The sequence below is a fragment of the Pristiophorus japonicus genome, chromosome 9 (genome assembly GCF_044704955.1).
Source record: "Pristiophorus japonicus isolate sPriJap1 chromosome 9, sPriJap1.hap1, whole genome shotgun sequence".
NCBI classification, from domain to species: domain Eukaryota; kingdom Metazoa; phylum Chordata; class Chondrichthyes; family Pristiophoridae; genus Pristiophorus; species Pristiophorus japonicus.
In genome coordinates this window covers 118,184,247-118,256,335 of record NC_091985.1, presented here as the reverse complement: position 1 = coordinate 118,256,335, position 72,089 = coordinate 118,184,247, and the positions used below count along the sequence as shown (strand labels likewise).

Below are 72,089 nucleotides of genomic sequence, written 5' to 3'. Positions count from 1 at the left end.
GAGTTGTATACAGACCACCAAACTGTAGTAGTGAGTTTGGGGATGGCATCAAACAGGGAATTAGGGATGTGTGCAATAAAGGTACAGCAGTTATCATGGGTGTCTTTAATCTACATATAGATTGGGCTAACCAAACTGGTAGCAATACTGTGGAAGAGGATTTCCTGGAGTGTATAAGGGATGGTTTTCTAGACCAATATGTTGAGGAACCAACTAGAGAGCATCCTAGGCTGGGTCTTGTGTAATGAGAGAGGATTCATTAGCAATCTTGTCGTGCGAGGCCCCTTGGGGAAGAGTGACCATAATATGGTGGAATTCTTCATTAAGATGGAGAGTGACACAGTTAATTCAGAGACTAGGGTCCTGAACTTAAAGAAAGGTAACTTCGATGGTATGAGACATGAGTTGGCTAGTATAGACTGGCGAATGATACTTAAAGGGTTGACGGTAGAGAGGCAATGGCAGACATTTAAAGATCACATGGATGAACTGCAACAATTGTACATCCCTGTCTGGAGTAAAAATAAAATGGGGAAGGTGGCTCAACTGTAGCTAACAAGGGAAATTAGCGATAGTGTTAAATCCAAGGAAGAGGCGTATATATTGGCTAGAAAAAGCTGCAAACCTGAGGACTGGGAGAAATTTAGAATTCAGCAGTGGAGGACTAAGGGTTTAATTAGGAGGGGGAAAATAGAAAATGAGAGTAAGCTGGCAGGGAACATAAAAACTGACTGCAGTAGCTTCTATAGATATGTGGAGAGAAAAAGATTAGTTTAGACTAATGTAGGTCCCTTGCAGTCAGAATCAGGTGAATTCATAATGGGGAACAAGGAAATGGCGGACCAATTTAACAAATACTTTGGTTCTGTCTTCACTAAGGAAGACACTAATAACCTCCCGAAAATTCTAGGGGACCAAGAGTCTAGCGAGAAGGAGGAGCTGAGGGAAATCCTTATCAGTCAGGAAATGATGTTAGGGAAATTGATGGGATTGAAGGCCAATAAATCCCGAGGGCCTGATAAGTCTGCATCCCAGAACTGGTTGGCAGACAGGAAGCAAAGAGAGGGAATAAACGGGTCCTTTTCAGAATGGCAGGCAGTGACTAGTGGGGTACCGCAAGGTTCAGTGCTGGGACCCCAGCTATTTACAATATATATTAATGACTTAGACGAAGGAATTGAATGTAATACTCCAAGTTTGCAGATGACACTAAGCTGGGTGGCAGTGTGAGCTGTGAGGAGGATGCTGAGGCTGCAGGGTGATTTGGACAAATGTATGGCAGATGCAGTATAATGTGGATAAGTGTGAGGCAAAAACAGGAAGGCAGAATATTATCTGAATGGTGACCGATTAGTAAAAGGGGAGGTGCAATGAGACCTGGGTATCATAGTACATCAGTCATTGAAAGTAGGCGTGCAGATACAGAAGGCAGTTAAGAAAGCAAATGGCATGTTGGCCTTCATAGCGAAAGGATTTGAGTATAGGAGCAGGGAGGTCTTACTGCAGTTGTACAGGGCCTTGGTGAGACCACACCTTGAATATTATGTGCAGTTTTGGTCTTCTAATCTGAGTAAGGACATTCTTGCTATTGAGGGAGTGCAGCGAAGGTTCACCAGACTGATTCCCGGGATGGCAGGACTGACATATGAAGAAAGACTGGATCGACTAGGCTTATATTCACTGGAATTTAGAAGAATGAGAGGGGATTTCATAGAAGCATATAAAATTCTGACGGGATTGGACAGGTTAGATGCAGGAAGAATGTTCCCGATGTTGGCGAAGTCCAGAACCAGGGGTCACAGTCTAAGGATAAGGAGTAAGCCATATAGGACCGAGATGAGGAGAAACTTTTTCACCCAGAGAATTGTGAACCTGTGGAATTCTCTACCACAGAAAGTTGTTGAGTCCAGTTCGTTGGATATATTCGAAAGGGAGTTAGATGTGGCTAAAGGGATCAGGGGGTATGGAGAGAAGGCAGGAGTGGGGTACTGAAGTTGCATGATCAGCCATGATCGTATGGAATCGTGGTGCTGGCTCGAATGGCCTACTCCTGCACCTATTTTCTATGTTTCTATCAGCAGTTTATGCAGAGAATTCTAACCACCCTTTGTGTAAAGGGATTATATTCTAACCTCCCCTTTTATTAAAAAAAATTGTGAACATGTGTTCAACTTGTGCCCTCTGCTTATAGTCTCACCAATCAGTAGAAATAATTATTCAATATTTATCTTATCACTCTTCATAATCTTGAAGACATCTATCAGGTCACTCATTCCCTTAAACTTCTCACCTCTCGTCCAAAAAGCTCCAACCTCTCCAGTCTATTCATAATTTATCTCTGGTAATATCCTAGTGAATCCACGCTGCATCATATATCCTTCCAGTAATAGACGTTTCCAAACTTTGGGGCAGGGCTTGTCGTGTGGAAGACATGCTTTTAGAACCCAATATAGACCCAACTAACTTCAGTCTTAGTTGCAATAGACTATCTAAAAGGAGAGCGTGATGGGATGCTTTTTTGGAGAGAGCAGGGCAAAGATTTCAAAATTGTTGGCTCTGCTGATTGCAAGTGCACAATCAAGGGATAACTCGCCTGCTCTTTGAAATAGTGTCTTAGAATCTTTTATATCCACCTGAGAGCAGACAGGGCCACGGTTTAACGTCTCATCCGAAAGACTACTTCCGACAATACAACACTTCCTCCATACTGTACTGGAATGTCAGCCTAGATTTTTTGTACTCGTCTCTGGAGTGGGACTTGAACCCACAACCTTCTGACTTTGAGGCGAGACTCAAATGCTACCCACTGAGCCACAGCTGACCAGCATAAAGACACATGACAACTAAGGTGTTCCACAGCAATAGAGGTGGAAAGAAACGTAGACAGTTTCAAGGGGACAGAGATCACTTTTATTCTTGGTTGCAAGCAATGCCATAAATCATCAAGTTTCAGCTTCAATTCCTTTTGAATCTCCCTATTATCAGTATCTGGACTAAACCCAAAGAGAAGTAATTGGCTATGGGTTGGTGATCACAGCATATGCTGGTGAAGTTCTGCCTGACCATTTTGTCCTTGATCTCACTTGTTATAAATGACAGACTGGGATGGCATTAAGGCTTTTCTGCTATTTCATAAAATGTTTCCATACTATTCTTCCCAAAGCAAGGCTTTCTGGCACAAATCAGCACCCAACAGCTTTCACCTTACATTATTCAGACAGACTTCCTGCGTAGAATCTGGCCAGCACACAACTACTGCAAAGTACTCCTAAGTATGAAAAATATATTCCTTCGCTGGAAATCAATATCCTTCAGTAAGTTTTGTCAGATCTGGCAAAGAATCAGCCACTAGATGGATACATTTTATATCTGCATGAACTATTTTATCATCCTTGTTGCATATCAAGCATTCAATTTCTTCTCTTGATGGGGAGGAGAATCGCTAAGGTTGTTCCATAGTTAATCTTAGAATTGTTTTGAATCCCCTAGCTCATGAGGACCAAGACTTCAGAGTTTAGTTTAGTGGCTGCTGGGCATATAGAAAGGACTTTTTCCACTTGAAGCATGCATCCTCATCCAAGGACTTTTCAATATTGCTGATTCCAAAGTAGTCTTGGGGCTTCAGCTGAGACACTCCAGAAGGTTCAAGCCAATGTTTGGAATTTCATTGTCCAACTTGAATCCCTTCCCTACTGTCCAGATGTCAATGTTTGGGGTACAGTTGAATAGGTTGGGCTCTGCTTGTGAGAGCCTTGACAGTGAAGGTTGGTGGTTGATCGCTGTGGGAAGGATATTGCAGCCAAACTCAATTCTCTCCTTGCCCACCATCCAGACACATACACTTCCTTCAGGTGTTACTGGATAGAAATCAGACATAGGAACCATGGCTGATTTTGACCTCCACTCCACAGAGGCAGAAGCCACTTGTAACTAGCTCTGTGGTCCTAATCAAGTTCACAGTACAGAGCTTACAACATCCACCCAATCTGGGCTTCAATTTAACATCTCATCTGAAAGACTGCATCTACGACTGCAGCATTCTCTTCCCACTGCACTGAAGTGTCAGCCTGCTCAAGTCACTGGAGTGGGACTTGAATCCACAATCTTCTGACTCAGTGTACTCCCACTGAGTCAAGGCTGACAAAGATGAGAAGGTAGGTTGGATGGCTATTAGTATAGTACTTTCTGCAAATTGAATTAAAAGTTAGCACAGGAGTTATAGTATGGAATTGAAGACTGGGTTGTATGTAAAAGCCCTGGAGATTCATTGCTTGCACTTGCACATTTATTTTTTAACTGCAGGATGTGAGAGAATCATGAGATCTTCAGTGAGAGATTGTTCTAGTGGGTCAATCCAGAAATATGTGCACAACAAAGAATCAGCTGTTTGAACTTAAAAATGGGATGAGGTCCTACAAGCTGAATTTAGGGAGCTAGGAGTTAAATTAAAAAGCAGGACCTCAAAGGTGGTAATCTCAGGATTGCTACCAGTGCCACGTGCTAGTCAGAGCAGGAATTGCAAAATAGCTCAGATAAATACGTGGCTTGAGTAATGGTGCAAAGGGGAGAGATTCAAATTCCTGGGACATTGGAACCGGTTCTGGGGGAGGTGGGACCAGTACAAACCGGACGGTGTGCACCTGGGCAGGACCGGAACCAATGTCCTTGGCGGAGTGTTTGCTAGTGCTGTTGGGGAGGGTTTAAACTAAAATGGCAGGGGGATGGTAATTTATGCAGGGAGACAGAGGGAAGTAAAAAGGGGGCAGAAGCAAAAGATAGAAAGGAGAAAAACAAGAGTGGAGAGCAGAGAAATCAAGGGCAAAAATCAAAAAGGGCCACATTACAACATAATTCCAAAAGGTTAAAGAGTGTTTAAAAAAAACAAGCTTGAAGGCTCAGAGTCTCAATGCGAGGAGCATTCATAAGGTGGATGAATTAACTGCGCAGATAGCTGTTAACGGATATGATGTAATTGGGATTACGGAGACATGGCTCCAGGGTAACCAAGGCTGGGAACTCAACATCCAGGGGTATTCAATATTCAGAAAGGATAGACAGGAAGGAAAAGGAGATGGGGTAGCGTTGCTGGTTAAAGAGATTAACGCAATAGTAAGGAAGGACATTAGCGTGGATGATGTGGAATCTATATGGGTAGAGCTACGAAACACCAAAGGGCAGAAAACATTAGTGGGAGTTGTGTACAGACCACCAAACAGTAGTAGGGAGGTTGGGGGACGGCATTAAGCAGGAAATTAGGGACACGTGCAATAAGGGTACAGCAGTCATCATGGGTGACTTTAGTCTACATATTGATTAGGTTAACCAAACTGGTACCAATACTGTGGAGGAGTTGTGCCTGGAGTGTATAAGAGATGGTTTTCTAGACCATTATGTCAAGGAACCAACAAGAGCAGGCCAGCCTAGACTGGGTCTTGTGTAACGAGAGAGGGTTAATTAGCAATCTGGTCATGTGAGGCCCTTTGGGGAAGAGTGACCATAATATGATAAGAGTTCTTCATTAAGATGGAGAGTGACACAGTGAATTCAGAGACTAGGGTCCTGAATTTAAAGGAAACTTAGACTGTATGGAACGTGAATTGGTTAGGATAGACTGGCAAATGATACTTAAAGGGCTGATGGTGGATAGGCAATGGCAGACCACAAAGATCATAGAAACAAAAAATAGATGCAGGAGCAGGCCATTCAGCCCTTCTAGCCTGCACCGCCATTCAATGAGTTCATGGCTGAATATGAAACTTCAGTACCCCATTCCTGCTTTCTCGCCATATCCCTTGATCCCCCGAGTAGTAAGGACTTCATCTAACTCCCTTTTGAATATATTTAGTGAATTGGCCTCAACTACTTTCTGTGGTAGAGAATTCCACAGGTTCACCACTCTCTGGGTGAAGAAGTTTCTCCTCATCTCGGTCCTAAATGGCTTACCCCTTATCCTCAGACTGTGACCCCTGGTTCTGGACTTCCCTAACATTGGGAACATTCTTCCTGCATCTAACCTGTCTAAACCCGTCAGAATTTTAAATGTTTCTATGAGGTCCCCTCTCATTCTTCTGAACTCCAGTGAATACAAGCCCAGTTGATCCAGTCTTTCTTAGGTCAGTCCCACCATCCCAGGAATCAGTCTGGTGAATCTTCGCTGCACTCCCTCAATAGGAAGAATGTCCTTCCTCAAGTTAGGAGACCAAAACTGTACACAATACTCCAGGTGTGGCCTCACCGTGGCCCTGTACAACTGTAGCAACACCTCCCTGCCCCTGTACTCAAATCCCCTCGCTATGAAGGCCAACATGCCATTTGCTTTCCTAACCGCCTGCTGTACCTGCATGCCAACCTTCAATGACTGATGTACCATGACACCCAGGTCTCATTGCACCTTCCCTTTTCCTAATCTGTCACCATTCAGATAATACTGTCTCTCTGTTTTTACCACCAAAGTGGATAACCTCACATTTATCCACATTATACTTCATCTGCCATGCATTTGCCCACTCACCTAACCTATCCAAGTCACTCTGCAGCCTAATAGCATCCTCCTCGCAGCTCACACTGCCACCCAACTTAGTGTCATCCGCAAATTTGGAGATACTGCATTTAATCCCCTCGTCTAAATCATTAATGTACAATGTAAACAGCTGGGGCCCCAGCACAGAACCTTGCGGTACCCCACGAGTCACTGCCTGCCACTCTGAAAAGTACCCATTTACTCCTACTCTTTGCTTCCTGTCTGACAACCAGTTCTCAATCCACATCAGCACACTACCCCCAATCCCATGTGCTTTAACTTTGCACATTAATCTCCTGTGTGGGACCTTGTCGAATGCCTTCTGAAAGTCCAAATATACCACATCAACTGGTTCTCCCTTGTCCACTCTATTGGAAACATCCTCAAAAAATTTCAGAAGATTTGTCAAGCATGATTTCCCTTTCACAAATCCATGCTGACTTGGACCTATCAGGTCACCATTTTCCAAATGCGCTGCTGTGACATCCTTAATAATTGATTCCATCATTTTACCCACTACTGAGGTCAGGCTGACCGGTCTATAATTCCGTTTTCTCTCTCCCTCCTTTTTTAAAAAGTGGGGTTACATTGGCTACTCTCCACTCGATAGGAACTGATCCAGTCAATGGAATGTTGGAAAATGACTGTCAATGCATCCGCTATTTCCAAGGCCGCCTCCTTAACTACTCTGGGATGCAGTCCATCAGGCCTTGGGGATTTATCGGCCTTCAATCCCATCAATTTCCCCAACACAATTTCCCGACTAATAAAGATTTCCCTCAGTTCCTCCTCCTTACTAGACCCTCTGACCCCTTTTATATCCGGAAGGTTGTTTGTGTCCTCCTTAGTGAATACCGAACCAAAGTACTTGTTCAATTGGTCTGCCATTTCTTTGTTCCCCGTTATGACTTCCCCTGATTCTGACTGCAGGGGACCTACGTTTGTCTTTACTAACCGTTTTCTCTTTACATACCTATAGAAACTTTTGCAATCCGCCTTAATGTTCCCTGCAAGCTTCTTCTCGTACTCCATTTTCCCTGCCCTAATCAAACCCTTTGTCCTCCTCTGCTGAGTTCTAAATTTCTCCCAGTCCCCGGGTTCGCTGCTATTTCTGGCCAATTTGTATGCAACTTCCTTGTTATTAATACTATCCCTGATTTCCCTAGATAGCCACGGTTGAGCCACCTTCCTTTTTTTATTTTTACGCCAGACAGGAATGTACAATTGTTGTAATTCATCCATGCGGTCTCTAAATGTCTGCCATTGCCCATCCACAGTCAACCCCCCAAGTATCATTCGCCAATCTATCCTAGCCAATTCACGCCTCATACCTTCAATTTACCCTCCTTTAAGTTCTGGACCATGGTCTCTGAATTAACTGTTTCATTCTCCATCCTAATGCACAATTCCACCATATTATGGTCACTCTTCCCCAAGGGGCCTCGCACAATGAAATTGCTAATTAATCTTCTCTCATTACACAACACCCAGTCTAAGATGGCCTCCCCCCTAGTTGGTTCCTCGACATATTGGTCTAGAAAACCATCCCTTATGCACTCCAGGAAATCCTCCTCCACCGTATTGCTTCCAGTTTGGCTAGCCCAATCTATGTGCATATTAAAGTCACCCATTATAACTGCTACACGTTTATTGCATGCACCCCTAATTTCCTGTTTGATGCCCTCCCCAACATCACTACTACTGTTTGGAGGTCTGTACACAACTCCCACTAACGTTTTTTGCCCTTTGGTGTTCTGCAGCTCTACCCATATAGATTCCACATCATCCAAGCTAATGTCTTTCCAAACTATTGCATTAATCTCCTCTTTAACCAGCAATGCTACCCCACCTCCTTTTCCTTTTATTCTATCCTTCCTGAATGTTGAATACCCCTGGATGTTGAGTTCCCAGCCCTGATCATCCTGGAGCCACGTCTCCGTAATACCAATCACATCATATTTGTTAACGTCTATTTGCACAGTTAATTCATCCACCTTATTGCGGATACTCCTTGCATTAAGACACAAAGCCTTCAGGCTTGTTTTAACACACTTTGTCCTTTTAGAATTTTGCTGTACAGTGGCCCTTTTTGTTCTTTGCCTTAGGTTTCTCTGCCCTCCACTTTTCCTCATCTCCTTTCGGTCTTTTGATTTTGCCTCCTTTTTGTCTCCCTCTGTCTCCCTGCATTGGTTCCCATCCCCCTGCCATATTAGTTTAACTCCTCCCCAACAGCACTAGCAAACACTCCCCCTAGGACATTGGTTCCGGTCCTGCCCAGGTGCAGACCGTCCGGTTTGTACTGGTCCCACCTCCCCCAGAACTGGTTCCAATGCCCCAGGAATTTGAATCCCTCCCTGCTGCACCACTGCTCAAGCCACGTATTCATCTGCGCTATCATATGGATGAACTGCAACAATTGCACATCCCTGTGTGGTGCTAAATAAAAGCAAGGTGGCTCAACCGTGCCTAACAAGGGAAATTAGGGAAAGTGTTAAAACCAAGGAAGAGGCATATAAATTGGTCAGAAAAAGCAGCAAACCTGAGGACTGGGAGAAATTTAGAATTCAGCAGAGGAGGACTAAGGGTTTAATTAGGAGGGGAAGAATAGAGTATGAGAGCAAGCTTGCAAGGAACATAACTGACTGCAAAAGCTTCTAGAGATATGTGAAGAGAAAAAGATTAGTGAATACTAATGTAGGTCCCTTGCAGTCAAAATCAGGTGAATTCATAATGGGGAACAAGGAAATGGCAGGTCAATTGAATAAATACTTTGGTTCCGACTTCACTAAGGAAGACACAAATAACCTCCTGAAAATACTAGGGGCCCAAGTGTCAAGTGAGAAGGGGGAACTGAGGGAAATTCTTATCAGTCAGGAAATGGTGTTAGGGAAATTGAAGGGACTGAAGGCCGATAAATCCCCAGGGCCTGATTGTCTGCATCCCAGAGTATTTAAGGAAGTGGCCCTAGTAATAGATGATGCATTGCTGGTCATTTTCCAAAATTCCATGGACTCTGGATCAGTTCATATGGATTGGAGGGTAGCTAATGTAACCCCACTTTTTAAAGAGAGAGAAAACAGGGAATTATAGACCAGTTAGCCTGACATCAGTGGTGGGGAAAATGCTGGAGTCAATTATTAAAGATGTAATAACAGCTCATTTGGAAAGCAGTGACAGGATCAGTCCAAGTCAGCATGGATTTATGAAATTATGCTTGACAAATCTGAGTTTTTTTGAGGATGTTACTAGTAGAGTGGACAAGGGAGAACCAGTATATCTGGTGTATTTGAACTTTCAAAAGGCTTTTGACAAGGTCCCACACAAGAGATTAGTGTGCAAAATTAAGGCACATGGTATTGCGGGTAATGTATTGATGTGGGTAGAGAACTGGTTGACAGACAGGAAGCAAAGAGTAGGAATAAATGGGTCCTTTTCAGAATGGCAGGCAGTGACTAGTGGGGTACCGCAGGGTTCAGTGCTGGGACCCCAGCTGTTTACAATATGCATTAATGATTTCGACAAAGAAATTGAATGTAATATCTCCAAGTTTTCAGATGACACTAAGCTGGGTGGCAGTGCGAGCTGCGAGGAGGATGCTAAGAGGCTGCAGGGTGACTTGGACAGGTTAGGTGAGTGGGTAAACACATGGCAGATGCAGTATAATGTGGATAAATGTGAGGTTATCCACTTTGGTGGCAAAAACAGGAAGGCAGATTATCTGAATGGTGACAGATTAGGAAAAGGGGAGGTGCAACGAGACCTGGGTGTCATGGTACATCAGTCATTGAAGGTAGATATGCAGGTACAGCAGGCAGTAAAGAAAGCAAATGGCATGCTGGCCTTCAGGGGGATTTAAGTATAGGAACAGGGAGGTCTTGCTGCAGTTGTACAGGGCCTTGGGGAGACCACACCTTGAGCATTGTGTGCAGTTTTGGTCTCCTAATCTGAGGAAGGACATGCTTGCTATTGAGGGAGTGCAGCGAAGGTTTTGCTGCAGTTGTACAGGGCCTTGGGGAGACCACACCTTGAGCATTGTGTGCAGTTTTGGTCTCCTAATCTGAGGAAGGACATGCTTGCTATTGAGGGAGTGCAGCGAAGGTTCACCAGACTGATTCCCAGGATGGCAGGATTAACATACGAGGAAAGACTGGATTGGCTAGGCTTATACTCACTGGAATTTAGATGAATGAGAGGTGGTCTCATAGAAATGTATAAAATTCTGACGGGTCTGTACAAGTTAGATGCAGGAAGAATGTTCCCGATGTTGGGGAAGTCCAGAACCAGGGGACACAGTCTAAGGATAAGGTTTAAGCCATATAGGACTGAGATGAGGAGAAACTTTTTCACCCAGAGAGTTGTGAACCTATGGAATTCTCTGCCACAGAAAATTATTGAGTCCAGTTCGTTGGACATATTCAAAAGGGAGTTAGATGTGGCCCTTACAGCTAAAGGGATCGGGGGTATGGAGAGAAGGCTGGGGTGAGATACTGAAATTGAATGATCAGCCATGATCATATTGAATGGCAGTGCAGGCTCGAAAGGCGTGCTCCTGCACCTATTTTCTATGTTTCTTAATCCTATCACCAAATTCTAAAATGGCAGATGGGAATATATTGTAGCACTATGGGTCTGCCCTTCAACTCTTGCTTTCACCAACTGTCATGAGGGATAATGGTCCTTTTTGACGAATGCTTGACCAAAAAAAAATAAACTATTACAGCAAGCCATTCACACGTAGCAGCACTGCGATGATGGAAAAAAAGAGTTCATTTTATTGGCTGGTATGTCTCAAGTTAGACAACTGACGGGATAAAATATAAATACCTTGGTTACCTGGCGTTCCTTAAAAATAAACAACATTAACAAGGCTCACTAAACAGAACATAAAACACAGACAATTTTAACACTGCACTTTATTACAGTTCAAAGACAATGTAAAGTAAGCACTAGCTTGGAACAGAAAATTTTACTCGAGTACTGGAAACAATTTATTACAAAGTTGATTTTCTTTTTAAATGGACACAACTAAAAGTTGAATTCATAATACCTGTATTGTGAAAGAAAGAAATTGGGGCCACATTTTAACGTTGGTATATAAATGCTACTGCAGTACTTGGAGCTTTCTGCAGGACATGGTTTTAAAATCTCCACAAAAGGTGGCAACAAGTACAATTTTAAAATGGTAAGCAATTTTGAAACAGCTACCTGGAAGAAATAAGTCTTCACACTCGAAGCTAGCACATACTTTAAGCATTTCAATGCACATAAAACTATGTATGAATCACATTACTGTGTGATGCATCACATGATAAAATAAAGCAATTTCAACAGGTTAGGATCATAAATCTTTCTCCTAATGGTCCAGGATCCGCAGATTGCCTGAAACAATCTTATTTTCCAATATGGCACCTGGAGGTATGTCAATCCTGTCTCCATGATTTGCAATAATTATAACCGTTCCCTAAATACAAAAAAAACATAATTGATGCACATCAAGGTGCAGATCACGTGATGCCAAGTATCATAAAAACTGTAATCTAAATTAATAGAAATAAAGATGCTACTGATAATGTCCTTAAAACATTTTAGAATCTGTTGAATATCACTTTTCTTGCATTTCTGGTTTTATCTAGAGGGCAACTCATTGGCATGGAAGGTTGGTGTACCAATATGGTAGGATGTGGGCTTATGTCCATGATGCCCAGAAAATTCTCAATCCAAGATGTGTTACTGTACATCTGATAATCTGAGCTAAGCAGTCTTTCTCTTTCGGATGAGACATTAAACTGAGGTCCCGTCTGCCCTCTCAGATGGATGTAAAAGATCCTATTGCACTATACAAAGAGCAGTGGCATTCTCCCTTAGTGTCCTGACCAATATTTATCTATCATCGATCATCACTAAAACAGATTATCTGGTCAATATCACATTGTTGTTTGTGGAAGCTTGCTGTGCGTAAATTGACTGCTGCGTTTCCTACATTACAACAGTGGCTACACTTCAAAAGTACTTCATTAGCTGTAAAGCACTTTGGGGTGACGTGAAAGGGGCTATAGAAATGCAAGTTCTTTCTGTATAATTAATGACTAAATATTAAGGTGCAAATTAGATAGAGAAAACCAAATCAAAAGGCACAAAAGAACATAGTAAAAAAACCATTACTAAATGAAATATTTAGTATCGTCAGGAGTGGATGCCAACAAAACCAGTTTGTCTAAACATACCTACACCTACTTTGTTCATTGATATGCCTGTACACAGTGTGCAAGTACTGTACTTGCATCTTTTTCATGTAACAACTTATCTGAAAGAAAATCTCATACCACAAAAAAGCCCGTAGCCGGTCTTTACTTTGAACACCTACAGAAACTTGGGTAGCAGTGAACTCTTCAAAAATAATCTGCCCAACATTCCCACGATGTCAATTTAACAGTGGGCAAATGGGCACGGAGTTTCTTTCTAAATCAGAAAAAGCTCGTCTTTACTGCAGTCGCTGCTTTGGGTTGTGATGTAGGATTTCACAGATTTGACAATTTTGAACAGTAATTTAGAGGAATTAAGCACACTCTTTACAATACCAAGTACCGACCAAACACAGCTCTTTACTAACTTTCAATACAACATTCTTCTCAAAAGTAACATCTCCTGAAACAGTAAGGTGATACTAACCTTCAATACAACATTCTTCCCGAAAGTAACATCTCCTGAAACAGTAAGGTGATCCAATTCAAGTATATCTGGTATACTGTCCAACCTAGTCAGGTAATCTTGCACCTGGTTGGAAAAAAGAGCATCTGTTTGCACTGCCTTCAAGTATCATATTCTATCAGTTGCTATAGATTAATTTGCTTACTTGACAAAGTGCAAGGGCCAGCCAGCATTTGGAAAGCTAATTGAGTACAGTACTAAAACCAAACACTGGCCTTTACCCTTGGACATGACTATTCTACTCCTGATTAGATAATTCAATCTTTATTTAAAAAAAATGTAATAATCATTTAAATGAAAGAAAATGTATTTATTTGAAATCAGTTCCTGTCATTTTAGATTAGATTATTTAAAATAAAAACTTTTTTCTCAGGACTCAAAACTACTGAATGCAGTTCTCCAGATTAAGTCAAATTGGGCCCAAGTTTGCCCACTCTGCTAGAACGGTACACCTCCGTGAGGTGCACGGACTTTATAGTATAGAAGCAGCGCCGATTTCTTACCTCCGTATTCTCTCCGTTGGTTGCAGGCCTGTAACCTGTGGCGCGGCGCAGCGCAGCACATCGGAACGCGTGGTGGGTGGAACTACAGCCCTGCGCCAAAAAGAGTGCCGGCAGCTGCGCGCATGCGCAGTGGAGTCTGTGCGCGTGCGCAGTAGCTCCTGGCCCTCACAGCACATCCTGTCTCCGGGCGACCCTATCCCTGGCCGAAGGGACAACGCGATGTTCGCAGCCCCTATCTCGGGCCGAGTGGCCTGCCGCATAGGTCTTCCCGTGCTCCCTGAACAGTTCCCATGGCAACACGGCAATATGGAGTGTGTACACAGGGAGATTTAGGCCACTTTGTTTGCAGTGCTAAGGAAATAATGTTGGCAGTCTATATAATATACTCCAGTACATAAACTTAATTACTTTGAGCATGCATATGACATATTTACCCAGCACTCTTTTCAGAAGGCAGAACCCTTTGTTCTTGGATTAGCAGTCCTGCCAGAACTTACCCCTTTGATGTCTATGCATCTCAAATAGTATCAGCATTTTACACAATGACTAAGTATGCTGCAGTAGGTGAGGTAGGAACTTTTAATTTTTTTATTTACTGATAGATCGATCAATCAATCATTTATTATTGATGATGGTTCTTTATTTTAAAAAGAGAAGTGTTTAATGCTTTGGAAAATCCTCTAACTTCCCTTCCCCCCACCCCCTTATCTCTGGCTACCTGCGCCTGCTTTCTAAAGTGTCCGCAAGGTTTTTCAGAACGTACAAAAGTGGACATTTACTCTGACCTAAGTTAGTTTGGAGCAATTATTTGCTGGCCAAACTCGCTTAAATGGCCAAAACAGGCTGGGAACACCCCCTTTTGAAAAAAAAAACCTAAGTCATTTACACTGACACAAATTAAATGGACAGAATTGCAACTAAAAAGATACTCCAGAAAAATCAAGTTGCTCCAAATAAAAACAGCAATTCCTGGGGAAATATGGGCCCAAAGAAAGTACATTTAGATTTAATATTTCCTTTCCCATTTATATTTTTGCTTCCTCAATGTTTCAAATCAATTCAGGCTAAGAGGACAGGCAACCTACAACCTGGGGCTACATCACAGCAAACATACCACAGAGTTATATACCCTCCCTAAGAAGTCAGCCTAAGGTGAGGAACACAGCATTACAACAGCAAGCTGGACTAGCACCAGACCATAACCCAGCTTTATGGGACTTTGCTTTCTATGTACATTTTCTCTCAATGAAAGGTAGGATGCCAATTTACAGAGGATTGAGAGGCCATCTGTCAATTTCCAAGGTGATACTTCTGCGAATGTTTAACAGCTGTCATACATTTGTTAACATACTTCAATCTGTTGGTGGACGTGTGGTGCGATATGTTTCGTCTCGAGAGATTATGAGCTACTATATTAAGTCTATTGACAGAAATTTGTTAGCTGTTTACCAGCTCAATTTGCCTGTGTCAATCATTAGTGGTTACACTGACATTAGCTTTTACATTGATCTCCAGTTTGATGGTCATTGTTGTGCCAAGCAGTACAAACTAGATCAAATGACTAGAATCTAGGTCAGAGAAGATTATGCACTCTCAGTCCTTGTGAAACAAAATGTTTGAAGGTATGGTTTCCTTTTGTACACTACTGCATCCAGGGCATGGCAGGATCTTAACCAGGCTTCTCCAGTGTAGAGCACTGCAGTTTGGCAGTGGATGTGAATGCGTTGGTAGAGTGGACAATTCTCCATAAAGGAGGCACAGTCAGCTTTATACTGGCATCCAATGCTTCCTACCCACTTTCTCTTTCTCAACAGCCCAGTGGTTAAATGCATTGTGTGGTGTGGTACTAAGCCACACATAAGGAAGATCCCAAGTGCAATCTTTGGCTTGTACTGACCCAGCCTGTCTCAGCCCAGGCTGTAGAGGGGATTCATCCCAATTCATCCTAGTATCCCAGTGCTTGGGAAGGAGGAGAAGAGAGATACAATTAAGTGAGGTTTTCCACTCATCAGACTGGTCTTTTGTGATTCCACCAACTACGGAGCTGAGACCAGTCAATTTATGAAGCTTTTTAAAAAGAAGACTTTGCCACAATACATTGTTATATTGGGAGCATTAGGTTAAAGTCCTTAGTCAGGGTTCTCAATTTGATGACGTGCTGAAAAGCATTTTGTTTATAAACTATTACCCCAAATCGTGACACAGCAAGGGTCAAGTTATTTAAAATAATAAAAAGTAATATTTTAAAAAATAGTAACTGTTTGTTTAAGATTCTCCAGATTCTCTTCAGCTTCCATTTTTAGTAATACAGTAATAGCTAACACTTCATTCACATAATTAAAAAGGAGAGATTAGATCTGCAGGCCCACCAGGTTATACCCATGTAAAACCTGTAACACGAGTTAAAAGATGAATAGGATACAGGATCTAAAATGGCACAAAACCAACAGGATTCATTATCTCTTTTTTTTTTTTAAATTAATACTGTGGAACTCATTACTTTAGTAAAGGAACTGCCCAGTTTAACCAAAGGCACAGTTCGGAATTCTCTTTTGTCACTCATCGTCAGAGATCCAGCATTAAGGCTGTACAGGTTGGACATCACCAGCATCAGATCAGAGGTGGTCTTGACAGGCAAGAAGCGACTACGTGGCACATTAACACCGAGTGCATTTTCAAAGCACTTAATGGCAGCACCAACAGCTGTCTCAAGCTGAATCACATTTAAGCCATCATCCAATGTCTATTAGAAAGAAAAACAATTAGCATATATATACCTTGAACATAAAAATAGACTTCTTTAAACATAAAAGGCACTTCACGAGCATAAATCAGACAAAAAATAACACCGAGCCAGAAGAGATATTCGGACAGCTGATTAAAACTTGATCAAAGAGGTAAGTTTTAAAGGAGGAGAGGGAGGCAAAGAATTCTGGGGTTTAGGGCAAAGAGGTCTGAAGGTACACCCGCTAATGGTGGAGGAAGCGCAAGAGGACAATTGGAGGAATGCAGAGATCTCACAGGGTTGTAGGGCTGGAGGAGGTTACAGAGATAGGGAGGGACGAGACCATGGAGGAATTTGAACATGAGGATGAGAATTTTAAATTCAAGACATTGGTGAATTTAGACAATGTCGGCCGGCGAGCACAGGGGTGACTGGTGAGCAGGAATTGGTAAGGGACAGTTTACCGGCAGCAAAGCTTATGGAGGGTGGAAAAAGGCAGGCCAGGAGAGCATTGGAATAGTTGGGTCTGGAGGTAACAAAAGCATAGACAACAGTTTCAGCACAGATGAACTGAGGCAGGGGGAGGAACGGGGATGTTATGGAGCTGAAAGTATAGCGTTGGAAGTTCAGCTCATGGTCCAATAGGACAGCGAGATTATGAACAATCTGGTTCAACCAGAGAGTGGCAAGGACACTGGAAGAACTCCCCTGCTCTTCTTTCAATCTTTTACATTCACCTTAAATTAACATCTCATCTGAAAGACAGTACCTCCAACAATGCCGCACCCCCTCAACACTGCACCAAGAGTCGGCCTAGATTAAATGCTGAATTCCTGGAGTTGGGCTGCAATGCACAGCTTGCCAATTCAGAGGAGAGTGTGCTACCACTGGGCCAAAATGCAACACATATACACAACTCAGTCCTAACCAACCTCATAATTGGGATTCACTCATTTAGTGAAAGAAAATGCTATTTTTTTTTTTTAAATACTAGATATTCAAAATAGAAAACTGGGGTAAAGTAGCAGGTAATTATATAAAACTAAAAGAAAGAACACTGCAATGCTAAACCTAATTCAAGAGTAGAACAGAGGGAGCATTGTGAAAGGTACCATCCTTTGGACGATAAGTTAACCCAAGGCCCTATCCACCCTTTAAATGAATGTTTAAGATCCCATGGCATTACTTAAAGAGGGACGGCAGTTTCACAGAAACATAGAAAATAGGTACAGGAGTAGGCTATTCGGCCCTTCGAGCCTGCACAACCATTCAATATAATCATGGCTGATCATGCAACTTCAGTACCCCACTCCAGCCTTCTCTCCATACCCCCTGATCCCTTTAGCCGTAAAGGCCACATCTAACTCCCTCATGAATATATCCAACGAACTGGACTCAACAACTTTCTGTGGTAGAGAATTCCACAGATTCACCACTCGCTGGGTGAAAACGTTTCTCCTCACCTCGATCCTATATGGCTTACACCTTATCCTTAGACTGTGTCCCCTGGTTATGGACTTCCCCAACATCAGGAACATTCTTCCTGCATCTAGCCTGTCCAGTCCCGTCATAATTTTATATGTTTCTATGAGATCCCCTCTCATTCTTCTAAATTCCAGTGAATGTAAGCCTAGTTGATCCAATTTTTCTTCATATGTCAGTCCTGCCATCCCGGGAATTAGTCTGGTGAACTCCCTCAATAGCAAGCATGCCCTTCCTCAGATTAGGAGACCAAAACTGCACACAATGCTCAAGGTGTGGTCTCACCAAGGCCCTGTACAACTGCAGTAAGACCTCCCTGATCCTATACTCAAATCCCCTCGCTATGAAGGCCAGCATGCCATTTGCTTTCTTTACTGCCTGTTGTACCTGCATGCCTACCTTCAGTGACTGATGCACCATGACGCCCAGGTCTCGTTGCACCTCCCTTTTTACTAATCTGTCACCATTCAGATAATAATCTGCCTTCCGTTCTTACCACCAAAGTGGATAACGTCACATTTATCCACATTATATTGCATCTGCCATGCATTTGCCCACTCACCTAACCTGTCCAAGTCATCCTGCAGCCTCTTAGCATCTTCCTCGGAGCTCACACTGCCACCCAGCTTAGTGTCATCTGCAAACTTGGAGATATTACATTCAATTCCTTCATCTAAATCATTAATGTATATTGTAAATAGCTGGGGTCCCAGCACTGAACCTTGCGGCACCCAACTAGTCACTGCCTGCCATTCTGAAAAGGACCCGTTTATTCGCACTCTTTGCTTCCTGTCTGCCAACCAGTTCTCTATCCATGTCAATACATTACCCCCAATACCATTTTGTGATTGTTTCCCCAGCCACCACCAAAACAGTTCAACTGGTCCTTCATTTAATTACTGTCTGTGCCCTATTCCTATTGCAGAACATAAATGGGCTACCACACTTACTGTAGCTGCACTTCAAAAGTAATTTATATGAAACACTTTAAAACAGATGTGATAAGATGTTACATCAATGCAAGACTTAAGTTTTTCTGTTATGGCTTACAAACCTGCAGGTATTTTGTATAAATTACATTACCTTTGGGTTTAAAATGATTTCCATATCAATAGCATTTTGCTTTTGTAGCCTTTCGATTGCAGTCAAAGAAATCCACAAGTTATTGGTGTTGAAGATCTTGAACTTGGTGACCGATTTAAATTCATCAACATGTGCTTTAGGCACCTGAGCTATTTCCAGCAGTCTTAGCTTACCATCATATTGAATAAGGGTACCTCCCTGCAAAGCAAAGACTTCATGAGAATCAAAGTGTAAAAACATGCAGACATTTATTCACAAACCAGACATTTCAAAACCCATCCACAAAGAATACAAAATACCACTACCTACAGATAGTAATTGTGTGAGACAAACTCAATACAATAAAAACAAATACGAATCAGGATGATCAGAGCAGACACAAGAGCAGAGAGGTTAGAACTGTATAAAACTCTGGAAATACTCAGCGGGTCAGGCAGCATTTGTGGACAGAGAAACAGAGTTAACGTTTCAGGTCGATGACCCTTCGTTAGAACTAAAAAAAGTTAGAGATGCAACAGATTTTTAAGCAAGTGCAGGGGAAGGGAAGGGGGGGGACAAGGAAAGAACAAAAGGGAAGGTTTGTGATAGGGTGGAAGGCAGAAGAGATTAACAAAAGGGATGATGATGCAAGGCAAATGTGATGGTAATGGGACAAGTGAAGAAACATAAGATGACATGTAAATAGAAATGGTAGAATCATCAACAGCTGCCATGTGAAAAAAAATATAGTGCAGAGGTGATGGTCTGAAATTGTTAAACTCGATGTTGAGTCCAGAAGGCTGTAAAGTGCCTAATCGAAAGATGCGACACTGTTCCTCGAGCTTACGTTGAGCTACATTGGAACAGTGTAAGAGTCAGAGGACAGAGATCAGAGTGGGAGTGGAGCGGATAATTAAAGCTCAGGGTCATACTTACGGACTGAATGGAGGTGTTCCCCAAAGCGGTCACCCAATCTGCATTTGGTCTCCCCAATGTAAAGACCACTGCATCGTGAGCAGCAAATACAGTATACTAAATTGCAACAAGTACAAGTAAATCCTCCCCTCCCTCCTTGCCCTGCCCCTACACTTGCTTAAAAATTTGTTACGTCTTTAACTTTTTCCAGTTCTGATGAAGGGTCATCGACCTGAAATGTTAACTCTGTTTCTTTCGCCACAGATGCTGCCTGGTCTGCTGAGTACAGCATTTTCTATTTTTATTTCAGATTTTTAGCATCTGCAGTATTTTGCTTTTGTATAAAACACCAGTTAGACCACAGCTAGAGTACTGCATACAGTTCTGGTTACCACATTACAGGAAAGATGTGATTGCACTGGAGAGGGTGCAGAGGCAATTTACAAGGATGTTGCCACAACTGGAGAATTTTAACTATGAGAAAAGATTGGAGCTGGGGTTTTCTTTAGAACAGAGGAGGCGGAGGGGAGACTTAATTTAGGCATATAAAATTATGAGGCGCCTAGATAGGTGCTTCCTATCCACTCTATTTCCCTTGGCAGAGAGGTCAATAACCAGGGAGGGCATAGATTTAAAGTAACCAGTAGAAGGATTAAAAGGAGAAACTTTTTCACCCAGAGCATGGTGGAGTTCTGAAATGCACTAACTGAATGGGTGGTAGAGGCAGAAACCCTAATCACATTTAAAAAGTAGCGTAACCTACAGAACAAGAGCTGAAAAATGGGATAACTCTTTTTCGACTGGTGCAGACATGATAGGCCGAATGACCTCCTTCTGTGTTGTAAATTTCTATGATCAATGAGACTGCATGCAATGTGCCCTGCAGGATTGAGGAACAGCAACACTGCCCTATTCATTTCAGTACAGTTAAGGTGATATTTTACTGCTCAAAAGACTTTAATCTGTGTTGGTCACCTGGCAGAATAATGAAGACGTATTTAGAAATTATAGCACATTATTAGTCCTTGAAAATATTGAATGAGGAAAATCCTTTTAAAATTAAAAACTTCACTAATTTTATTCCACACTTTTGCCAATAATTACATGTTGTATTTGAAGCATCTTGCTTCAATTCTCAGCAGTTTGAAATCATATATTGTATCATTGCTAATCAGCTAGTTATACTAGCAACAATTCACTGCTGGAATCACTTGCATTTGTCCAAAATTTCTCCACATCACTTCATTATATATAATGGATAATTACTGGAAAGTAGCAATTAAATCAGAATTCTGGTGAAATAGTGCAGCACTAAAACAACTGTTACAGCCACTCAATTCAATGACTAATTTGGACCTCTGTCAAAATGTTTTTATTCCAACAATACATGTAGTACTTGTACTTGAATAAAGTAAAAGTGGTTCAGAGTATCAGGATCGTGTTAAGGCAAGACATTTCATTATTAAAATTGTTAAAAATAAAGGTTTGAAATTTCCCTCCAATATTGCGAGCCATTCATGAAATTACCTTGCTTTGTCTTATATCAAGTACAAGTCAGTGCTCTTAAAATTAACACACAGTATTTCTCATTCCTATTGTCATTGAAATGTTCTTAGTACTTAAGCCAAGTTACTTTTGGGAAACTAGACTAGTAAATGTGTCTCTTCTAATGGAATGGTAAATGACTGTCTGTCTATTAGGCTCATCAGAGGGGTGAGGTGTTACTTTACTGCCTTTTCTAAAAAAAATGGTTAATGCAGATTTCTTTTATGCTTGTCTTTTATGGGCTTTCCTACATGGGCTGTGATGGAACAACATTACTCTCATCTGCTTAACTTTTTACCATGTTTTTCTCTTGTCTGATCCCTTTAATGTCTGCCCAAGTACTATTTCATCTGGTCAAGGGGATGGTTCGGCAAGGACACTAAATTTCCATTTTCCATTAGGCCCTTCTGCTGATTGTTTTTTTTTAAATTCGTTCCTGGGATGTGGGTGTCTGGCGAGACCAGCATTTATTGCCCATCCCTAATTGCCCTCAAGAAGGTGGTGGTGAGCCGACTTCTTAAACTGCTGCAGTCTGTGTGGTGAAGGTGCTCCCACAGTGTTGGTAGGGAGGAAGTTCCAGGATTTTGACCCAGCGACTATGAAGGAACATTGATATATTTCGAAGTCAGGATAGTGTGAGACTTGGAGATGATGGTGTTCCCATGCGCCTACTGCCCTTGTCCTTCTAGGTGGTAGAGGTCATGGGGTTGGGAGGTGCTGTCGAAGAAGCCTTGGCGAGTTGCTGCAGCTGGTCTTGTAGATGGTACACACTGCAGCTGATGGTGGAGGGAGTGAATGTTTAAGGTGGTGGATGGGCCAATCAAAAAGGCTGCTTTGTCCTGGATGGTGTAGATATTCTTGAGTGGTGTTGTAGCTGCACTCATCCAGGCAAGTGGAGATATTCCATCACACTCCTAACTTGTGCCTTATAGATGGTGGAAAGGAGGCGAGTCAGGAGGTGAGACACGCGCCGCACAATACCCAGCCTCTAACCTGCTCTTGTAGCCACAGTATTTATTAAATAATAAAGTAGTTTAATTAAAGAACACAGAAATGTTGCATCTGTAAAGGGGCAGGGGAGAGAATATTGATGCAAGAATACTTGATGTTACTTCGGATTTTGTTGGCTGGACTGTAAGGGAATAGATCGATCAGGCAGCGTGTATCTTTGTACTGGGAGTTCTCTTAAAGATGGTACTTTTTAGATACTTCCAGGTTTGCCACTTCTTAAATGGTGCTGGGGCCTTTGAAAATCTGAAAACCTTTCTGGCTTCTTGTTTTGAATTAATATTGGGCTCCCGTTTGACCTCAATATTTCTATGGCACAGGGGATATCGCATATGTCAGGAAGGCACGAGGTGCATGCACAGATGTTCAGATTTCCAAAGAGGAATGGGAAGCTAGACATCCAGTAATTGACAAGATATCTATAGGAACTGTGTGTAAGAAGGACAATTAAATACTTTTATTGCACTTTTATACCTTCACTATTAGAAACTTGAAGCATCAGTTATGTGTTGAAGATTCCAGGAAGTCAGTAACCACTTCAACATTGTTTGCACTTGTTGTTGGGACCAATGATTTCTGAAGCAATTACTGGGACAAATGTGAACCCAACCTTCTACAGTTTATGCTGGAAAACACTCTGGATTCCATCATGACTGATCTTACTAACCATGCATTATTTGCAGCACATTGCATTACCTATGTACAGTGCTACATTCGCACAATATTTAGATTCATATGCAACTGTTGGAAGATTGCTCAAATATGATTATTTATTCTCTCGGATCTGCTCAGTCTAAATACTTCTGTTTAGCTTCCAGTTCTATAGCATTGTCAACGGGAGGTGACTGGATGTCTGAATATAGGAAGAAGAGTTTGTTATGGGGTATTGTTTGGCGTTACTAACAAGGGAGGCGGGCAGGAGGGGAGAAAACACGTTCAAGGTCTTTCCTCATTCTTAGTATGAGGCAATCCCTTGTTCATTAGTTGTGGTCTTTCTGATCTATTATTCGGGAATTTTAAGTATCAATGTTTAAAAATACTTATTATGTAATGTTTATGAAATAGAATATCTGGTTAATTTGATATAGAACCGTTACATTATATTGCCAACTAATTACCTTAACATCTGCTCTTGTCTTGTCAGTTACTTCCATAACAAACTCGCATTGTCTTCCATTTGGTGGATTCAAAAGATGATGGAGAATGTTCAGATCAACTGTTGCTCCAAGATTATCAATGTTGGATACAAAAATATATTCTTTCCTCTGTTGCAGAAAGATTTCCAACAGACCAGAGTTGTGGAAGCTAGCATAGATGTCTCCATGACCTGGTGGATACCAGGCATCTGCATTGTCCCCAGAGCTAGATAAATCCTTAGCTACAGGAAGCAAGGACTCTTTATTAATCCGTGGGTACCTGAGGAGCAATTTAGAAAATCAGGGCATTTTACAAAAAGCAATGTTAATCTCTTGGAATCTGGAATACTTTGGGCTGGATTTGAGGGGTTTGTGACCGGGTTTTTGCTGCGGCGAAAACCCAGTCGCAAAGCCTGGGCGGGATCCTTGGCTCCTTGTTTGCGGCGGTGATGGGAAGTATGGCGGGGAGAGGTGCACCCGACGTGTAACGACGCGGATTGCATTACCGTCTGAGTTTCGGCACTCTCCTGGCCCGTATGCTGCGCCCAGAACTGCAACAGGTAAAACCTGTTGATGCAGTCCTGCCAGCAACGGTAAATTAGAAAACCTGCAAAAAAGATAAAGTTAAATTTTAAATTTTTAAATTTTATTGCAGCGATTTATTAGGCAAGGGTCTTGGTAATGTTTTTTGAATGTTTTTTTGAATTTTCTCCCCCTCAAGGCCTCTCTTGCAGAGCTCCCGACCCTGCACTAAAGTTGGCAAGGATCGCGTTTGCGCTGAGAATAATTGTGTAACACCTCTCTTTGCAAGACTCAAGGCCGAAAAGTTCAGCCAAAAATCGGTAACGCAGTGAAAACGGTAATTTTCACGTATCGCTTAAGTTTTCGCCCAAAATCCTGAAAATCCAGTCCAATGGGTATGGAAAGTTCAAGTCATTGTACCCCAAACTATGACTACCAGCCACGATTGGACAAAAGTTAAGGTATTCTGGCTTACAATACTGTTAAACCATTACATTAATAGCACAAACTCAAGAAACACCAATATTCTGATACTTTGCATTTGTAAGTCATAGATATTTACTTTTTATTAAAACATAGCTTATTTTATGATTATCTGTGACTGTTCCACAGGAGGTAGTGCATCAGGACATCTACCTTTTTAAAAACAGCCAGCTTTATTTCAATTATACTTTGATTTCAGATAAAGCTGTCCTTCCTTTCAAAAGTATATCACTGGCCACCTTAGAAATTAATACGGGTCAGGTACAATAAAAAGGTGATACTTTTCCATTAAGTTTTCCTTTCTCTCTGTCTACAAGGAGCAACAGATGCCATTAGGCAGAACTAAGAAATAAGAAAATCCCAAGTTTATATAGCTGTTAAAAAGCCCATTCAGAAAACACAGATCTCGGTTATTTGGTGCCGTACAATGGAAATGGTACGGGCATTCACAGAGATTACAGCTATATTGCACAACTGATGAGACCAGTAGGTACAGAGTGTAAAACTCATTATACTGTCAGGCTGCAAATTGCACTTTGGCTCCCAGGGCAGAAGTCTACATGTGCGCAGTAGTAGCCAGTGTGCAAGAGTGTGACGAGAGCATGCACTTCAAAATATTACAAAAATTGTGCTAACATTTGCAAAGTGTTCAGGAGGTCCAGTAACTAGCCAAGTATTTTTTTTTTAAACTGGCTTAACATTGCACTCCAGTTGTACTTTATATCATTGTGTTAAGAGTTTAGAGATAGGCATGTTCCTACTTGTAATTTACTCCTGTGGAAATGTATTTTTATCTAAGCTGATACCACACGGTATTTTTGTGCCCTTTGCAATATATACAAAATGGAGTCCTGGTTCTTCCAGAAATTTCTGCATAAAGCAGTCGGCTTGCATAAACAGCTAAACCTGGCTTGAAATGGCTAATAGCCACCAGACAGCTAGGAGACAAGTCCCGCTGAAGACAAGTACCACCCATGGTGCTCTCCTATTGTCTATACGACACCAGTTCCACTCCACCCCACCCTTTTCAAAGTACTCAAACCACCAGTCATTATCTCCTGTAGAGACCTCATCCATTTGATGCAAAAAGATAACTGACCTGAAACTGGACAATCCTGACACAATGCAAGGCAGGTAATAGCTCATTACCACACTCTCATGGAGTGATGGCCGGCTGGCCAACTAATAACCCTGACAAAAGGAAATATCTCGAAACCATGTCAGGACAAGGATGTAGTAATTAACTCTTTATCTGTATTCACTGACTGCGAGACAGAGCCAATGCACAGGGAGAGGCCATAACTTGGGTTTTACTGTATAAATATCTCGTGAAACTGTGCCATTGCGGAGCTGTTCACTTAGCCCTTGACTGAGTGTGACCTTTCCCTTGCTAGCAAGCAAATGAAAGAAACTTCTGCTGGAGCTGAAGGTGTCCGAGTCGTTTATCGGAGGTCAAGATTTCGACAGTTACTTCTTGGAGGTTCCACCGAGATGCATACACTCTACCCTGTGAGTAAAACGGATACAGGCATAGTGCCTCTCCAGTGAAAGGCTTCAGTGGCCAAAACAAGGTGAGCTTTTTGCTCACAAGAGGTTTCTTCACTGTTGAATCGCATATGTAATCTGTTGTCCACAGGGGTAGTACTGCAATCTACGAGACTCGACATTTAAAAGCTAAAGTTATTTTTTATGACCATTTCTTTCTCAGCTCGCAGGCAGAAGAGATCTGGTTCTGGAAATATCTTGAAACAGCCCGGGGAAGGTTTCAGTAGGTAAGGTAAAAACAGCGCTAGTCGATCAAAGGTTCTTATGTGATAAGAGTAGGAAAAAAAAAGCACAATCGATCGAAGGTTCTTACGTGATAAGAGTTAAGGTAATGGGACCATAAGTTTTATTAGGATAAGTTAAGGACTCAGTCTGTAGTGGCGTACAACGCAGACTGAGAATTGATTATTTGTTTAGATAGAGTTTAAGGTTATGATTTGTGTACTCGCATGAATGTTGTTTGTCCTAGTTGTCCTTGTTATACTGTTGTGTGCAATACCTTTGTGCGACATTGCAATTAGAGAAACGGGAAGAGTCACTAGGGAAAATTGAGATTTGGAAAAACAAGGATTGATTAAGAGAAGAAACAGAGACTGATTGATCAACTACGGTTGGTTCGTGCCAACATCTCTCACACACCCAGACTGAGCCCGAATTAAGAGCCTTTTCAGGCCACGTAACGGCCAGGAGAAGTGGGCGTAGAGAACTTGGTTGGCCGAAAGGATTGAGAGATCAGAAACTGTGGAAAATCTTAATCATCCAGAATGGATATCGGAGCAAGTTAAAACACCACAAAAGGCAATTTTATGCTCCAGTATTGTGGTCAGTCTTCAATTGACCACCAAAAAAAAAATGGGTAAATTGGACTAAGGGTGAAAACAGGCCATTGCCACCGGAAATGGTTCATTTAATTTAGAGAGAACAACATGTCTAGAGGAGTGTCTTATAAACAGAGATCCAGGTAGAAGAGGTAAAAAAAAGGAAAGTAATAGAAAAGGCCTGGGTTCCGATTCTTCAAGCCCATGTAAAATTAACAGAGGAAGTAAATCAATATGTAAAAAAAAAAAGAGAACCTGATAGTGACTTATGGATTCAAAAAAACAAAATAAAGCTGGCCAACAGAAAAAAAGCTTTATTGAATGAAGAGACACTTTTGTGAATGTCTGTCTTTGAGTGCTTGTGTTTTTTTTCCTCTCTTGTCTGGAAAGGTGGTGCAACTGCCTGTTTGTTTTAGCTCCAGCCACTTTTTCCAAACAGAGTGAAGTTTTTTTTTTAAACCCTTCATAGTGTTGTCCTGTATGTGGGAAGTTTAAAACATTTTAAGTTAGAAACGCAGGTGTGGATTTATTCGGATGAGAAGTTACGGAGCTAGGAAATGCACAAAGGGTAGGTTTGTTGAGACATGGTCCCGGTGGTTTAAAAAAAAAGAGAATTTATTTGACATGCTCACTTACTTGTCAAAAGAAGACACGCAATCATTGATTATATTGGTATGAAAGACATAAATTTAGTCTAGGAGTAAGAAGGGAAGTTGTAATGCCTTTTTAAAAAAAGCCTTTGTGGGTCTCTCGAGGCTGCAGGCTCCCATTGTTCTTGGTGTAAAATCTTGACGCGAAAGCTTTTAGCTCAGTAAGAGGATTTCTTTTTTAGATAAAGAGTGGCAGTACAATATTTGAATTGGGATTTTGAGATATTTCAGGTGATCTCCTTGATCAACATTTTGGGTGTATTGGAAAAATCTTGGGTTTGGAAGCTTTTTAATAAAATTATAAAACAAATACTTTACATTCTGTGATCTGTGAATCACTATAAGCATAAATGAGAAGTCCGTGAAACACACCGATTCTTCCAGTTCAGAAGCCCAATAGTGACAAATGGAGGTTTGTCCAAGACCTACGAGCTGTGAATGAATCTACTATATTCTCACAATGCTTAAAGAAGGATTTGGAATGAAGTATCCCGGAATGCTTTCCAGAACCTTAAACAGTCTCTCACTTCAGCACCAGCCTTGGGATTACCAGATTACACTAAGCTATTCAACTTATTTGTGAATCACAAGTCGGGTTTTGCACAATCTGTTTTGACTCAGTTACATGGGGACAGGCAGTGACCGGTAGCGTATTTCAGTACCCAACTAGACCCAGTGGCACGCGGACTACCAGGATGTCTTCCTTCGTTGGCAGCAGCTTATTATGCTATACAACAGGCTCAGACAATAACTCTAAATCATCTGACCATTCTATACATCCCACACTCTGTCGAGATTTTACTTACTAAATGTGCCACCCAACACCTAACCTCCGCAAGAACCACTAAATATGAAGTTGAACTGTTATCAAATCCGAACCTTATCAAAAGATGCACTACCTTAAATCCAGCCACTCTACTCCCCACAGAAGATGACGGCAAACCCCATTCATGTGAAATGGTAACCGAATTAGTGACTAAACCACGTATCAATCTAATAGATGTACCAATGTGTAACCCTGATCTAGTGTACTATGTTGACGGATCAGCCTTACGAAATGATAGGGGCCAACCTAGAGCGGCTTATGCAATTGTTACCCAGTTTAATGTTGTCAAAACAGCCTCTCTTCCAGACTCCTTTTCAGCCCAACAAGCCGAATTGTTTGCGTTAACTCGAGCCTGTATTCTGGCTGAATGACAAACAGTTAATATCTACACCGACTCCAGGTATGCTTTTGGGGTATCACATGACTATGGACAAATTTGGAAGATTCGCGGGTACCTGACTTCTTCAGGAACCACTATCAAAAATGCAGAACAAGTGGAAAATCTCCTGCAAGCCATTCAATGTCCCTTGAAACTTACCATTATCAAATGCCAAGCACATACAGGCCAGTCGAATGAGGTGGCACTTGGGAACGCCAGAGCTGATAATGCAGCTAAGTCAGCAGCTCTGTCAAAAGGGGGGATGCAGGTGTCATTGTTCCCACTAAGGAAAAATAATTGCTCAGACCCGCCACCCACTATTAATGACGTGCTGGCCTTTCAGACACAGGCCAGTACAGAGGAGGTGGTGACCTGGACGAAGGATCAATGTTATAAAAATCCAGAAGGAATATGGGTTCACCACGACGGCCGTGTGGTGGCGCCCAAATCCTTACTTCCATGGATTGCCCGATGTGTTCATACATTCACACATGCAGGCAGAGGGGGGATGGCAGATTATATTTTGGCAACTTGGTATGCACCAGGTATTTCGGCAATTGCAAAACAAATCTGTGAAAATTGTGTTACCTGTCAGACAATGAATCCGGGCAAGACGGAAAAAGTAGAATCTGCCTCCCACCCAAATCCAGTCGGGCCTTTTGTACATTTACAAATGGATTTTTATTGAATTACCTATGTGTATGAGATTCAAGAATGTATTAGTTATTGTAGATGTGTTCTCTAGATGGACTGAAGTCTTTCCATGTAAAAAGGCCGATGCCACTACTGTTGCTAAATGTTTGTTAAAAGAAATCATACCGCGCTTCGGAATCCCTGCTAAGCTTTCTAATGATAACGGGTCACATTTCACAGGAACTGTTATAAGAGAAATGTGTAAAGCTTTACAGATTAATCAATGTTTTCATTGCAATTATCATCCACAATCAGCTGGACTTGTTGAAAGATATAATGGAATGCTTAAAAATAAGCTGGCAAAATTATGCAATGACACTGGACTGAAATGGACAGAACTGCTGCCCTTAGCTCTGATGGTAATGCGATCTGCAACCAACAGAACAACAGGCCTGTCACCGCATGAGATAGTTATGGGATGTCCCCAACGACTACCTTTTACAGCACCATTTACTGCAAAACAAATGGACATCCACAAAATGGAGGAAAATATGTTGAATTATTGTATTGCACTAACCAAATGTATTTCCAGCTTTCATTCACAGGTAAAGGAAGCTCAAGTCAAGCCAGCGGAAGGGAAGTGTCATAACCTGAAGCCCGGGGAATTCGTTTACATCAAAATCTTTAAAAGAAAAAGCAGTCTACAGCCAAGATTTGAAGGACCATACCAAGTCTTGCTGGCGACTAATACTGCAATCAAGGTAAAGGAAAGACCAACATGGATCCATGCGTCCCATTGCAAAAGGGCACCCGACCAGGAGGAAGGGAAGAAGGAACCAGAGGAACAGAAAAAGGAAGACTGAATAAGGAACTGTATGGACTATGGGGACTGATGGTGCTGGGCTTGACAGGATTTTACTTTGCATTATTGATTATACCAGGGGTACAGACACGCCACCGAAAGGAACTGCAAGTAAACATATTTATGGCACTGAGTCATAAGTATGCTCAAGAAAGAAACTTGTCGAGTTGTTGGATATGTTCCCATGTACCTGTCCACTCCGAACGGGGTATTCCCCTGAGATCTGTCCCCTTTAACGAATCAGAAATGGTAGAATGGTTGATAGTGCAAAATAGGACAAACCTAACCAAGGTGTCAGAAACAAAGGAGCACACAGAATGGAGGTCAGCAGGGTATAAACTTACAACCTTCCAGGAATGGTACCAGACAAATTATAATAACCGTCAGCCTCCCTTCCTAAGCATTAGGAAATCCTGAAGGTATAATATGCCTAGTAAGTAATGAGTAGTGAGTAATGAGACTAAAGGACCAGAAATGGGACGCAGAAAGTGTTCCCAAATGACTAAATGGCAAGCCACAACTAATCCCACTGATGGGAGAAAGATAGCAACCGTTGGCTGGACAATGGTCCATAACAAAGCCCCAGGTGAAGGGTGGGAAGGTGAGACCACTCGAGTATGGATGGCGCAAAAGGACCAGGAGCTGACTTCCTATAATTGCACCTACTTTATTAGTGGCCATAAAGCCGACCCATGGTTACCAGCCAACTGGACAGGGTCCTGTTACTTAGGATATGTGGTACCCTTTATCAGATCAATAAAGACTCTAAGGGATGCCTACGGAAGTCATAGATTTAAACGGGATTTGACATGGCTAAACGGAATATTCAAGGTAATGGTGCCACCCTATGGAATAGCATCAACCGAATGGCAGTTACGGGAACTGGCTAACTTAGTCGAATCAGTAGCCAATGCGACTTCCCAAGCCTCTGAAGGGGTAAATGATGAAATGGTAGCTATTTGAACAGTGGCTCTCCAAAATCGTATGGCCTTAGATTATGTCCTAGTCAAAGAAGGAGGGACATGCGCATTAATAGGTGGAGAATGCTGTACGTATATCCCAGATAAATCAGAAGGAATCGGCAGTCTAGCTGAATACATTAGGAAAAAGGTAAGAGAGTATAAACAGACAGTTGGCCAGGATGGTATCACCTTGTGGGGTTGGGCATCGGGATGGTTGGGATCCCTAGGGAGATCTGTGGTACAGGGTTTGATCATATTCCTGCTGATAGTCTTCCCCCTATATCTATTATTTGTCTTGGTTAAGTGTTGCTGTGCCAGGGTGGGAAAAACCATGTTACCTACCGAGACCACGGCTAGAGTTATGGTAGCAACAACTACTGAAGGCTCTTGTGTTGAAATGGAAATAGAGAGACTGTACAAGATCGGAATGGATTAAGTTGTCCTTGTGAAGGACAAAATGGGGGAATGTGGAAATGTATTTTTATCTAGGCTGATACCACACGGTATTTTTGTGCCCTTTTTAATATATAACAAAATGGAGTCCTGGTCCTTCCAGAAATTTCTGCATAAAGCAGTCGGCTTGCATAAACAGCTAAACCTGGCTTGAAAGGGCTGATAGCCATCAGACAGCTAGGAGACAAGTCCTGCTGAGACAAGTACCGCCCCCCCACCATGGTGCTCTCCTATTGTCGATACGACACCAGTTCCACGCCACCCCACCCTTTTTCAAAGTACTCAAACCACCAGCCATTATCTCCTGTAGAGACCTCATCCATTTGTTGCAAAAAGATAACTGACCAGGAAACTGGACAATCCTGACACAATGCAAGGCAAGTAATAGCTCATTACCACACTCTCATCGAGTGATGGCCAGCTGGCCAACTAATAACCCTGACAAAAGGAAATATCTGGAAACCATGTCAGGACAAGGATGTAGTAATTAACCCTATCTGTATTCACTGACTGCGAGACAGAGCCAATACACAGGGAGAGGCCATAACTTGGGTTTTACTGTATAAATATCTCGTGAAACTGTACCATTGCGGAGGTGTTCACTTAGCCATTGACAGAGTGTGACCTTTCCCTTGCTAGCAAGTAAACTAAATAAACTTCTGCCGGAGCTGAAGGTGTCTGAGTCATTTATTGGAGGTCGAGATTTTGACACTCCTCAAATCAATAGGGTTCATAGACATTGAATGTCAGATGTCACAGATTTATTAAGTATACAGTAATTAAACGCACACTTAAAAAACAGCACTTACGACAAAACCTCGCAAGTTCAGTCGGAGGACTCAAACGTGTTACAGTTTGGCCCTCAGTATCTCAATACCTTTACGAATTCTAAGCATCTGTTTTAACAAGTTATTTTTCTGGAGACCAGTATAACTCCACAACTTTGTTATCTTATCAGTAGTTTCACTCGTCCTAGTCTACAAAGTGGAACTTCCAATTAGAAATCTGTACCATTCCATACCAATTTTCTGCTTCTATAAAGGGTGAATTTGCAGACTTTTCCTTCTGCAGAACTAACTTAACTGATTTAAGTGGCTCAATGGGAAGCATTCTCGTCCCTCGAGTCAGAAGGTCCCATTCCAGATACTTGAGCATATAATCTAGGCTGACACTTCAGTGCAGTAGTGAGGGAGTTGTGGAGTTAGAGTGGTCGTTCGGATGAGATGTTAAACCAACATCCTGTATGCCCTCAGTTGGATGCAAAAGATCCCATGGCACTAGTTCAAAGAAAAGCAAGGGAGTTCTGCCTGGTGTCCTGGCCAATATTTACTCCTCAACCATCACCAAAACAGATTGTCTGGTCATTATCACACTGTGGGAGCTTGCTGTGCACAATTTAGCTGCCATGTTTTCTGCATTACAACAGTTACCACATCTCAAAAATGCTTCATTGGCTATAAAGCGCTTCGAGAGATCTTGAGGTCATGAAAGGTGCTATATAACTGCAAGTTTTTTTTTCTGAATTATATGAAGCATATCTTTCAATTAGTTTACTAAACTGATCATTGCTTGAAGTTCAGTCTAATTCAACAATTCAGTGATCACTGCATCTAAAATGGACTTGTACTTCATTATGTAACAGGCAAAAGCGAACGGTTAATATTACAATATAAAAAGAAACAGACTGATTGGCCTTTCCTTAAAAAGGCCAGTCAAAATGTGCAAGCTGGCCTCCCCAAGGGAGTTTCACACTGCTGCAGTGTGAGCCAGATTGAGACAGACTCTGGATTTATGTTGTCCCCATTGTATATTCATGAAATAGTGGCAGTGTAACTGTACCCTTAGATGAACAGACTGCCTGGGGAAAAGACAAAACTTCTTTACCTGCTTTGGTTGAAGGTATGAATTCTCACACGAGAGTGACTGTACTTCTGCAAGATCTTCTTGGTATCCTCATCGGTGTTGAATGAGTTCATCAAGACCAAGGGGACATCTGCATGGTAAGTTTTGTTCAAATGCTGGCAAATCAGGATAAATTTACATTTGATAGGAGGCTAATGTTATGTATTAATTGATGATAATTGAAATTTAATACTTTACTGGTATTAACAACCCAACATACAGATCTGAGCTAACATGCCATAACTAGAATTAGAGCTATACACCAGAATTCCACTGATCTTAGTGATTTTACTTTTGGGTTTTTTCCTCCAATAATCTTGCATCTTTCCTTTAATACAGAGATCCAAACGGAACAATATTCCAGATACGCCGGATATAATTTTAACATTTGTATTCTATAGCACCTATAATTTAGAAAGATGTCCCAAGGCACTCCACAGAGGAGCAATCAGAAAAAAATGGACATGGAGGCAAAGGATGAAATATTCAGAGTGATCAAAAAAGTTTGATCAAAGAGGTGGGTTTCAAAAGGGAGGTGGAGAGGCAGAGAGGTTTAAGGAAGGAATTCCAGAGCATGGAGCCGAGGCAGCTGAAGGCACAGTCACCAATGATGGGACAAATGGAGGGGGGATGCACAAGAGGCCAGAGTTTGAGGAAAGGAGATTGGCTCCATCTGCCCCCTCAAACGACGACTCCACCACGGCTATCTCCGAACCTGGTCAGTGATTCGCGGAGGCTTCAAACCGACTCAAAAATCATCAGAGTTTGGAGCCTTTTTATCTTGCCTTTCAGGCAGCACCTAGAATATAGATGGTAAACAAAAGTTGATCCTGGTTCAGCAGTACTCCTATGGCGACTTCACTCCCACAGATGACTTCAAATACTGAAGGTTCTTCAGGATCTAGCCAAGGAGCCACACAGCTTCACCTGATATCCACACATGCAACACCAAGATCAACTGAAATGGCTCAGAGCTTGAATCTGGAACCTTGAACCTATTCTATATGGCTGAGTATCATTCGTTAGCACAATGAGTAAATAGCAAAATTACCTGCAAGTTTATTCTGATCTGGTCTGGCTATATTAAACAGTATAAATTTGTCCTTACCTCTATCTGCAGAACGGTGAGGTCCAGGAAGGTATACTCATTGCGTACACTAATCAGGCTTTTGGGGCCTTTGCAGCCCATGCTAGTGCCAAGTCCTCCATTCAACTTTACCACCACCAGTTTGCTTAAAAGTGAAGCCACATCATCTGGCAACCCTCGGGCCTTTATTTTATCATATGACTGAATCTGGAAGCAGAATTGAAATTTTAGAAAATTTATACCATTAACCATCTGTACTCAAAGTAGCCACTGTCAAAATCTACTAGAAATTCAATATCAACTGATAATAAAGTGCAATTATAGTTTGTTTTGAAGGCACTTTTTAAAATCCGTTTGTCACTTTTTATTTCGGGCCAGGTAGTCAGGATCAGTGTATTTTCTGGATTTCCCTTGATATTTAGTCTTAGAACATACATAAGAATTAGGAACAGGAGTAGGCCATCTAGCCCCTCGAGCCTGCTCCGCCACTCAACAAGATCATGGCTGATCTGGCCGTGGACTCAGCTCCACTTACCTGCCCGCTCCCCATAACCCTTAATTTCCTTATTGGTTAAAAATCTATCTCTCTGTGATTTGAATACATTCAATGAGCTAGCCTCAACTGCTTCCCTGGGCGGAGAATTCCACAGATTCACAACCCTCTGGGAGAAGAAATTCCTTCTCAACTTGGTTTTAAATTGGCTCCCCCGTATTTTAAGGCTGTGCCCCCTAGTTCTAGTCTCCCCGACCAGTGGAAACAACCTCTCTGCCTCTATCTTGTCTATCCCTTTCATTATTTTAAATGTTTCTATAAGATCACCCCTCATCCTTCTGAACTTCCTTATTGTTTTAATAGAAGGTGTCAGCCTTGGCTCAGTGGTAACACCACTTTCACCCTCTTTCTCTTCCCCTCCCCCACCCCGCCCCGCGTCAGAAGGTTGTGGATTCAAATCCCACTCCAGAGACTTGAGCACATAATCTGGGCTGACACTTCAGTGCATTACTGAGGGAGTGCTGCTCTGTCAGAGGCGCGGTCTTTCAGACACCTCAAGTCGCTGGAAAAATAACACTAACTATGTCTCCGCAAAATCCTACAAATCCCCTGGGGGGACAGACGCACCAACATCAGCGTCCTCGTCCAGGCCAATATCCCCAGCATTGAAGCACTGACCACACTTGATCAGCTCCGCTGGGCGGGCCACATAGTTCGCATGCCAGACACGAGACTCCCAAAGCAAGTGCTCTACTCAGGGCTCCTTCATGAGCCAAAGGTGGGCAGTGGAAACGTTACAAGGACACCCTCAAAGCTTCCCTGATAAAGTGCGACATCCCCACTGACACCTGGGAATCCATGGCCAAAGACCGCCCTAAGTGGAGGAAGTGCATCCGAGAGGGCGCTGAGCACCTTGGGTCTCATCGCCGAGAGCTTGCAGAAATCAAGCGCAGGCAGCGGAAAGAGCGTGCGGCAAACCTGTCCCACCCATCCTTTTCCCTCAACGACTACCTGTCCCACCTGTGAAAGTCTGTGGCTCTCGTATTGGACTGTTCAGCCACCAAACTCACTTCAAGAGTGGAAGCAAGTCTTCCTCGATTCCGAGGGACTGCCTATGATGACTTTCAGATAAGACGTTAAACTGAGGCTCTCTCAGATGGACGGAAAGGATCGCACAGCACCATTCGAAGAAGAGCTGGGGAGTTCACCCGGTGTCCTGGCCAATATTTATTCTTCATCACTAAACAAATTATCTGGTCATTATCACATTACTGTTTGTGCCACTTTTCCTACAATGAAACACTTAAAATAGTACTTCCTCAGATGTAAAGCATTCTGGGACGTCCTGAGATCATGAAATATAAATTAAACTAAAATAGAATATAAATTTTTGTATGACATATAAATCTAAATTCATTCTTTTTCTTTCTACTTCAACCTCCATGCAGAAATAATTAATCTATTATCCAAACAGAAGAATCATTTGATCAAGTCTTTACAAGTTTGGCACTGTAGAAGAAAGGTTTTGATGGCCTGTGCATCATTCTCGAACGTGTATCTTTTCTTTAATACTCCATGCAGTAAAACCTTGGAGACCTGGTCAAACAATATCATGGGTTACCATCCACAGTTCATACATGCCAACCTAGAAAACTAGCAAATGCTGACCAACACTCTCACAAAAGCTAACGGGGAGCGGGAGAGTGAGGAGGAGAAGCAGCGTCGAGCAGGCAGTTCAGAGGTGAGGCGAGCCGGTGCAGCTGCACCAGGGAGGCAAAAAAGTAGAAAGAAATCGAAAGGTGACGTCACAGTCAAGGGGGTAAGTGATTGGTAAGTAGTTTTTCTTTTTCTTTATCAGTAAGTAACCTTTATCATTGTTGTTGCTAAATTAAGTTTATCTAGGGGTTAAGTCACGGTTGGAGAGCTCGGACACATGTTATGCTCCTCCTGTACTATGTGGGAAGTCAAGGACGCTTCCTGACGACTACATGTGCGGGAAGTGTATCCGCCTGCAGCTGCTGACAGACCGCATTGCGGCACTGGAGCTGCAGGTGGATTCACTCTGGAGCATGCACGATGCTGAGAATGACGTGAATAGCACGTTTAGTGAGTTGGTCTTACCGCAGATAAAGAGTACACAGCCAGATAGGGAATGGCTGACCAACAGGAAGAGCAGTGCAAGAAGGTAGTGCAGGGGTCCCCTGCGGTCATCCCCCTGCAAAACAGATACACCACTTAGGGTACTGTTGGGGGGGGGGGGGGGGGGGAAATGACTCATCAGGGGAGGGCAGCAGCAGCCACGTTCATGGCACCGTGGGTGGCTCTGCTGCACAGGAGGGCAGGAAAAAGAGTGGGAGAGCTATAGTGATAGGGGATTCAATTGTAAGGGGAAATAGATAGACCTTTCTGCGGCCGCAATCGAGACTCCAGGATGGTATGTTGCCTCCCTGGTGCGAGGGTCAAGGATGTCTTGGAGCGGGTGCAGGACATTCTGAAAAGGGAGGGTGAACAGCCAGTTGTCGTGGTGCACATAGGTACCAACGATATAGGCAAAAAACGGGATGAGGTCCTACAAGACGAATTTAGGGAGCTAGGAGCTAAAATTAAAAAGTAGGACCTCAAAAGTAGTAATCTCAGGATTGCTACAGGTGCCACATACTAGTCAGAGTAGGAATCGAAGGATAGCTCAGATGAATACGTGGCTTGAGGAGTGGTGCAGAAGGGAGGGATTCAAATTCCTGGGACATTGGAACCGGTTCTGGGGGAGGTGGGACCAGTACAAACCGGACAGTCTGCAGCTGGGTAGGACCAGAACCAATGTCCTAGGGGGAGTGTTTGCTAGTGCTGTTGGGGAGGAGTTAAACTAATATGGCAGGGGGATGGGAACCTATGCAGGGAGACAGAGGGAAGTAGAATGGGGACAGAAGCAAAAGATAGAAAGAAGAAAAGTAAAAGTGGAGGGCAGAGAAACCCAAGGCAAAAAACAAAAAAGGGCCACATTAAGCAAAATTCTGAAGAGGCAAAGTGCGTTTGAAAGACAAGCCTGAAGGCTCTGTGCCTCAATGCGAGGAGTATTCGGAATAAGGTGGATGAACTAACTGTGCAGATAGCAGTTAATGGGTATGTTGTAATTGGCATCACGGAGACATGGCTCCAGGATGACCAAGGCTGGGAACTCAACATCCAGGGGTATTCAACATTTAGAAAGGACAGGCAGAAAGGAAAAGGAGGCGGGGTCACATTGCTGGTTAAAGAGAAAATTAATGCGATATTAAAAAATGACATTAGCTTGGATGATGTGGAATCGGTATGGGTGGAGCTACGGAATACCAAGGGGCAGAAAACGCTAGTGGGAGTTGTGTACAGACCACCAAACAGTAGTAGTGAGGTTGGGGACAGCATCAAACAAGAAATTAGGTATACATGCAATAAAGGTACAGCAGTTATCATGGGTGACTTTAATCTACATATTGATTGGGCTAACCAAACTGGTAGCAATGCAGTGGAGGAGGATTTCCTGGAGTGTATTAGGGATGGTTTTCTAGACCAATGTGTCAAGGAACCAACCAGGGAGTTGACCATCCTAGACTGGGTGATGTGTAATGAGAAAGGACTAATTAGCAATTTTGTTGTGCGAGACCCCTTGGGGAAGAGTGACCATAACATGGTAGAATTCTTTTAGGATTGAGAGTGACAGTTAATTCAGAAACTAGGGTCCTGAACTTAAGGAAAGGTAACTGCGATGGTTTGAGGCGTGAATTGGCGAGAATAGACTGGCAAATGATACTTAAAGGGTTGACAGTGGATAGGCAATGGCAAACATTTAAAGATCACATGGATGAACATCCCTATCTGGAGTAAAAATAAAAACAGGGAAGGTGGCTCAACCGTGGCCAACAAGGGAAATTAAGGATAGTATTAAATCCCAGGAAGAGGCATATAAATTGGCCAGAAAAAGCAGCAAACCCGAGGACTGGGAGAAATTTTGAATTCAGCAGAGGACGACAAAGGGTTTAATTAAGAGGGGGAAAAGAGAGTACGAGAAGAAGCTTGCCGGGAACATAAAAACTGACTGCAAAAGCTTCTTTAGATATGTGAAGAGAAAAAGATTTGTGAAGACAAACGTTGGTCCCTTGCTGTCGGATTCGGGTGAATTTATAATGGGGAACAAAGAAATGGCAGACCAATTGAAGAAATACTTTGGTTCTGTCTTCACGAAGGAAGACACAAATAACCTTCCGGAAGTACTAGGGGACCGAGGGTCTAGTGAGGAGGAACTGAAGGATATCCTTATTAGGCGGGAAATTGTGTTCGGAAAATTGATGGGATTGAAGGCCGATAAATCCCCGGGTCCTGATGGGCCACTTCCTTAAGTACTCTGGGATGCAGACTTAGAAATAGTGGATGCATTGGTGATCATTTTCCAACAGTCTATCGACTCTGGATCAGTTCCTATGGACAAGAGGGTAGCTAATGTAACACCACTTTTTAAAAAGGGAGGGAGAAAGCAGGTAATTATAGACCGGTTAGCCGGACATCAGTGGCGGGGAAAATGTTGGAATCAATTATTAAGGATGAAATAGCAGCGCATTTGGAAAGCAGTGATAGGATCGGTCCAAGTCAGCATGGATTTATGAAAAGGAAATCATGCTTGACAAATCTTCTGGAATTTTGTGAGGATGTAACTAGTAGAGTGGACAAGGGAGAACCAGTGGATGTGGTGTATTTGGACTTTCAAAAGGCTTTTGACAAGCTCCCACACAAGAGATTGGTGTGCAAAATCTAAGCACATGGTATTGGGGGTAATGTATTGACGTGGATAGAGAACTGGTTGGCAGACAGGAAGCAGAGAATCGGGATAAACGGGTCCTTTTCAGAATGGCAGGCAGTGACTAGTGGAGTGCCGCAGGGCTCAGTGCTGGGACCCCAGTTCTTTACAATATACATCAATGATTTGGATGAAGGAATTGAGTATCTCCAAGTTTGCAGATGACACTAAACTGGGTGGCGGTGAGCTGTGAGGAGGATGCTAAGAGGCTGCAGGGGGACTTGGACAGGTTAGGTGAGTGGGCAAATACATGGCAGATGCAGTATAATTGTGGATAAATGTGAGGTTATCCACTTTGGGGGCAAAAACGCGAAGACAGAATATTATCTGAATGGTGGCAGATTAGGAAAAGGGGAGGTGCAACGAGACCTGGGTGTCATGGTACATCAGTCATTGAAGGTTGGCATGCAGGTACAGCAGGCGGTTAAGAAAGCAAATGGCATGTTGGCCTTCATAGCGAAGGGATTTGAGTACAGGGCCTTGGTGAGGCCACACCTGGAGTATTGTGTACAGTTTTGGTCTCCTAACTTGAGGAAGGACATTCTTCCTATTGAGGGAGTGCAGCGAAGATTCACCAGACTGATTCCCGGGATGGTGGGACTGACCTATCAAGAAAGACTGGATCAACTGGGCTTGTATTCACTGGAGTTCAGAAGAATGAGAGGGGACCTCATAGAAACGTTTAAAATTCTGACGGGTTTAGACAGGTTAGATGCAGGAAGAATGTTCCCAATGTTGGGGAAGTCCAGAACCAGGGGTCACAGTCTAAGGATAAGGGGTAAGCCATTTAGGACCGAGATGAGGAGAAACTTCTTCACCCAGAGAGTGGTGAACCTGTGGAATTCTCTACCACAGGAAGTTGTTGAGGCCAATTCACTAAATATATTCAAAAAGGAGTTAGATGAAGTCCTTACTACTCGGGGGATCAAGGGGTATGGCGAGAAAGCAGGAAGGGGGTACTGAAGTTTCATGTTCAGCCATGAACTCATTGAATGGCGGTGCAGGCTAGAAGGGCTGAATGGCCTGCTCCTGCACCTATTTTCTATGTTTCTATGTTTATACATTTGAGTTTAGAAGGATGAGAGGGCATCTCATAGAAACATACAAGATTCTGACGGGACGGGACAGGTTAGATGCGGGTAGATTGTTCCCAATGTTGGGGAAGTCCAGAACCAGGGGACAGTCTTAGGATAAGGGGTAGGCCACTTTGGACTGAGAAAAAGAGAAACTTCTTCACTCAGAGTTGTTAACCTGTGGAATTACCTGCCGCAGAGAGTTGTTGATGCCAGTTCGTTGGATATATTCAAGAGGGAGTTAGATATGGCCCTTACGGCTAAGGGGATCAAGGGGTCCTGAGGGAATGATCAATCATGATCTTGTTGAATGGTGGTGCAGGCTCGAAGGGCCGAATTGTCTACTCCTGCACCTATTTTCTATGATTCTAAAAACAGCATGGAATATAGCACTTATGACATGAAGGCAAAGGGTTGCACTGAAAGTGAAGTAGGACATGGTCAGGTTATAGCTTAAGCTGCAGGCATACCCAACAGTTGATTGCTTTTAGTGTAGGGGGAAACAAATCCTAAAATATAAAAAAGCTCGGGTTTATAGCAATGTTAAATGTAGAAGTTTTACAGAATATAGAACTTACTGAATGAGAATGCAAACACTGAAGGGGCGAGATTATTTTCCAAGGTTAATCTGGGGGGATGCCCCCCTCCTAGAAGGTTTTGATTTTTGTACTTCATTTCCACTGGAGTCCTTAAAACAGATCTGGTGGACAAGGGGAATCTATGGACATTTAAGATTTTAGCAGAGCTTTTTGGTACAGTGCCACACAGGAGATTGGTCCTCAAGGGTGAAAGAAGCTTCTGAAGTGGATCAGAAATTATCTGAATCAGAAGGAACTCAGGACATCTAAATACAGATCTGCATCTATAGAAAGGTGGGTGACTAGTGATATGTCTCAAGGATCAGCATTCTGGCAACTGCTTCCAAAATACATAAAACAAGTTAGAAGTGGGGACAGAAACAAATCTGTCCAAGTTAGCTAATGATAAACTTTGGGGCAGGCGGTTAGGAAATAAAACACGTCCATCAAAAATAGAGGGATTTGAAGAACCTTTCTTGAGACTAGCTGAAGTGCTCTTGCAGAGAGTCAGAACGAGCTCAACAGGCCAAATGGCCTGCTTGTGTGCTGTAACCATTCTATGATTCTACCACTTTGACCAAACTCTTGTCACCTGGCTTGTAGCTCCATCTTTGGCTTGCTGTCAAATTTTGGCCCCCTGATTTAACATTCCTGTAAAGCACCTTGGGATGTTTTCTTACATTAAAGGCACGATAGAAGTGCAAGTTGTTGTAGATTAGGATGTTGAGTTAATAAATTATGCTTATTGCTTAATGTGGATAAATGCAAAACAAAAAAAAGTAATGAGACTGGGAAGAATAATAAGCATCAATAATACAAGCCAAATGGTATTAACCTACAGATACCACATACAAGATGACCAGCTCAAAAGGAGTAACAAGTCCTGATAATCGCCACTTGAAAAATTCAAGCAATATTAAAATAATCATTCCTGCAATTGAAGGTATGCAAGAGTTACCCAGCTTGAATTTCTTCTTTTTGAAATATACTGCTTATACTCACACAGAATCTGAAATTCTTACCCCCACCCAGGGGTGGATGGGCTTCCCCTGAAAGGCTGTGGGATTTTTCAGGATTTGCAAGGAAAAAAAAAAAAGGGGAGAGGGGGCTTTGCGAATACAATGCTTTGTGGCCACTTGGGAAATCGCCCGAGTTCCCAAATGGGCAGTCTGCCCCCGACCCCAACAATCTTGAACTGCAGGTAATCCTTAGCAGTTTGAAACACACTTTATTCTTGCTCTGGGTGTTGGATCTCAGCTTGCTTTGGTGGGAGGGTGGCACAATGGATCATCAAGAAACATTTCTGGAAATTTATCAATCCTAAGTCCCATTATTTTCTCTATTTTGTAAAAAACTAATATTAAATGCACTAAGTTCCTCCCCTTGATTTATTTTTAGCTTCCCTTTGTTCACTGATATTTTATTCTCTTCCGCTACTGTGAAAACAGATACAAAGTACTTGTTTAATAAATTTACCATTACATTGTTATCCATTACCAGATCACCCGTGTCTTTAACAAGCCCACATCTGCCTTGGGCACTCAATATATTTATAAAAACTTTTACTATTGGCCTTTATATTTTTTCATATTCCCATAGGAATCAGCAAGTCTGGAGGACAAAGGCATGGATGAGGGTTTCAGCAGTAGATAGGTGGTGATAGGCAATGTTATATGGAGGTGGAAATAGGTGATCACAACCTTGGTGTCATATTTGACCCCGAGATGAGCTTCCGACCATATATCCAGGCCATCACTGCCTATTTACATCCATGGAACATCGCCCGACTCCGCCCATGCCTCGGTTAATCTGCTCCTGAAATCCTCATTTATGCCTTTATTGTCTCTAGTCTTGGCTATTTTAACACACTCCTGGCCATCTCCCACTTTCTACCCTCCATGAACTGGAGGTCATCCAAAACTCTGCTGTCCCTGTCCTAACTCACATCAAGTGCCATTCACCGATCACCAACGTTCCCTCTAAGCTGCGCGGACCAGCTTTTCCCATGTTAAATTTCGCACATGCGCAAAACTATAAATGGGCCACACAGCCTTGTAAAGGGGTGACGCACCCAAAAAAAGTGAGGAGGAACATTGCCCATCACACCTGTGTCTACTGACCTATGTTGGCAACCGGTTAAGCAACACCACGATTTTAAAATTCTCATCCTGGTTTTCAAATTCCTTCATGGACTTGCCCCTCCCTTTCTTGAAAATTGCCTCCAGCCCCACAACCCTCCGGGATGTCTGCACTCCTCTAATTCTGGCCTCTTGAGCATCCTCGATCTCAAATCACTCCACCATTAATGGCCGTGCCTTCAGCTGCCAAGACCCTAAACTCTGGAATACCCTCCCTAAACCGCTCCAACTCTCTTTCATCCTTTAAGCTACTTCTTAAAACCTACCTCTTTGACCAAGCTTTTGGTCATCTGCCCTAATATCTCATGTCAAATTTTGTTTTATAATGCTCCCGTGAAGAGCATTTGGATGTTTTACTATGTTAATGGCACAATATAAATACAAGTTGCTGATCTTTTTGATGGGAAGGATGTGAAGTTCAGTTCAGGGTCAAATAGATGTTGAGGTTGTGAACAGTCTGGTTCAGAGACTGGCTGCGGAAGAGCATGGTCTTGTGGTGAGCATATGGAGTTTGTGGCTGGGGCTGAAAATGATAGCTTCAGTCTTCCCAATGATTAACTGGAGGAAATTGTGGCTCATCCAGAACTGGACATCAGATACACATTCAGAAAAGGTTATGGGGAGATTTGATAGGTGTTCAAAATCATGAAGGGTTTTGATAAAAGTAATTAAAGGAGAAACTGTTTCCAGAACAGAAAAGAGACGGTAACCAGAGGACACAGATTTAAGGTAATTCGCAAAAGAACCAGAGATAACACGAGGGGGGAAAAAAAAAAAATGTATGCAGCAAGTTATGATGATCTGGAATGCACTGCCTGGGAGAAGATTCAATAACTTTCAAAAGAAATTAGATAAATGCCTGATGGGAAAACATTTGCAGAGATATGGGGAAAGAGCAGGGGATGGGTCCAATTGTGTAACTCTTTCAAAGAACCGGCACAGGCACAATGGGCCAAATGACCTCCTTCTGTGTTGCATCATTCTGTATTTCTGACAACAGAGATAATGGAGAGGTCTTCTCCCTAAACAAGCATCAACAGGATCCTGCACACAGTTGCTGAAAATATAGCTGCTGGTCTATAAGTTTGCGGTTAGCCAAGTTTTGCCAAACAGCCTCATTTTAAAAAAAAAAGGTTTGCTAACCTAATCCTTCTGAAGTCTGTTACTGGATGTTTGCATTTATGTTATTGCAGAACTATAGCAATTTGATTTTGGTGTAATAGGATAATGTTGACCTGATATTTAGTAGTTTCAGTTGCTGCTCTACTGAGCGTCTCACTTGCAAATTCAATATCAGTTTAATTTTAGTAAAGCTGATGGATTTTGTGCAAAACTTTTGCTATTTTATAAGTATACTGTATGAGACAATTCTACTTCTTCCCTGCATGGCTATATGATCCAAAATGCAGTGTTGTGACAGGAACATTCAGTCCCTCCCACCCAAAATTTGCACAATCAGACCAGCCCCAGCTGTGGCTCAGTGGGTAGCACACTCTGCTTAGAGGCAGAAGGTTGTGGGTTCAAGTTCCACTCGAGGGACTTGAGCACAGAAATTTAGGCTGACACTCCTGTACAGTGCTGAGGGAATGTGTACTGTCAGAGGTGCAGTCTTTCGGCTGAGACATAGGAGCAGGAGTAGGCAATTTGGCCCATCAAGCCTGCTCTGCAATTCAATAAGATCATGGCCTCAGCTCCATTTCCCTGTCCGCTCCCCATTTACTCCCTTATTGCTCAAAAATCTGAATATCTTTAAGTCAGAGATAGACAATGACCCAGCCTCCACTGCTCTCTGGGACAGAGAATTCCACAGATTTACAACCCTTGAGAAGAAATTTCTCATCAGTTTTAAATGGGCGACCCCTTATTATAAAACTATGCCCCCTAGTTCGAGATGTTAAACCGAGGATCCTGTCTGCTCTCAGGTGGACGTGAAAGATCCCATGGCACTATTTTGTAGAGCAGTGGAGTTATTCCCAGTGTTCTGGCCAATATTTATCCCTCAAATCAACATTACAAAAAAAAAACACACAATATATCTAATTATCACGTTGCTGTTTGAGAGAGCTTGCTGTGTGTACATTGGTTGCCACGTTTCCCACTTTTACAACAATGACTACGCTCCAAAAGTACTTCATTAGCTGAATTGTGCTTTGAGACATCCGGTGGTCATGAAAGGCTCCATATAAATCTAAGTTTTTCTTTCATCTGCCGAGGGACAGTCCCCAGCACATTGCACAATTATAACAAGGGTCTATTCCTGCTATTGTGTAATGCTCTCTCCTCGGAGTCAGAAGGTCGTAGGTTCAAGTCCCACTTAAAACTTGAGCACAAAAAAAAATCTAGGCTAACATTCCAGAGCAGTGCTGAAATGCTGCACTGTTGGAGGTGCCATCTTTCAGATGAGACGTTAAACCAAAGCCACACTGCTCACAGGTGGACGTAAAAGATCCCATGGCCACTATTTCGAAGAAGAGCAGTGGAGTTATCCCCAATGTACAAATCTGCTGTGTGCAAATTGGCTGCCACATTTCCTACATTACAGCAGTGACTACACGTCAAAAATACTTCATTGGCTGTAAAGCACTTTGGGAAGTCTGGAGGCCATGAAAGACACTATATAAATGCAAGTCTTTCTTTCTTTACTATTGAGCAGCTTGCCCCTCTCCACAAACCTACAGCACCCCACCCCAGACAGGGATGATGCTAGCCTGGTCATCACACATCCTTCAACCCAATCCTGCAATAAATGCATCCTAGAGTACTTAAGGAGGTGGCCTTGGAAATAGTGGATGCATTGACAGTCATTTTCCAACATTCCATTGACTCTGGATCAGTTCCTATGGAGTGGAGGGTAGCCAATGTAACCCCACTTTTTAAAAAAGGAGGGAGAGAGAAAACAGGGAATTACAGACCGGTCAGTCCGACATCGGTAGTGGGTAAAATGATGGAATCAATTATTAAGGATGTCATAGCAGTGCATTTGGAAAGAGGTAATATGATAGGTCCAAGTCAGCATGGATTTGTGAAAGGGAAATCATGCTTGACAAATCTTCTGGAATTTTGTGAGGATGTTTCCAGTAGAGTGGACAAGGGAGAACCAGTTGATGTGGTATATTTGGACTTTCAGAAGGCTTTCGACAAAGTCCCACACAAGAGATTAATGTGCAAAGTTAAAGCACATGTGATTGGGGGTAGTGTGCTGACATGGATTGAGAACTGGTTGTCAGACAGGAAGCAAAGAGTAGGAGTAAATGGGGACTTTTCAGAATGGCAGGCAGTGACTAGTGGGGTACCACAAGGTTCTGTGCTGGGGCCCCAGCTGTTTACACTGTACATTAATGATTTAGACGAGGGGATTAAATGTAGTATCTCCAAATTTGCGGATGACACTAAGTTGGGTGGCAGTGTGAGCTGCAAGGAGGATTCTATGAGGCTGCAGAGCGACTTGGATAGGTTAGGTGAGTGGGCAAATGCATGGCAGATGAAGTATAATGTGGATAAGTGTGAGGTTATCCACTTTGGTGGTAAAAACAGAGAGACAGACTATTATCTGAATGGTGACAGATTAGGAAAAGGGCAGGTGCAAAGAGACCTGGGTGTCATGGTACATCAGTCATTGAAGGTTGGCATGCAGGTACAGCAGGCGGTTAAGAAAGCAAATGGCATGTTGGCCTTCATAGCGAGGGGATTTGAGTACAAGGGCAGGGAGGTGTTGCTACAATTGTACAGGGCCTTGGTGAGGCCACACCTGGAGTATTGTGTACAGTTTTGGTCTCCTAACCTGAGGAAGGACATTCTTGCTATTGAGGGAGTGCAGCGAAGGTTCACCAGACTGATTCCCGGGATGGCAGGACTGACCTATCAAGAAAGACTGGATCAACTGGGCTTGTATTCACTGGAGTTCAGAAGAATGAGAGGGGACCTCATAGAAACGTTTAAAATTCTGACGGGGCTAGACAGGTTAGATGCAGGAAGAATGTTCCCAATGTTGGGGAAGTCCAGAACCAGGGGACACAGTCTAAGGATAAGGGGGAAGCCATTTAGGACCGAGATGAGGAGGAATTGCTTCACCCAGAGAGTGGTGAACCTGTGGAATTCTCTACCACAGAAAGTTGTTGAGGCCAATTCACTAAATATATTCAAAAAGGAGTTAGATGAAGTCCTTACTACTAGGGGAATCAAGGGGTATGGTGAGAAAGCAGGAATGGGGTACTGAAGGTGCATGTTCAGCCATGAACTCATTGAATGGCGGTGCAGGCTAGAAGGGCCGAATGGCCTACTCCTGCACCTATTTTCTATGTTTCTATGTGTTGTGAATTTGTACTATACCATTTACTCGTGTGCAAGCCCAATATAAATTGTATACAATTAAAAACTAAGCCAACCAGATGAAGTGCACACAGGGCTTAGTGAGAGTCAAGTTGTACTGACATGTTTCCCTTCATATATAAATAAAAACATGTTACTTTTCATAAATCATATTTAAATTGTTCAGTATTTTTCTTCTACTTCCTGACCTGTCAGCTGGACACTTTTCAGCCCCCAAACTTGCCTCAAATAATCCCCTGTTCACTGGTGTGCTCATAGAATACAGGTCCCTTGTTAATGAACCAATACTGTAAGCCTCAATATAGAAAGTCTGCCAGTTGGACAAAATTAACTCCTTTGCTCCTGCAACTTTATGAAAAACTGGAGAAATGACCCAGACACACAATAAATCCTCAATTTATAAACTTTTATCAAGAAAATAATGACAAAGATGGAATTAGAACAGAAAGCATGTGCATCAAATTAAAATGTGTGTTGTAGAGGTTTATTATTTTGATATAATGCATTTAGAATTGTGTAATTACAGCATGAAGACCACAAATAAGATCTTTCAATCCAGAATATTGCATCAAATACATACGAGTAATAATTGACAGTCTACTTCAATGTACACTGTTTGGAACTCATCAGCCTAAATCATTCTTGCTGCGCAGAAAACTTTGTATATTTGGAGTGCACTGCTGCTCCAAGTAGCAATCTGGCCGCTAGCTAGAAACCAAACACTGGAATTTGTCAACGAGCTGGAGGTCAGCACTAACAAAATGTAAAAAAAAAATTTTTATAAAATGATCTCCTCAAAAGATAACTACTTTTTCTTAAGAGTATTCATTTAATTCAATTTGTAGATTAAGAAAAGGCCCTACAGTGGCTTAACCCTGGAATGTTTTTCTGCCAATCACAGCAATGTAATTTTTTTTTTTAAAAAGTAGACAAACATTCAACTGTAGACAGAAATTCAACTGCTGTATCCCCATTAGTATTAGCCATTCTGAACACAGCCAGCATTGTTCCACTGTCAACCCTCAGTGCAAGCACAAAACTGATTTCCACCTAACCTCAGCTTCCAGCATTCCAAACGGTTACTGAAAATAGTGAACAGCCAAAGTGCTGTAAGCCAAGCCTAGGCAAAGACCATTCCCACAGAAACAAAATGCGAGTTGGCTGGTCTTCAAAATGTGATACTAGCCCCCTTGTAGCAAATTTATTCCCTCACCCCACATATACAGCATATTCTATTATTCATTCCCTTCATCTGAGTCACACCTTTAAATTAATACTGCAAATTATCATCTTATTGACAAGACTGGAAGGAAATTTGCTCATATCTGGATCTAGGGTAGGGAAGAATACATTATTTGAAATACTCCCCCATCCGCCTAGAGTTCGCTCCAACATTCAATAAGATCACGGCTGATTTTCTACTTCAATTCCACTTTCCTGCACTATTCCCATATCAACTTGATTCACTTAACAAAAATCTGTCAATCTCGGTCTTAAATGTACTCAACGATTGAGGGAGAGGGATCAGGCGAGTGGAAACTTTTTTAAAGTCAAAAAGAAAGGAGAAGGCAATATAGTGCAGGGTAGCGATAGGGGTAATGATAACTAGAGTGCGACAGGAAGGGACAGAGCGTATAAACATAAGAGTGCATCAGAAAGTGGGGTCAGAGTAAGGAAAAATGGTAAAATGCCAAAATTAAAAGCTCTATCTGAATGCACGCAGTATTCGTAACAAGATAGATAAGTTGTCGGCACAAATAGAAATAAATGGGTAAGATCTGATAGCCATTACAGAGATGTGGTTGCAAGGTGACCAAGGCTGGAACTGAATATTCAGGGGTATTTGACATTTCGGAAGGATAGGCAAAAAGGAAAAGGAGGTGGGGTAGCTCTTAATAAAAGGATGAGATCAGTGCAGTTGTGAGAAATGATATTGGCTCAGAAGATAGAGATGTAGAATCAGTTTGGGTGGAGATAAGAAATATGGCAAAGAAGTCACTGGTGGGAGTAGTCTATAGGCCCCCTAACAGTAGCTACACTGTAGCAGATAAATCAAGAAATAACAGAGGCTTGTAAGAAAGGTACATGGGTGATTTTAATCTTCATATTGATTGGACAAATCAAATTGGCAAAGGTAGCCTTGAGGAAGAGTTCATAGTGTATTCGGGATGGTTTCTTAGAACAATATGTTGTGGAACCAACCAGAGAGCAGATTATTTTACACACTGCTGATCTGTAATGAGACTGGATTAATTAATGATCTCATACTAAAGGATCCCCTTGGGAAGAGTGATCATAGCATGGTAGAATTTTAAATTCAGTTGGAGGGCGAGAAAGCTGGGTCTCAAAACTAGTGTCCTGAACTTAAATAAAGGCAATTACAAAAGGTATGAAGGCAGAGTTGCCTAAAGTGGACTGGGAAAATAGATAAAGGGTAAGACAGCAGCGAGCAGGGGGAGCATAAATTGAGTGGGAGGCCCAGAGACAGCACAGACCGGAGCAGCAAGCAGGTGGAGAGCTGGGAGCAACTCAACACAGGAGTGACATCAGAAACCAAAAGTGACATCGGCGCAAGGGAAGGAACTGTTGTCTAGCTGGTAAGTGTTGTTTTTTTTGTCTTCGAGAATTACGATTATTTCATAGTTTAGTTTATAGTCAATTAACTAGAGGCACGGCAGGGCAGCTCAGTCCCGTGGAGTGCACATCCTGCGCCTTGTGGAAGTCCTGGATGCTTCACGTAGCCTGGATGACATGTGCAGGAAGTGTCACCAGTTACAGCAATTTGAGCTCCATGTTTCGGAGCTTGATCAGTGGCTGGAATCACTGCGGTGCACCTGCGAGGCTGAGAGCTACGTGGATAGCACGTTTCCAGAGGTGGTCACCCTGCAGCCTAAAAGTGCAGGCAGAGGCAATGGGTGACCACCAGACAAAAGGGGAGGATCAGGCAGGTAGTGCAGGAGTCCAGAATCCAACTTGCTCTCCAACCAGTATTCTGCTCTGAGTGCTGGCAAGGGCAATGGTGCCTCTGGAGAGTGCAGCCAGAACCAAGTCTACAGCACCACGGGTAGCTCAGCTGCACAGGGGGAGGGGAGGAAGAAGCATGGAAGAGCAATAGTGGTAGGGGATTCGATAGTTAGGGGAGCAGACTGGCATTTCTGTGGCTGCAGACATGCTCCAGGATGGTATGTTGCCTCCCTGGTGCCAGGGTCAAGGATGTCACCGAGCAGCTGCAAGACATTCTGGGGGGGGGGGGGGGGGGGGGGGGAGAAAGAGAAAGAGGGTGAACAGCCAGAGGTCATGGTCCATATCTGTACCAATGACATTAGGTAGAAAGAGGGAGGAGGTCCTACAGGCACAGTTTAGGAAGCTAGAAGATTAAAAAGCAGGACCTCAAAAAGGTAGTAATCTCCGGGTTACTGCTGGTGCCACGTCCTAGTGAGTACAGAAATAGGAGGATAGAGAAGATTAATGCATGGCTGCAGAGATGGTGCAGGTGGGAGAGCTTTAGATTCTTGAGGCATTGAGACAGTTTCTGGGGGAGGTGGGTCCTGTACAAGCTGGATGGGTTGCGGTTCAACAGAGCCAGAACTAGTAGCCTCACGGGAGGGTTTGCTAGTGCTATTGGGGCGGGTTTAAACTAGCTTGGCAAGGGGATGGGAACCGGAGAATAGATTTATTGGGGAGAGAAACAATGCTACAACTGGGCACCAGAAAAGTAGAAATGGAATTTGGAAGACACAGGAAACAAGGGCTGGAAAATAGACACGGGAGTTTTGGCACCGCTAAATGGGATATACTTCAATGCAAGGATTATAGGGAATAAGGCTGAGAGCACAGATATAGACACTTGGAGGTACAATATTAATGCTATTACTGAGACGTAGCTGAAAGGAGGACAGATATGGCAGCTCAACATTCCTGGTTACAGGGTTTTCAGGATAGAGGGGGGTGTCACAGTATTAATTAAATAACTAATTACCGTTGAGAAGGGATATGTTAGAGGGGTCATCAAACGAGGCCATATGGGTTGAATTGAAGAAAAAGGGACGATCACACTACTGGGAGTGTACTCTAGAACCCCAGTCAGCGGGAGATAGAACAAATATATGGGCAAATTGCTGCAAAGTTCAAAAACTATAGGAGGTGTAATTGTGGGGGATTTCAACTACCTTAATATTAACTGAGAAAAAAAAGCAGTGTGAATGATAGGAGGGTGCAGAATTCCTAAAATGCATTCAGGACAACTTCTTTAACCAGTATGTAGCAAGCCCAACAAGGAAGGGGGTGGCCCTGGACTTTATTTTGAGGAATGAAGAGGGGCAGGTGGAACAGGCATCAGTGGGAGAGCATTTTGGTGCTAGTGATCATAATTCAGTAAGATTTAGGGCAGTTATGGAAAAGGACAAAGATAGACCAGGAATAAAGGTTTGCAACTGGGGGCAAAGCCAATTTTGCTGAGCTGATATGGGATTTGGCCAAAGAGGACTGGAAACGACTACTTGATGGTAAATCAGTGTCAGAGCAGTGGGAGGCATTCAAGGAGGAGATACTGAGGGTACAGAGCAAGTTGGTTCCCTTAAAAATAAGGGTGGGGCTAACAAATCTAGAGTCCCCGGATGTCAAGGGACATACAAGGTAGGATAAAGAAAAAAGGGAAGCAGATACAGAGAACTCCATACTGCACAGACTCCAGGAGAGTATAAGTGCAGAGGTGCAATTAAAAAGATATTAGGAAAGCAAAAGGAGAGCATGAAATAATGTTGGGAAGTAAAATCCAAAAATGTTTTATAAATACATTAAGAGCAAGAGGATAACTAAAGAAAAAAAAAAAGAGTGGGGCCTATTAGAGACCATAAAAGGAGATGTGTGTGTGTAGACAGAAGACATGGATATGATTCTTAATGAATACTTTGCATCTGTTTTCACAGAAGAGTGGTGATGCAGACTTTGCAATGAGGGAGGAGTGTGAAATATTAGACGACAAACATGGAGGAGAGGAGAAGTATTAAAGGGCTTAGCAGCTTTGAAAGTGGACAAATCCCCAGACCTGGATGAGATGTATCCCAGGCTGTTCAGAGAAGCAAAAGAGGAAATAGCAGATGCTCCGACCATCATTTTCCAGTCATCTCTGGCTACAGGTGTGGTGCCAGAAGACTGGAGGACTGCTATTGTACCTTTGTTTAAAAAAGGGAGAAAGGGATAGACTGAGTAATTACAGGCCAGTCAGCTTAACCTCAGTGGTGGGAAAATTATTGGAAAAAAATCCTGAGGGACAGGATAAATTTTCATTTGGAAAGACATGGGTTAATCAAGGACAGTCAGCACAGATTTGTTAAGGGAAGGTTGTGTCTGACTAACTTGATTGATTTTTTGGAGGATGCAACCAGGAGGGTCGATGAGGACAGTGCGTATGATGTAGTGTATATGGATTTTAGCAAAACTTTTTAATAAGGTCCCACATGGCAAACTGGTCACAAAAATAATAGCCCATGGGATCCAGGGCAGAGTGGCAAGTTGGATCCCAAAATTGGCTCAGAGGCAGGACGCAAAGGGTAATGGTTGATGGGTGCTTTTGTGAGTGGAAGACTGTATCCAGTTTTGTTCTACAGAACTCAGTGCTGGGTCCCTTGCTTTTTGAGATATATATCAATGACTTGGACTTGAATGTTGGGGGTATGATTAAGTTTGCAGATGACACTAAAATAGGCTGTGTGGTTGATAATGAATAAGAAAGCTACAGATTGCAGGAAGATATCAATGTACTGGTCAGGTGGGCGGAACAGTGGCAAACAGAATTCAATCCGGCCAAGTGTGACTTAGACCTCCCCAAATGCACTAACAAGGCATGGGAAATATACATTCAATGTCACAATACTGAAAAGTGTAGAGGAACAAAGGGACCTTGGAGTGCAGGTCCACAGATCTCTGAAGGTAGGTCAGGTAGATAAGGTGGCATATGGAGTATTTGCATTTATTAGTCGAGGCATGGAATACAAGAGCACAGAGGTTATGCTTGAACTGTATAAAACACTGGTTAAGCCACAGCTGGAGTACTGTGTTCTGGTTACCACATTATAGGAAATATGTGATTGCACTGGAAAGGGTGCAGAGGAGATTTACAAGAATGTTGCCGGGGCTGGAGAATTTTGGCTATGAGGAAAGATTGGGGATGCTGTGTCTTTTTTCTTTGGAACAGGAGGCTGAGAGGAGACCTAATTGAGGTGTTTAAAATTATGAGGGGCCTAGATAGACTTAATAGGAAGGATCCGTTTCCCTTGGCAGAGGGGTCAACAACCAGGGGACATAGATTTAAAGTAATTGGGGAAGGTTTAGAGGAATTATGAGGGGACATTTCTTCAGCCAGCCAGAGAGTGGTGGGGGTCTGGAACTCACTGAAACAGTGGTAGAGGCAGAAACCCTCACCATATTTTAAATATACTTGGATGTGCACAAAAGTGCTGTAACCTACAGGGCTACGGACCAAATGGGATTAGGCTGGGTAGTTCTTGGTTGGCGCAGACACGAAGGGCCGAAATAGCCTCCTTCCGTGCTGTAAAATTCTACAATTTTATGATTCTATAAGCAGTGGCAAACATTTGAGATATTTCATAACTATCAGCAAAGATATATTTCAGTGAGAAAGATAGACTCTAAGAGAAGGATGAATTATCCGTGGCTAACTAAGTAAAGGATGGTATCAAATTGAAAACGAAGGTATACAATATTGCAAAGAATAGTTCATGGCCAGAGGATTGGGAGATTTTTAGAAATATGACTAAAATATGAGAAGATAGTTAAAACAGACAGCAAGAGCTTCTACAGGTATATAAAAAGGAAGAGGATAGCTAAAGTAAACATTGGTCCCTTAGAGGATGAGACTGGGGAATTAATAATGAGAAACAGGGAAATGGCAGAGACTTTGAACAAATATTTTGTATCGGTCTTCACAGTAGAAGACACTAAAAGCATCCCAAAAATTGATAATCAAAGGGCTATTGGGAGGGCAGGGGGGAAATTGAAACAACTACTATCGCTAAAGATAAAGTACTAGGCAAACTAATGGGATTAAAGGTGGACAAGTTCCCTGGACCTGATGGCCTGCATCCTAGGGTTTTAAAAGAAGTGGCTGCAGAAATTGTGGATGCATTGGTTGTAATCTACCAAAATTCCCTAGATTCTGGAGGTCCCAGCAGATTGTAAAACTGCAAATATAATGGCCCTATTCAAGAAAGGAGGGAGACAGAAAGCAGGAAACTATAGACCAGTTAGCCTATCAGTCATTGGGAAAATGCTGGAGTCCATTATTAAGGAAGCAGTAGCAGGACATTTAGAAAATCATAATAGTCAAGCAGAGTCAGCTTGGTTTTACGGAAGAGAAATCATGTTTGATAAATTTGCTATAGTTCTTTGAGGATGTAATGAGCAGAGCTGATCAAGGGGAACCAGTAGATGTAGTGTAATTGGATTTCCAGAAGGCATCCGATAAGGTGCCAAATAAAAGGTTAGGCGGAGGATGGTGACGAACTTTTGGGGACATCCGAAACAGAGGACGCCGCTCCATAGACCCTCGCAGTTGACCGTATCAAAGGCCTTTGTAAGGTCGAAGGCGGCCATGTATAAGGGCTGGCGCTGTTCCCTGCAGCTGTTGCGCTGCAAAAATCATGTCCGTTGTGCCCGTAGGGGACAGAATCCGCACCGTGACTCCGGGAGGAGCTCCTCAGCCACAGGGAGAAGACAGTTAAGGAGGACTCTAGCGACGACTTTCCCAGTGGTTGATAGCAGGGAGATTCCTCTGTAGTTGCCGCAGTCGGACTGGTCCCTTTTAAAAAGATGGTCACAATCACTGCATCTCAGATCTCCCGTCGCCTTGATGTTCTTAAGCTGTCTTATGGCTTTTTCTACCTCGTGCAGTGTTGGGGTTTTACTGAGGCAGTGGCGGCGGGATGGAGTCAAGAACACTCGAGTCGAAGATCTTCGAAGTGTTCCTTCCAGCGGGCCCTGACTGCCTGTGTGTCCTTGATGAGTGTTTCCCTGTTCTTGGCCAGCAGTGGGGTGGAGCCTTGGGTGCTTGGACCGTAAATGGCCTTGACCGCAAAGAAGAATACTCGCACATTATGGCTGTCGATCAGCTACTGTACCTCCTGTGCTTTCTCCATCCATCATTTAGGTCCCTGGTTTTTGCTGGACCTCAGCCTTGAGCCATCTGTAATGCTGCTTTGCTGCTCCCGAGACGCACCAACACTAGCGTCCTTGACCAGGCCAACATCCCCAGCATTGAAGCACTGACCACATTTGGTCAGCTCCGCTGGGCAGGCCACATTGTCCGCATGCCAGATACGAGACTCCCAAAGCAAGTGCTCTGCTCGGAACTCCTTCACGGCAAACGAGCCAAAGGTAGGCAGAGGAAACGTTAGAAGGACACCCTCAAAGCCTCCCTGATAAAGTGCAACATCTCCACTGACACCTGGGAGTCCCTGTCCCAAGACCGCCCTAAGTGGAGGAAGTGCATCCGGGAGGGCGCTGAGCACCTCGAGTCTCATCACCGAGAGTGTGCAGAAATCAAACGCAGGCAGTGGAAAGAGCGTGCGGCAAACCTGTCCCATCCACCATTTCCCTCAACGACTACCTGTCCCACCTGTGACAGGGATTGCGGTTCTCATATTGGACTGTTCAGCCACCCAAGGACTCATTAAGAGTGGAAGCAAGTCTTCCTCGATTCCGAGGGACTGCCTATGATGATGATGGAAGACATAAAAGGTTACTGCACAAGATAAGAGCTCACAGGGTTTGGGGGGGGGGGGTGTAATATATTAGCATGGATAGAGGATTGGCTAACTAACAGAAAACAGAATCAGGATAAATGGGTCATTTTCAGGTTGGCAAACTAACTAGTGGGGTGCCACAGGATTCAGTGCTGGGGCCTCAACTATTTACAATCTATATTAACGACTTGGATGAAGGGACAGAGTGTAATGTAGCCAAATTTAATGATACAAAGATAGGTGGGAAAGCAAGTTGTGAGGAGGACAAAAAGAATCTGCAAAGGGATATAGACAGGCTAAGAGAGTGGGCAAAAAATTGGCAGATGGAGTATAATGTGGGAAAATTTGAGGTAGGAAAAATAAAAGCGCAAATTACTTAAATGGGGAGAAATTACAAAATGCTGAGGTAGAGGGATCTGGGGGCCCTTGTACATGAAACACGCAAAGTTAGCATGCAGGTACAGCAAGTAATTATGAAGGCAAATGGAATGTTGGCCTTTATTGCAATGGGGATAGAGTGTAAAAATAGGGAAGCCCTATTAGAACTGTACAGGGCATTGGTGAGACCACACCTGGAGTACTGGGTACAGTTTTGATGATCTTATTTAAGGAGGGATATACCTGCATTGCAGGCAGTTCAGAGAAGGTTCACGAGGTTGATTCCTGCGATGAAAGGGTTGTCTTATCAAGTTGGGACTATACTCATTGGAGTTTAGAAGAATGAGGTGATCTTATTGAACCATATAAGATTCTGAGGGGACTTGATGGGGTAGATGCAGAGAGGATGTTTCCTCTTGTGGGGGAATCTAGAACTAGAAGGCATAGTTTCAGAATAAGGAGTCGCTATTTAAAATGGAAATGAGGAGGAATTTCTTCTGAGGGTCGTGAAACTTTGGAATTCTCTACCCTAGAGAGCTGTGGAGGCTGGGTCATTGAATATATTTAAGGTGGAGACATATTTTGAATGATAAGGGAGTCAAGGGTTATGGGGAGTGGGCAGGGAAGTGGAGTTAAAGCCAAGATCAGATCAGCCATGATCTTATTGAATTGGGACGGGGGGGTAAAAGGAGGACATTATGGTTAAAAAGTGTGTATTCTTGTATTTCCTATCCATAACTGTCACTTGTCAAGATTCTAGTCATGCTTTTTGCGTTAACATTTAACATTGAAAATGTCTATGCAATTAGTTATACAGGTGCAATGTCCCGAATCCACAACTCCGAAAAACGTAATTGTTCGAAAACCGGGCATTTTGCACATCTCAGATGGAGTCATCCAGAATCCAGAATTATTGTTCGAAAATGGACATTTTTGAGGTGGTCAACAGTGGAGTGGTTCAGTTTGGTAGGAGGAATAAGGAGGCTATTTACCGGTAAAAAAAAGTGTAGCGGTGGAGGAGGGCAGGAATCGAGGAACAGTGTGAATCGGCGAGCAGCGAGGTCCGAAATCTGGCAAAAGCCGAAATCCGGCTCGGATTCAGTTGAGGATTCCGGACTTCAGACAAGAAAATAAATAGTCTGAAATCTGGAATCCTCAACCAAATCCATGTCGGATTTCAGACCTCGCCACTCAAAACCCGGCATGGAGTCGATCGAGGATTCCGGATTCCGGACGTTGTACCTGTAATATAAATTCCCTATGTAAATGTGTGCTGTAGTTTCAAGCTGTGACTACCAGGTGGCATTGTAGTTTCACTGTACCCTCTGCCACACCATGAGCAACACTGCAGGAGATCGGCTAGTAGTAAAAATAAAGAGAGAATTAATGTTAAGTTTATATTTTAGAAACTTCTAGTCAGCCACTGAAACTTTACAGGTAGTTGTTATAGCGATGAAATTAAAAGGGAGCGGCAGCCATTTCCTATTAAATCCCTATTTATTATAGATTAACTTCACATCACAGGAGTGAAAAATATTCCAGTTGCAATGTTTGCATTTTTGCTATTTATTGATTGCAGGCATAGCATTTCTATCCTATAGTTACTTTAGTAGCTATTGTACTGTATATATATAGAACTTACAGAATCTTCAGGTGCTTTCTGAATCTTCTCCCATTCTACTGAAGGACCCTTCCTCTGCAGTAAACTGTGAAACAGTTTCTGGAATCCCTCAATATCTTTCTTCATTTGCTTAAAATATAAAAACAATTAATTATATTAAAACATTTCCAGGCATAATTTGACATACATACAGGATCCACAAAAATGTGAAGAGCAAATTCTATAGTACAGAATTTATGATTTCTTGGCATTTTAATCTATGTTCATGTATTCTTTGCCAAGGGGTGGCGGAGGAACCTGAAATTAATGTACCAAAAGGCTTTAACGTGTTGAAAGTTCTGCAGAGTTGGCAGAATCTGTCATCATAAACAAGTACAGGTTGAACCTCTCTTATCCAGAACCCTCAAGACCTGGCCTGTTCTGGATAAGGGATTTTTCTGGACAAGGGGCAGTCACATTAAACTGGATGGTACAGGTACTGAGCAAGGGGATATTGGGCTGGCTGGCTTGGGGCTGGGAGTGCAGCAGAGAGATCATGGGTGGTGGTGGGGGGGGGGGGGGGCGGTGGATTGCGGGGTCAGGTCAGCGATTGCGGGTTGGCAGCGAGGAAGGACTTCAATTTGTTCATGTCGGAGTTCTGCGCATGCGCCACCCGGTGGCCGGGAATGGTTCTGGACAAGGGGTGGTTCCGGATAAGAGAGGTTCAACCTGTATTCTGTAAGACAAAGGTTTATAGCATCACCATCTGGTTCAAGAGATGTGTGAATTGACTGGATAGCATTTCCCCATTTCAAATCTGTATGATTAATAAAAAATATATCATCTTGAAACTTAACAGTTGCAGCTTCAACATTAAAAAGTCAGTCAACCAGCAACTTCCAACAAACTCACTTAAAAGTAAACTTTTGGTGTCAAAGCTCAAAATTAAGGATAACCAATTACTTTGCTCAGAAACAGGTATTACTTTTGATTTCCACTTAACATACAGGAACACTAAACATTTACAATGCACCCTATGCTTTTGGCTCCTGACTAGGTTTCAGTTGAGAAGCAAAGAACCACTCAACGCTCTTAAAATATGTAAAAATTCAGCACCTACTTTAAATCAGAATTGATAGTGAATGAATTTGAATGTGAAAATGATTTGTCACTTTTAAAAGATACTACAGAATTAGACTATCCATTATAAATCACTTGTTATAAATTAATTTTAAACTACAAGCCTGAAAAATGATCTACTATAGAAGTATAATGACCAGATTTTGCAGTCAGTGGTGAAGGGATGCACTCACCATTCAGTACACCAACAACTGCCCAGAGTTTTTGCGGGCTTTTAGCAGAAACTCACCGTCATCGGATGTCTGATGAGAGTGTGGTACTCTCCACAGGGCATCTATGGTATGTGCGAACAAGGAAAGCAACAGTGTGACTCTTCAATCAGATTGAAGAATCCTCACCGAGGCACGCAGCGTCAAAACCAGGAGGTAAAAAGATAGAATTTTTTTTTTTAAATCTGCAATACTAATTATATTCTGAAGGAATAAAACTCCACATTTGTAAAATTAAATTTTCAGGGCTAGAGATTGTTTGGCAGTAATTATGGAATATCATGCTGTTACAAATGCACCAGTTCCAATTTTTTCTGGCGTAAAAACAGAAAATGTGGAAATACTCGGCAGGTCAGACAGTGTCTGTGGAGAGAGAAACAGAGTTAACATTTCAAGTCGATGACCCAATTTTCTGGCATGTTTAGTTGGTAACTAGGGGTTAAGTGCTGCAACTTCACACCCTTACAGACTCGGCACTTAAATCAAATCGGCGAGGTACTGTTATAACACAGCCTGTGGAGGAGCAAATGAAATGTTGGCCTTTATTGCAAGGGGGATAGAGTATAAAAGCAGAGAAGCCCTGCTACAACTGTACAGGGTATTGGTGAGGTCACACCTGGAGTACTGTGTACAGTTTTGGTCTCCGTATTTAAGGAAGGATATACTTGCATTGGAGGCTGTTCAGAGAAGGTTCACTAGGTTGATTCCGGAGACGAGGGGGTTGACTTATGAAGATAGGTTGAGTAGATTGGGCCTATGCACATTGGAGTTCAGGTGATCTTATTGAAACTTAGAAGATAATGAGGGGGCTCATCAAGGTGGATGCAGAGGATATTTCCACTCGGGGAAACTAAAGCTAGGGGACATAGTCTTAGAATAAGGGGCCGCCCATTTAAAACTGGGATGAGGAGAAATTTCTTCTGAGGGTTGTAAATCTATGGAATTCTCTGCCCTCCCCCAGAGAGCTGTGGAGGCTGGGTCATTGAATATATTTAAGGCAGAGGTAGACAGATTTTTGAGCGATAAGGGAGTAAAGGGTTAAGGGGAGTGGGCAGGGAAGTTGAGCTGAGTCCATGATCAGATCAGCCATGATCTTATCGAATGGCGGAGCAGGCTTGAGGGGCCAAATGGCATACTCCTGCTCCTATTTCTTATGTCCTTATGTCCTTCAATTGGACTGCAACTTCCGGATTTCCACGTTTAACAGCACATGTGCAGACTCCTGAAATTGTTGTTTGATTTACTCCATAATAACAGTGAGCGCCGTTAGCCTCACCAATGCAAAATCTGGACCAATTTTCTACCACTTGGTATATACAAGCAAATAATTTTATTCAATCACAGGATGTGGGCCTCGCATTTATTACCCATCCCCAATTGCCCTCGAAGGTACTCTTAGAAACATAGAAATTTACAGCGCAGAAGGAAGCCATTTGGCCCAGTGTCCGCGCCGGCCGACAAAGAGCTGCACGGTCCTTGGTCAGCAGCCCTAAAGGTTACATATAAACCGATGAACAATGACAGAAAGGCAAAGGGCACTCAGCCCAACCAGTCCGCCTCACACAACTGCAACACCCCTTATACTAAAAACATCTGCACTCCACCCCACGCGGAGCCATGTGATCTCCTGGGAGGCAAAAACCAGATATAAACCCAGGCCAATTTAGGGAGAAAAAACCTGGGAAAATTCCTCTCGGACCCATCCAGGTGATCGACACTAGTCCAGGAGATCACCCTGGCCGTATTCTATTCCCTGCAGTATGTGCCATTATATCTGCACCATCCAACAAAAGGTCATCAAGTCTAATCCCAATTACTTGATGCCTTTATTTACAGAAGCAACACCAAAAATGTCAATGGATGTTTGCTCAATTATACGAGGACTGGTGTAAGCCTTTTAACCACTAATAGTAAACACATATATACACAAATTAAATGCATTCCTGAGAGTTTAAATCAATGTGGTAGTCATTGCTTTTGTTTTCAATACCACATTTATACATCAAGTCCAGCTCACCATCAATCCAGTCTTACCGACCTACATTAGCTCTTTGTCACCTAATGCATCATTTAAAATCTTCACCTACAAATCCCTCCACAGCCTCGCCTCATCCTACTTCTGTAATCTCCCAGTTTTTCAACTCTAACCTTGTGTGAACCCTTTTCCTCCACTACATTACTGGTGAAACCTCTAATTGTCTCAGCTCTACTCTCTGGAACTGCCTCGCTAAACTTTTCCACCTCTTTCTCCCTACCGTTAAGAGTCCTTAAAACTCAGCTCTTTGCTCAAGCCTTCTATCACCAACTCCTCTATAAATGGTCAACACCCATTCCTTTCCCCTTTGGGAAGCTAGTCGAGACATTTTTCTATGTTAAATGCTCTACATAAAGTGGTAGCTGCTGCAATGATCAGCCATGATCTTATTGAATGGCGGTGCAGGCTCGAAGGGCCGAATGGCCTACTCCGGCACCTATTTTCTATGTTTCTATGTAAAAAGAAAAAAATAACATACTTCTTGTTCACTGTGTGTAGCAGTTGCCAGTAACTGAGCAAGCTCATCTCCCATGGAAGTTTCCAGCTCCTGGCACTCAAACTGGGCTCTCATGCTTGCGGTAAAATGTGGAGGTACAGAAACACCTAGAACATGGGGAAAAGAAAAAGCAATTTATACAAACACTTAAAATACACTGCCTCTAGAAATGCATCATATTACAATCATTTTGGAGATGGTTCACTGAACATAGATTAGTTTTGATCACAGTACTAAATTAAATTAGGGTTTATCAACTACTAATGTCTGGATCTCACAAAATCTTAAAACAGCATGCCCCAAGGTTTAAAGAAACGTAACTAGCTTCTGAAAAGTCCGAATTAAGGATGAGCAGCAGCCCGACAGGATGAATTGAGACACTAATAAACCTGATGCAAAGGGGACAGAATGTGTGTATTTTGCACTGTTTGTCTTCAAACAGGACAAACCAGCAAAAAACAAGAAATAGGAATCAACTTTTTGGGCCTCAAGGACCAAAACAGGTCAGACACCCTTGATCCAGACTCACAAATAATGGATTTTTGGGTGAGGTACTACAGGCCACTTATAACCCATGCAATCATACCAAGGCACAAAGTTGACTTCAGAAGAGGGAGGAAAATGGCCAAGTCTGCTGAAGCCTACTTTACAATTCCAAGGATGTTGTGCGCTCCAGGCAGGAGACGGATCCCCGAGCACATTATGGTATCAGCCCTAAATTTAGCTGAAGAGATTATTTTAAAGGCTAATAACTTAGAAATGTTTATGATAATCGAGTGATATTAAGAGTAAGAAATGTTACATTTCCTGTCAGCATCAAGCATTCCCCCATCAGGTGGAGAATGAATCTGATACATTGTGCAGTGAAGTTTCCCTGTATTTTTACATTAAGTTAAAGAGCACCTCCATCAGACTAATGCAAAACTCGGTTTCTCACTCAAGCCACTATGGTGGCCTAACCAATTACTATTGAATTAGGGGCATATTTATGGTAGACTGATCAATTAACAGCAAGTTTTCAGATCAAGTTAATTTAGATAGATTGTGGTGTTATACAAACACATGGCAGAGATCTTTTTCTTCATTTGCAGTCTGTCAAACTACTAGAAATGGGTTAATTAAAATTCTAGATCTTTTTTTTTTTAAAATATGAGTTCAAGTAATACTCTGGGGAAGATTTCAGAAAAAAATATTTGAGGCTTATCTTTGCATCGGTCAGATCACATTAACATTTTTTTTTTTTTTAAATGTGCTCAGTTCTGATATTTAGCTTTTCAACCCAAAAGAAATTTTCATCCCACATATCAGGACAACTGCACCCATAAATATGGCACTTACTTTAATATATGAATATGGCTGAATAATTTTCAGTCAATGCTGGGAGTTGGTAAACAGTACAATACAATCTAGAAGTGTAAAAAGGGCTTAAATCAAGGAAAGTAGCAGTCCTTGAATTTATAACTTCTCTGATAATTAAGTAGCCCATTCTAGCCTACAGCAGGATCTGGATATAGGTTTGAGCTGACAAGTGCCAGGTAATGTCCATCTCAAACAAAGCAGCCTCCCAGCCACCTCCTTGACTCTCAATGACACAAACACTACGAAGTTCCCCACTGCCAACATCAAGGGTCACCATTGACCAGAAACCCAAGTAGACCAGCCATATCAATATTGTGGCTACAAGATCAGGGCAGAGGCAGCGACTGGCTCCCTTCCTGACCCATCCCAGCAGCTGATGAGGAAGAACATGCCTTTTCACCGGTAGCAAAAGCAGCAGGAAGCTTCTGATCGTCTGAAAGGTTTGCTGGCCAAATTTCAACAAAAACACTACTCAAATCGTGGCAGATACAAATCCAACCGAATGAAGTGCAGGAACAGGATGGAATGTGGAGCGCTCGTCACTTGAGAGTAGCTGCCCGACAAGTGTGGGACGATGCTACATGCATTAGCTGTGATGTGGGCCTGTGAGCACTTCAATATTTATGTATTTGGCTGAAAGTTTAAATTAGAAATTGACCACAAGTCATTACAGAGTATATCTACTCCAAAACAAAGGCCAAACATTTCTGGCATGTTGGCTAGATGGACCCCCTAAGTACTTCCACTATTTTCTACCTTTTTCCATACAAATTGTGAATTTTATGAATTCAGTAACAAAGTTTTATTCATGTATCAGAAGACAACTTTTCCTATACAGATTAGTATCCAGCATTTAAAAAGGGCAATGGGAATGTTAAAAGGAGCTGGCAAATGAAGGATCTAGACAAGTTATTGCAACACTGAGTAAATACAAAACTTTGCACCCATTGTGTTGGATGGGTTGATTTTTTCCAGTCTGAACAGTCAAGATTAAAGCAGAACACAGACACCAAGGAAGGTAGTTTGGTTTTTGAAGTCAGTCAGGTAGCAAAAGGCTGCAAGGGGAGCATGGTTGCATCATGGGGCAGAGGTGAGAGAGAATTGCAAGTTCTTTATTTGGTATTACTTGAACAAGTTGTATTGATTATACCAGTTATTCGGCTTTATTCTAGATGGTGAAACATTTTATGAATCCAACAAAGCTTCATCTCAAAAAAAAGGCTGGAAATACTCAGCAGGTCAGGCATCATCTGTGGAGAGAGAAACAGAGTTAATGTTTCAGGTCACCGACCTATCAGAACTGGAAAAAGTTACAGATGTAACAGGTTTTAAGTACAGAAGCAAGGAAAGGGAAGGTCTGTGATAGGGTGGAAGAGGAGAGATTAAATGACAAAGATGATGGAACAAGGAGCAGGGGGTTGGTAATAGGACAAGTAAAGAAACTAAAGATGATCAAGAGGAGATGTAAATGGCAACAGCAGAATCAACAGCTGCTGGCCATAAAAATGGGAGCAGTGGCAATGATCTGAAATTGTTGAACTCAATGTTGAATCCGGAAGGACTCCAGCTTCCTAACTCCATCCGCAAGTGTGATTGAAGGAATGTATAAGCGCAAGCTGGGGAGATCAGGTTCAAGTTACAAAGGAGTTTTTTCGTTGCACTCCAGAGTCAAATTACCAAAGAGATGTAAAACAGCGAGAGTCAATTCCCATAAAAGTTTCTCAGATCACTCACAGGAGCAAATGGTGGCATCAAACCCGAGAGACCCAAATGGGTAACACTAGGCAAAAATCAAGCAGAGATAATACAGTTCCAAAAGATACATTTTAATTCTTTGATGTAGCATATCTTCTTAGGCAGTCCCCCAGAGTCAAGGACAACTTACTTCCACACTAAAATGAGTTCTAAGGTGACTGATGAGACCAATGCAGGATCTACAGTTTCTGTCTCAGGTGGGGCAGATGGTGGTTGGAGGGATGGGTTGCTTGATTTGTCATACACACCTTCTGCTGTTTGTACTTGGCTTCCATGTGCTCCCAACAGAGACTCAAAGTAGCATATATGTGCATATCTAATGCAGTAGGTACCCAAAAGTATTTCTTGTAGACAATACACAAGCAGAGTCAACTGGCAGAATAAAAACAACCAATTTAGTGTGATTTTGTTGCAAGCTCTCAGTTTATATGGACTTGATCGACACAAAGTTGGTCTGGATTCCACCAATAGATTGCAATACATAATTCACTGGGAGACTAGGTGATACAGTTTTAATATACTGTCCTTTTACACCAAGGTACCAGCCTTAAGTACAGGCTAATGCAATGCTGAAAAATGCAAGTTGCTCCAAGGTTTCCCAGCATCTGGATGGCCAGAACTGGATACAGTACTCTGTGGTTTGACCAGAACATAGCATGGCTTAAGCACAATTCAGTTTGTCATAACTTCCTTTGACTTGTACTCTACTGTTGGTAGAGTTTGCTTTGTTGCTCTAGTTATTGGGCATGTTGAGCACCTTGTCTATTAATACCTCAAACTCAACTTCACTCAGCTATTTTAACACCATGAATATTTATGCCTTTGCTTCTTCTGATATGCTGTACTTTACAATAGAAAATTCAACATTGAAAATTTGCAATAAAGTGTATTCTACCAATCAGAATCATCTACATTCTGCAGTATCCTCATAGTATCATAGACCATAGAGGCCACCATTCAGCCCAAAGAGGCTGCAATTTTCAACTGGAGTAGGTCATTTGGCCCTTCAAGCCAGCTCCACCATTCAAGATCATGGCTGATCTTCTACCTCAACTCCACCTTCTCGCACAGTCCCCCATAATCCCTGAATTCACAAAAATTATCTACCGCTGTCTTGAATATACTTAACGATTGAGCATCCACAGGTCTCTGGGATAGAGAATTCTAAAGATTCACAACCTTGAGTGAAGAAATTTCTCCTAATCAGTCCTAAATGCCTAACCCTTTATTCTGAGACGGTGACAATGTTCTAGATTCCCCAACCAGGGGAAACATTTTCTCAGCATTAACCCCATCAAGCCCCTTAAGAATGTTATACATTTTAATTAGATCACCCCTCATTCTTCTAAACTCTAGGAAATATAGGCCTAGTCTATTCAATCTTCTCTGGGCAATCATCTCATCCCAGGAACAAGTCTAATGAACCTTCATTGCACTCCCTCTAAGGTAAGTATGTCTTTCCTTTGTTAAGGCGGCCAGAACTGAACACAGTACTTCGGGTGTGGCCTCACCAACGGCCTGTATAACTGTAGTAAGACTTATTTACTCTTGTACTCTAATCCCACCCCTTTGTAACAAAAGCTAACGTACCATTTGCTTTCTGCACCTATATGTTAACTTTGAGATTCATGTACAAGGACACCCAGGTCCCTCTGAATGTAAACATTTCCCAGTCTCACCATTCAGAAGATAATCTGCTTTTGTTTCTGACCTCACATCTTACTTTCTCACCTAACTTTATATCAGCAAACTTGAATACGTTATATTCAGGGTCATCCAAGTCATTTAGATTGTAAATAACCGAGGCCGAAGTACTGATCCTTGTGGGACCCCACTAATTGCAGCCTGCCAATCTGAAAAAGTCCTGTTTATTCCTACTCTTTTCTGTCCATTAACTAATCCTCAATCTATGCTAATATATTATTCCCAATCCCATATGTTCTAATTTTATGTAATAACCTCTTGTGTGGCACCTTATCGAATGCTTTTTGAAAATCCAAATACAGTACTCTAGTCTCCCCTGAAGTCTTTCATCCCCGATATAATTCTAATAAATCTCCTCTGCACCTTCGCCAAAGCCTCAACATGAACTCATTTTTAGAGTGGAAGCAAGTCTTCCTCGATTAAGGGACTGCCTATGATGAACATAACCCCCTTCCTAAAGGATCCATTGGCCTTCATCTGTCAGGTTTGCAGTTTGAGTTTGTAAAAGGTAAGAGGTGCTTTTTCACAACTTTCAGAAATGCTACTAATGTAGGATGCACTTATTGCACTAAAAATGCTGATTGGATCTCCATGATCACATGACCCAATTGCTGATTTAGCCTCCAAGGACACACCAAGCAGTTTCTCTGGAATGTATAATTAGAACCACCCTGCCCAAGTTCTCAGTGACTTTGCAAAGTGCAATTCGAGCCATTCTGACTGCCATTGTCAGACAGGATAGTGCTCCCCCATCCCAAGTTTTTTGTAAACATGTGCTGTCATTTCAAGCTGTGACTACCAGGTAGTTTCACTGTACCCTCTGCCACACCATAAGCAACACTGCAGGAGATTGGCTAGTAGTTTAAAAAAGAGAATGATAATTTTACATTTTAGAAACTTCTAGTCAGCCTCAAACTTTACATGTAGTTGTATAGCAGTGAAATGAAAAAGCAGCAGCAAGGTCCCATCACTGATATTAACTTCAGTGTCTGGTTTGAGGAGTCTGCACATGCACAGGAGGACAGGGGCAGAGCCTGTGGGTGGTGGTGTGCATGCGTAGGTGTCAGGGGTGAAGTCCAGGGCACACAGGTGCAGAAGGACACTCAAAAAACTAGTGCAAATAATCACTGATCAACATAGTACTACCTGAAATGGTTAATAGTGTTATTTTTTTGGGGTGGGCACGGAAGAGAAAGGAAAAGTGAAAGTTGTTTTTCTATTTAGCTTCGAGTCCAAATAGTTTAAAAGCTAATATAAAATAGAATTTTCATTTCCAAAACGTTTTCTTTGCAAAAAAATTGCAATGAATCATATGTAGCCAGGAGTAATTAAACGGTCACAATAAAGAGCAGTCATGATGCAAGCAGCAATGCCGTATACTTACATAGACAACGCTGGCAATGGCACAAGTAAACGGAACCCATTTGCTTTAGTGGTCGCACTTACTTCCAAAACAAGCACTCGAAATATACGGCTACTAGCTGGCGATATTGGAGCAGATATGCTCTGCATTTGCCATGCATGACCTTCGAGCAGAGCAAATTTGTACTCTTCCACAATTCTGAATATTCCTATTGGACTTTATCCAGACCACTGGCCGAACATTTAGCAAAGCATTGACGCACCTTCCACAGCTCCAGAACTATGCGCAAGGTTCCCAAATATGTTGCAATATTCGCCGCAGAATTTACCACGCAAGAGACTAAATTGCAAGTGGTTATGAACCTTCCGCGAGATAAGCTACAAGTCAAGAATCGAAGTGATGGGCCTGGACCAAAACATTTTTTTTTAAAAAAGCGGTTCACACTCCAAGAAAACAAAAAAAAAGTTTGGATTATATAACAGAACGACGCCCGATGCTTTGAATGGTACAGGAGACGACCGTTCGGCCCATCCTGGCTCCTTACTCCCACTCCCCTGGAAATTTTCCTTCGCAACTTGATCCACTTACCTCCCGACATTGTCAAAAAAATTATGTGACAGCACCAAGGGCAGGCAATCCGCTCGGAAAACGCAATATTCCCAGTCGCGGTTGGAAGCGCTCGCAATGTCGATAACAACGGCCAATGCGCGCTGGGATGCGGTGTTGAGAGAGCCGGGGAGGAACTGACACATAGCCCGGCCCTTGAATAAAGTGGGAGTTTCATCCCCAGCCCATCCCAATCCCGTGTCACAGCCAGCGCCAATCTGCGGGAGGGAGGGAGGGCGCGAACATTAACCCGCTTTATCTCGGGGAAAACCGTGAGTAAAAATACTACAGCGTCGACAGTAAAGACACGGTCCCTTCCTCCGCCAGACACTGGGTACAGGCCCCACCCAGGCGCCCGGCCCCAGATTTGCCTCCACGGCTTCTTTCCCAGCTGGCCTGAGCAGCGACTGCAGAGGTGAACAAACAAGCCGCGCCTCCCGGGCTGCTGGTGATCCGGAGCCAGAGCCGGAGCCGGAGCCGGACCCGGGGCCGATGATCCCAAACCCACCTTCAGGTTCAGGAGAACAGCAAACGTCAGGGGCCGGACAGGGAGGGTGCTTCTATTGCTGCAGGGCAGTGACTGACAGGCGCTATAGCCAATCGGCTGCGGGTGGCAGCTATGTGACGTCACGTGTCTGGCCTGAAAGGGCAGTGCAAGGTGATTCAATGACTTTGAAAAAGGAATTGGATAAATATTCAAGGGGACAATGTGCAGCGCTCTGGGGAAAGGGCAGGGGAGTGGGACTAATTGGAAAGCCCATTCCAAGAGGTGGCACAGGCACAATGGGCCAAATGGCCTCCTTCTGTGCTGTACATAGGATCAGGAGGAGGCCGTAAAGCCCCTCGAGCCTGTTCCACCGTTCAATTAGATCATGGCTGATCTTGTACCATAACACTATATTTATCCACCTTGGTTTTGTAACCCTTAAGATAATACCCATATCTAACAAAAATTATCAGTCTCAGTTTTTAAATTTCCAACTGACCCCTAGCATCAATAGATCTTTAGGGGACAGACAGTTTCAGATTTCCACTAGCCTTTGTGTGAAGAAGTGCTTCCTGCCATCACTTCGCTCTAATTTTAAGGTTACACCTCCTTGTCCTGGATTTTATGCATTCTATGATTCATGCAAATGGACTTGGCTTCTATCTGCACATGACCGCCACAAACTCCGTTCCCTAGTCACTGACTCCATCCCATCTCAATGTAACGAGATAATGTATAGCTTCCTCTAGCTAGGAGATATCGATTATAGCTAGGAGGTATAGGGAGCTGTATTGAGAGAGAGGGTCTGTGAAGGAACACCATTTTAAAGCTCCACATAGCTATCTGAAATCTCCCAAATAAATAGAGTGAAGTTGAACTAAGAGTGTTCAAGATACTATAAAATACATGGGTCAGAAGTGGAGACTTTTGTTGAACGCATCTATGACCAAAATATAGAAACATAGAAAATAGGTGCAGGAAGTAGGCCATTCGGTCCTTCGAGCCTGCACCACCATTCAATAAGATCATGGCTGATCGTTCACCTCAGTACCCCTTTCATGCTTTCTCTCCATACCGCTTGATCCCTTTAGCCATAAGAGCCATATCTAACTCCCTCTTAAATATATCCAATAAACTGGCATCTACAACTCTCTGCGGTAGGGAATTCCACAGGTTAATAACTCTGAGTGAAGAAGTTTCTCCTCATCTCAGTCCTAAATGGCTTACCCCTTATCCTTAGACTATGTCCCCTGGTTCTGGACTTCCCCAACATAGGGAACATTCTTCCTGCATCTAACCTGTCCAGTCCCGTCAGAATTTTATATGTTTCTATGAGATCCCCTCTCATCCTTCTAAACTCCAGTGAATATAAGCCCAGTCGATCCAGTCTCTTCTCATATGTCAGTCCTGCCATCCCGGGAATCAGTCTGGTGAACCTTCGCTGCACTCCCTCAATAGCAAGAAAGTCCTTCCTCAGATTAGGAGACCAAAACTGAACACAATATTCCGGTGAGGCCTCACTAAGGGCCTGTACAACTGCAGTAAGACCTCCCTGCTCCTATACTCAAATCCCCTAGCTATGAAGGCCAACATACCATGTGCCTTCTTCACCGCCTGCTGAACCTGCATGCCAACTTTTAATGACTGATGTACCATGACACCAGGTCTTGCTGCACCTCCCCTTTTCCTAATCAGCCACCATTTAGATAATATTCTGCCTTTGTGTTTTTGCCACCAAAATGGATAACCTCACATTTATCCATATTATTCTGCATCTGCCACGCATTTGCCCACTCAGCTAACCTGTCCAAGTCACCCTGCAGCCTCTTAGCATCCTCCTCACAGCTCACACTGCCACCCAGCTTAGTGTCATCTGCAAACTTGGAGATATTACACTCAATTCCTTCATCTAAATCATTGGAACTGTAAGATTTTTTTCGAGCCGATCAAAATCGATGTTAAGCATTGCAGTGCAGAGCGTGCTTCCTACACACCGTGTGGATCTGTGAAGGGTGATAAATAGTCATAAG

General features: G+C 42.7%; 1 protein-coding gene across 3 annotated transcripts; it reads right to left on the bottom strand.

Annotated features, from left to right (window-relative positions):
- Nucleotides 1-11,418: 11,418 nt before the first annotated feature.
- ugp2b (UDP-glucose pyrophosphorylase 2b) lies at nt 11,419-70,162 on the bottom strand. Of its 3 annotated transcripts, XM_070889756.1 has the most exons (11): nt 69,555-70,067; nt 65,295-65,394; nt 62,768-62,892; nt 58,948-59,055; nt 34,748-34,933; nt 33,622-33,755; nt 23,587-23,884; nt 19,022-19,219; nt 16,232-16,474; nt 13,190-13,294; nt 11,419-11,981 (listed from the first exon to the last, which is right to left on the bottom strand). In XM_070889756.1, the coding sequence occupies exons 3-11, from the start codon at nt 62,858-62,860 to the stop codon at nt 11,874-11,876; spliced, it is 1,473 nt and encodes a 490-aa protein (XP_070745857.1). In that variant the 5' UTR covers nt 62,861-62,892; nt 65,295-65,394; nt 69,555-70,067; the 3' UTR covers nt 11,419-11,873. The 3 variants fall into 3 exon arrangements, with proteins under 3 accessions (XP_070745857.1, XP_070745859.1, XP_070745856.1); XM_070889758.1 differs by lacking the exons at nt 65,295-65,394; nt 69,555-70,067 and adding an exon at nt 70,081-70,162; XM_070889755.1 differs by lacking the exon at nt 65,295-65,394 and having other exon boundaries at nt 69,555-70,068.
- Nucleotides 70,163-72,089: the final 1,927 nt, after the last annotated feature.

Excerpts from the sequence above, each read along its gene's own strand:
- ugp2b (XM_070889755.1), bottom strand. The coding sequence starts at position 69,750 with ATGAAACTCCCACTTTATTCAAGGGCCGGGCTATGTGTCAGTTCCTCC. Across the intron at positions 59,056-62,767 it reads CTACACACAGTGAACAAGAA|CAAATGAAGAAAGATATTGA; the intron begins GTATGTTATTTT and ends TTATATTTTAAG. Across the intron at positions 33,756-34,747 it reads TCACCGTTCTGCAGATAGAG|CATTTGAACAAAACTTACCA; the intron begins GTAAGGACAAAT and ends CTGATTTGCCAG.